The 70,977-nt window shown below is 48.4% G+C and overlaps 1 protein-coding gene across 2 annotated transcripts; it reads left to right on the top strand.

The window, feature by feature from the left end:
* The first annotated feature begins 41,144 nt into the window (after positions 1-41,144).
* On the top strand, positions 41,145-46,278 carry IRF2BP2 (interferon regulatory factor 2 binding protein 2). Of its 2 annotated transcripts, XR_009207683.1 has the most exons (3): positions 41,145-42,342; positions 42,604-43,516; positions 45,652-46,278. XR_009207683.1 is itself a non-coding variant. In XM_058419982.1 (2 exons), the coding sequence occupies exons 1-2, from the start codon at positions 41,313-41,315 to the stop codon at positions 43,326-43,328; spliced, it is 1,755 nt and encodes a 584-aa protein (XP_058275965.1). In that variant the 5' UTR covers positions 41,145-41,312; the 3' UTR covers positions 43,329-43,794. The 2 variants fall into 2 exon arrangements, 1 of the variants encoding a protein (XP_058275965.1); XM_058419982.1 differs by lacking the exon at positions 45,652-46,278 and having other exon boundaries at positions 42,604-43,794.
* The last annotated feature ends 24,699 nt before the right edge of the window (positions 46,279-70,977 follow it).

Genomic DNA, 70,977 nt, shown 5'->3' with positions numbered 1-70,977 from the left:
GTGGTAAAAAAAAAAAAAAAAAAAAAAAAAACCACACACCAAAACTTTTTTTTTTAATGGTTTCTAACTTTTTTTAAGGCGGGTTTGTTTTGTTTAGTTGTTTTGTCTGTCTTTGTTGACCTTGTCAACAAAGATATCAGCAAAGAGATGACACGGGAATACTTGGAAAAAATCAAACCTATCTGCACAAGCAGGCTGCAGTAGGGTGGACCCTGTGAGAGTTAGCTGGCCTGCTGAGCCTCTGTCAATTATTTTTGAAAAATCACGGGAAACGTGAAGCTTGAGGGCACAGGAGGTTCCTCAGCAGCTTGTGCTGAGATGTTGAAGTGCCTCGGGAAACCCACTGCCATCACAACTAAGAACTTTTGTTTGCTTTCCTGACACAGGACCTCCCCGCTTTGAAGGAATTTGGAGTGACTTAAAATCCCTTGGCAAATCTCTGTCTTTCTCAGAGGTGGGATTCATCTCAGCTGACAGCAGAAGTGTGAAAGTCACACAATGATCCAATCTAATCATCCTTTCTCTTCTCTCACAGCATAAGGATCAACAGGGATCTCACACACACATATATACATGCATATATGTTCTGTGGGGCAAATCCCTTGCTGGAAGAGCTCACTTCCTCTATGGAGCATAATGGGATCCTGGATGTTTTGGTTAGTGGTAGCTGCCCACTTTAGAGAAGATGAGCACTAAATGGTATGTCCTGCCCCAGAGAACAGGCTTATTTTTGGTCCTTTGGAGCTGCAGAGGAGGTGCTCGGTGACTAACAGGGGCTATGCAATGAGACACAATCCTTTCTCTGGCTCCCAGGTTCCAGCGCAGCTTCTTGGCTGTTGGCATTCTCATCAAAAACCCTGATGAATGCAAAGATGCAGCCCCTGAATTATTCTCTGTTCCACCAGTTTCGTTTGAGAACGTGCTGACATTCTTCCCATACTTTACAGTTTAATGTAATGCTGATAAATGATATGACAATGATAAATTTTCATTTTATTTAAAGCTGTTTATCATCCATATCTGTTATGGAAAGTAATCAATTATGCAAAAAGCATGAATGTTTAAAAAGCCTCTAAAGTGTCTCTATTTATGGATTGTATGTTGTGTATTCTTTACTCCTTGCTTGTGCACACACTGGAGAGGCTCCTCCATTAAGTATCACTTTTGCACAAAGAGCCTGAAAAATGGAACTTGACAGGGGGATCTTAGATAAGCTGGAGGCTTGTCGCAAAATGTGACAGAGCCATAAAAATTCCACATTCTTGGGAAAATCCCTCAGTGCTTGAAGCTGGGTCTGAATCAGAGGAGCAGCGAACTAGATGGATGTAGTGTATCCGGGGTCAAAAAGCCATGCTCTCTGGCTTGCCTGAAGTCACCTTCCATAGCTTTGCCAGGGCCTCTCAGTGAAGGGGAAATAAATGGGTCCTTCATAAGCTCTCATTAGCAGAGGGGTCCACACTGTTCACAGCCCAGTGATTTTTCCAGTCTGTGGTCCTTCCTAAAAGCCGCAGGAATTGAGTCGCAACAACTGGCGAGTGTGTGCAACTTGCTGCAGAGACCTGTGGCTCGCAAAGGTGTGCTTCTGCTCCAGAGTGGGGGAGCAAGATGGATGAAACGGCTGAAATGTCATAAGTCAAGCGACACTGCTCATCTCTGAGTTCGCACAGCAACCTCTTTGCCATGGAGGGCCAGATTCTGCTTGCAGGCAGTGTCTTTGGAGCCACCTTGCATTAAGGCCTGTGTAACTGGCAGCTTGTTTTGGCATGTGCATTAAATCACGGGAATGGGGAGCTTTTACAGCAAGGAACGCAGGTCAGGGAGCGAATATCAAACAGTGATCCTGTAAGGGAGTTGAAGATGTTGGCACCTCAAATCTCTGTCTTTCCTTTCAAGATGCTGGAGGGACGAAAAGAGTTAAAGTTAGGAAATTAGACCACAAACCCCAAATTAACTAAATAGCACCGTCCTGGCCCGATGCTGGTCTCGCACATGGTGTGCCAGTAAATCCCAAGAAACCCAGCACACATCTGGGTGTTTCTGGGGCAGCTCTGTCTATTCAGGCCTGCCAGGGTGTTGGAGGGGGCCCGCAGCTGCCAGAGCCCTCAGCAGCGTGCGACAGGAAAGGGAGAGCTTTCTCACACGTCCCACACAAGAGGTTGATTGTGGGGATTGCTGACGGGTGACCTCCCCGTGCCACCGGTGCTGGGGCTGCTGGTTCCTCTGGCACAGGCACCCACCAGGAGACCTTCTGCTCTTGCATTACAATGCCTGCAGCGTTGTGAGTGTCCTGCATCTGCCGAAGACTCAGGTACTTAAACATCTCCCTGAAGTAATTAGTTGTGTTTGTAAATTACTTACAACCTATGCAATGCTGTAGGGGATGTGACAAAGGAAGGAGCATGAAGCCTGCGGAGTGGGAAGTACGGTGGCATCTGCTATTTTTAAACATGCCACACAAGGTCACCTCCACAGTATCCCCACACCCAGCACCAGTGTCTGCCTCTCACCTACCCTTCATGGCACTCGGTGGTCTTTGCCATGAAATCTTTAATATTCTTTTGTTCTTCCTTCCCCCTTGTTACCATCAAGAGATACCCTTTATGCTGCCATGCACCTTTAAGCCAAGTAAGCAATAACGCAAGAGAGGACTTGCAGCCATTGTGCCTTTTAGCGAGTTTGTGAAAGGCCTGAGATCAAAGGCTGGCTACATCCAGCACTAGAAGCATTGCAGTGACACATTAATAGGACTTTTTTTTTTTTTTTTTTCCTTCCAGTTCAAATAGCCACACAAATTTTCCATTTTCAGCTGCTATTTTTTCCCTAGGTTCATGGGATGAAGATGAATGCCCTCTGAATCCTGGCTTCTTCTGTGGCAGACACTGCCTCTCACTGCTTTTGTCCTGATCCAACGTGGCTGTCACAAAACTCACTGTGGCTCTTCTACCCAGCGCTCTGTCTGTCGGGCTGGTTCAGAATAGCTCTGCCAGAGAGGGACCTTTTGCTTTACAGTCACCAGCAAATCAGTTTCTCTTGTGCCATACAGAGAAATGTTACTGTGTTTCTGTAGCTTTCTCCTGTACATGGTGAGGAGGGGTTCCCTTGGGTGATTGATTCCCCATGGCACTCAGCATCTCAGTGCCTATCTGTGCATGGCAGCATCTCTGCTTTTCACCCCATCTGCTGAACACTCCCTCCAGCGCTGGGATCACGCTTGTCTTTCCATAACTATTGGTGCCCAAAATAATTAACTACCAGCATGTCCTTTTCCCCTTCAGCCAGTTCCAGATGAGTTCCCAGTTCACAGCGTCAGTTCTCGCTGTTAATCCATAAACTATAACCTTTACATTGGGTACTGTTCATCGTAATTAGAGTTCTATTACAAGATGTTATTTCCTGCAGTCAAACAAGACTTGCCTTACTTAAACAGCCAGCCCCATGTGAGGTGTAGTTGTAACCTTAGCGTTAAAGCTCTTTGCTTGCACACTGCTCTCTCAAAGCCTCCAGTCCACCGTGCCAGAGCTTGTACTTATCTTGACATGACACGTTAGCAATCATCCATAGCTCTCTGGCAGCGAGACCCAGATTTGTCCTGCGGGATGTCAGCCCTCTTCCAAGGACCCACTCTTTTCATGAAGAGAAGAATAAAACCAGGATGGCTCTAAGTCAGGTCACCCCGACTGCAGTGTTAAGCACACTACCTGTTCTGGTGCAAGCTGGGGTGGAAAACAAAGGCACAGTAGACCAAACAAGGTCACCAACAGCAATCTAATCCAATTACATGTCTAAACCCAGGACTCTGTTTGATGATTTTTATTTTTCTGCTGAGAGGGAAGGAAAATAACCTTACATGTAACAGAGTGGTGCTAGGTTCTGAAAGGTATCTCCTCCCACATAAAGCAGCAGTAATGCTTCCTAAATCCACCTGTATCTTGGTCGAGTGTTCATTTACCCTTGCTCTCACCATTGCCATTCCCTGTGGTTAAAAAATGTTGGTATGCAGGAAAAGTTTCCTCCGACAGTGAGAAGTCTGCAGCCACCCCCCTGCCTGAGCCCAGTGGCTGCTTTGATGCCACAAGAGCATGACAGTAAGAGAAATGCCTGGGGAAGTGAATCAATAGTGGCAGGCTGGCCAGCTGCAGGGTGAGGATGGGGTAAATTGCTGGAAGAAACTTTCCCAGCCACCGGAGGAGTTGGGAGAACAATGCGGAGAAGAGGATGTGAGGCACTTCCCGCCGCTGGCCAGCCCTGTGCCAAGGAGTGCCGCAGCCTCCAGTGCTATCTTTGTCCCCCTGTCATCCTCTGGAGGCGGCTGTTGCTGTTGGCTGTGGGTTTCTACGCTCGTTGTTTTTTCTTTCAGCTCTCTCTTAGAGATCTAACTGTCACTGCAAAACAAGGGGACTGTTTTCCTCAACCTTTCTGGCTGACATTCCCTCGCCCTGTCCAAGGCAGCTCTCTGGGCCAGACTGGGAGTGTGCTGCTTCCTCTCTAAGACCTGGCTGGTAGAGCAGTGTCAATTCTTTTTTCTTTTTCCCATCTCTTTTTCCAGCCTCCTGTTCCTGAGAGATGGAGATAGTGGATTTCTTGTTTGTTCTGCTTTCCCATCACATTTGTCTGTTACAAACCACTTGAATCTCCCCGTCTATTTCCTGCAGAGCTGCTTCATTCCATGATATTCAAGTGCCCTTCACAAGAGAAAGAAAAAAATCAACCAACCCAACCAAATAACCCAGCCCTGTGCTTTTCCTCCCTGCTATCAGGAAACAGGTTTGTTTGTTTTTTTAATGAATGCAAAAGAATGCAAAAAGCAGTGAGGAAAAGCTTGGGCAAGGAGTTCAGCACTTCTTTATTTAGGTTCCTCCATGTATATCAGCTGAGCCAAGCAGGAGACAAAGCAAGAGCTGGATGTTATTTCAGGAAAAGCCTGGTCTTTCATCCTTGAGACAGAGTAGTGTCCCGGGAGGGAAACTCTGGGATCCTGTTGTGCCTGGGTGCTTTGAGCAGAAAAAGGTCAAGGAATTTCAGCAATGCTGCTTTTCTTCTCTATCTTCCTGGCTCTTTGTAGCAGGTACCCCTAGGGCTGCCCACTGCCACTGTGACAAGTTGGAGGGGCTTCACATCTGCAGCTCTGCCTATGCTGGTATTTCTCAGGACTCTGGTGCCAGACGTTTTTGGCTGTACATGCCTGGAGACAGAACAGGCAGATCCATGGCACGATGTGAGAGATGGATGGTGCACGGGACTCTGCCACTTATGCCACGTGGGCAAGGCAGCCAGTCTGAGTGGCACAGGCTGAACACGAATAACAGGTTCATTCCAGCTGTGTGCTTGCTGGAAAGAGTGGACTGAAACCACAGCCACACTGATGTCCACACCAAAAACCAAAAAAATCCCATGGTGATGTGGCAGATAAAGCTCAACATTTCTCTTGACTTACTGCTTGGCACTTCATGCTGTTTAGTTTTAGGTGTTTCTACCTTACTACACGTCAAATTTCAGTCTTGAACCATCACTTCAGCATGAAAAGTAGAAATGCATTACATAGAGCAAGATGCTTAAGACTTTTTAATTCAAACAGCATATATATAGCATATTTTGGCCATGGCTCTTTGCTAAATTCAGCACAGATTCAGGTTTGGTCAGACTGAAACGACATATTTCAGTGCATAAAATACTAATTGCACTTTCCTTACCTGGCTCTTGTCATGATATAGTGTGAATCACATCTTTGGGATACCTCAGTAGTTAAAGGCACATTTGTTCTTTGGTATCTTTGGTATCAATCAGCTCTAAGACATGTTATGTCTAGTTCCAATCCTGATATTCATTTTCCTGTGATGAGCATATTTCTTCCTTAGTCATGCAGGATTTTTGCTTCTTTCAAAGTATGTCTTTTGTGGCAGATTTTTATGCAGATTTTTATGCAAGAATGTATTACTAGGTTGTTTTCTATTGATGCTGAGAAATCTTTCATGCAATTTGCATCCCATTAACAGCTTCATAAGAGACGATCCTGATTCTAATGGCTCTGCACAATAAGCCAATAAAGCCAAATATGGGAGGGATTATGGAGTGTATTGCTGTTATACCCACAAAACAGTTCATATGTTCACAAGAGGCATTGACTCATCTGACATCTAAGGTTAGTCCTAAGAATTACTACAACTGGTATTTTTCAGCAGCCTTTTGTCTGTGTTTTATCTCCTGTTGGTTTCCATCTCAATTTTTTTGTGCTGGTAGCAGAAACTGAAGAGGAACACCAGCCTGCAGCCTAGCATGTGGGCATCCTATGCAGCCTGATGGGTGGGGGCTGCTGGATTCCTAAAAATTACTGCTGTTACCTCATTTGTCTGGTGCTGGAATAACAGCAGCGGCTGCCTTGAGGCACATATAGGTGCTAGCCAGTGTCCCTGCCACTGACACCTTCCCGGAGGCATATTTACAGCCCAGGCTTTTCCTGCAGGAAAGGCCAGGTGTCTGTGCCGAGCCTTTCAGATCTGCTGCCCATCTTTGATGCTGCTGGCATGATGTAGGTCAGTGGGCACGCTTACCAGCTGCGGAGGATGAATAACTCTCTCCCCCAGCGTCATAGTTGCAGTCCTTAGGCTTGAGGGGTTTTTATTGACTTTTGTAAACAGGGCACTGGAAGTGAAGGGCAAAGGGGAGGAGCTGGCCTCATGCTGCCTGAGACCCTGCAGCTCTGCAGAGGGATGCAAGGGGGTACCTGCACGGGGAAAGAGCCCTGAGCTGTGGAGCAGTTTCTGCTCTCATCTCTCAGAGGGCATTATTTGTACACTGTTTTTTAGAAAAGGAATGTCTGTGAGGGATGAGGTGGCGAAGGAATGAAACTGGTGGGAAGCTAGCTTGGGGGAGAGAGGTAGCATGGAGTGAGAGGGAAAACTGACAGCCTTAGTAGCTTCTGCAGCACTGGGCCAGCATCTATGGATTTTGCCTTAATCAACACAAGTCTATGAGGGTTGCCCTTGGTAAAGAATACTTCAGCAAAATTATTATTTTAATAACAAGTTTTCATTATTTTAATTTCAAGTTTTTTGAAACCTGAAACTCAGGATTTTTTTGGCTTATGGTTCAGGCCACAACACTTACAAGTCAAATGTTATGCTCCTCAGTATGTCTTCCTTTAGCTACACTTCTATTTCTTTGGGACCTTCTGTTAATTTTCTCTAACGTTTTCTGCCATGGCACTGCAATGCCTGCACTGGCATTGAAGGCTTTTATATTCACTGGATGCAATTAGGATCCACATGCACATAAGGTCAGAGCTTCTGGGGTGACTCTCTTGGGGGATTTTAGGCAGGTTATGCAGATTTCATTTAGGACATTGGCTGTGTGCAGATCCTTCAGGGTTTGGGGAGCAGAGAGCTTCAGGACTGCTTTTGGTTAAAAGACAAACTGATGTGCCCGGGGCTGAGGCCTTGACAGGTTACAAAGAACCACAGAATCATAGGCTGCTTTGGGATGGAAGTGATCTTTAAGATCATCCAGTTCCCACCCCCTCTGCCAGGAGCAGGGACACCTTCCACCAGACCAGCTTGCTCAAACACATCTGTTTGCAGTGTCACTTCCTATCACGCCTGCAAGGGAGGTAAATGTTTGCACTGTCACAACATTTCTCCTGCCAGAGCTTCCTGGCTGGGGACGCTGCAGCATTTTCTGCAGGGCACGTCGCCTTGTGTGGGGGCGTGCGAAATCTCATCTAACAGGAGTACAGCTGGGCAATGTTTTATATATTTGACATATATGACAATGCATACTGCAGCAAGGAACCCAGCGTCAAATCAGTACACAGTTAACAAGAGCCCAACTAATGGTAAAACAAATGAACATACCCAAGTCAGACTGCTCTACACAGTATATGATCATATCCAAGGCATAAGTTCAAGGGATCCAGCCTGCAGCATTTATTTAAAAATGTGGTGTGTGGTTTTTACCTGTTCTACAACCCCCCTCCTTAGATTATCTTCAGGTGTTTCAGGTCAGGAGGCACCTTTTTAGCCACCTATTCTGCTGTACCAGTAGGAGACTGGGTCATGAGAAGACAGAAATTAATTAATCTGGTGAAGGGAGAAAAGAATTCCAAGGATTCAAATGGGATTGCTGGGCACTACCAGAGCTTCTGCTTTGCATTTTACTTGAGAGGTAGTTTCCTTTTCCTGTATCGAGTGCTCAGCTTTGTGGGCAGACAGGCAAATGTACGGCACTGATTTCAAGTGATGAACTGTGGAAGTCTAGGGTGGCAAATTGAGAGTCCTGGGAAGAGACCAAGGCCAGAGGGGAAGACATTAGCAAGCAGAGGGGGCTACAAAACCCCATGATATAAAACCCTGGGAAGAGCTCTAAGGAGAGGGCTCACATGCATTGGAGGACAGTAAAGCTGCATTTCTAGACATCTAAGGGAAGGCAGGGAACTGTAGGGGTTGGGGGTATTACAGCTAAAGAGGCATTTGAGGCAAGGATTTCTTCTAAGAGCAAAAAGCAGGAAGCATTTGCAACACTAGGACAGTCCCTAAAGGATACCAGAGAGGAGGATACCATCAAGTTAACAGAGGACAAGGAGTGAGTGTGAGTATTCAGTGCCATGGTGTCACTCACGAAGCTGCAAGAAGAGACCTGTAGCAGCAGATTCCCAAAAGCTTGCAACGAGATATGACTTTTGTCCATGGCACAACACCAGGTAGGCTGCAAGCCTACAATTACTCTGACTGGTTCAGTTGTCCTCACTGAGAAATGGCCTCCAGTATTGGAGATGTTCAGATGCAAGCAGTGAGTTGAATCCCAAAGACTATCCACTCCTGGAAATTGTTAGAGGTGGGGCTGGCAGAATCACTGGCTGGCCTGACTGCTCCTCCCCAAGCCCCCTGTGGGATTTTGCATTAGTCCTCAAAACCCTCTAACACTGGGTATTCTTCAACTCTGAGCAGCCTACTCTGGTGCTCCGATTTAAGACTCTAGTAGCCCAGGTGGATTTAAAAATGAGATTACTCCCTTCCTGGTTTACATACTACATAATCACTATCATGTCTTCCTAGCCCCTACTCTCTTATTAACAGAGGTTTTTGGGTTTAGACTGTTCAGCCTTTTCCACTCACCACCATTTCTGGACCATTGCCATTGTTCTCCTTTGCACTTTCTGCAATCAGCTCAATATCCCTGACTACAGTGGCTAAAACTGTAGTGATTACTTCAAATGAAGCCGTGACAACATAGACAACAGGGGGAGAATGGTTTCCTGTTTGTCACAAGCTGCACTTCTGTTTGTTCACCTCATTACAGCACTTTCATTTTTTACTGCAGCATGACCACACTCATTCACGTTGAGCTGACACTCCTAGATCTTCTTCTCATCTTGCTGCTGTGCTGGTTGTTCCCCAGTTGGTCTTGCAGTCCATGATGAGGCCTACAAAAACCCAGAGCTCCATTTGTCCATTCTGAATGGCGCTTCGCTTCCTATCCCTCTACCTCATTTGTCAAGATTGTTTTGCATTCTCCTCCTGCTCTCCAAAGTGCTTGCTCTTCATAGTGTCCTGTGCTAATTTAATAAGTGTTCCCTGCTCTTGTTTTTTTTTTTTTTTTTTTAAGATATTAATGAAAATACTGTGCGCTGCCAGACACAAAACAGATGGCTTCAGACTTCATTTGATACGTACTGCCAGTTTGACAGAGAAACATTTATAACTGCTCTTAGTCTGGTTTTCCAACCAGATGCACTCTCCTCTAATAGCAGGCTCTTCAAAGCCGCGCTTCTTTGCTTGGTTTATGAAAGTGTCAGGTGAGACAAAGGCAGAAAGCTGCACTAAAATCAAGATCTAAGACCTACTGTAGAAGGAAATTAGATCGATTTGATGTGATTTGTTCTTGTCAAATCAGTACTCACTGTTCTTCATCCGCTTGTTGTCTTCTAGGTGCTGGAAAAGAGTTCATACAATTACCACTTCCAGTAATTTTCCAGGAATTGAAATTAATCTGTCTGGTTTCTGATTCCTGGTTCCTCCTCTCCATCCTTCCCTTTATGTGGCAGGTGCTAGATTTGCCTTTCTCAGTGTGTAGAAACACATGCCCCCATCCCTGACTTCTGTGCTGATGGTGCCCAGTGGGCTTCAGCTGCTTTACCCATCATGGCAGAAGACTTTTAGGGCTTGTCAGTTGGAATATATCTGACTTATTTAGACACTGTCTGACCTCCTTGTTCTTTCTTGCAGCCAGTATTCTTACCCTTGGACTGCTTATGTTGGTTGTGTTAAACAGGGCACTTTTGAGCAAAAACTGAAGGAAAAAATATCAAACACTTTTGATATTTGACATCATCAGCTCAGTGTCTGCTCCTCTTTGTGAGACCCAGCTCTTTCTTAGCCTCTCCTGTTGCTGTTAGTGCATATACTTCACACCCACTGTTCGTTGCATCACTTACATCTTCATGTTGTTCCTCCACATTTATGCTGCTCTTTCATACTTACTAACCTGACCTAGTTCCACTTTCTGTGTGCTTCCTCTGCACTTTTGAAACTAATGAAGAGCTCATGACTTAGCCAGCTGATACCTTACTATCTTACCTCTGCACTTGTGCTAAATTGCCCCAATACAGAGGCTCGCAGTAGTTATGTGCCTTTCATATGACTTCCCTAGGGCATGGCCAACTTCCCAAATGTTCTTTCTGCCTTGGATTTGTCCCTCTGGGCTTGTGTGTACTAACAATGTGAGTTAGCTAAAGTCTGTCTCAAAGTCCACTGTTTTGTCTTTGTGGGGTTTTGTTCTCCTTTTCTAGAAATCATGACTTCTAATACTTCAAGATCACTCTCACACCAGTTGCTTGACACCGTCACCTGAAAAATCAGTTCCCCTGTTTTAATTAGAATAAAAATTTTCAGGGAAGATGGCCGGGAAGATGGCCAGGAAGAAGCTAGACAGATGGCAGCTGCAGTCAGTTCAGGGAAGGGCATAGACAGAGTACCAGAAAAGAGCCAGACAGAGAGGACCCTGCATATTTAGCACTTAGAATTACTTGCCTATGAACTTGTTTTCAGGAGATTTGGCTAATAGTGGTGGAAATATTTGTGTTATTTGTGTAAAACATGAACAGTAAAAGTGTGTTATTAAAATACTTTCTCAGTTCTGTTTGTCTGTGTCAGGATGGTTTTATGGTCTTTGCACAGTAAGAAGGCTTAGGCCTGACTAGCATATAGTTAATCTTCTTTATTCAGTTATGCATTGACACTAAAATGTGGTTTTAACAGAGAGATTCAGGCCAAGCAGAGCTGTTTTGTCTTCATTGCATCCATCAGTGAGCCAGACCCTGCAGATTCTCAATGGCCAACCAGGACACATTTGGCCTTCAAGACCAGATTGATCTTTTCCAGACAGCTTTTTCCAGTGCACAGTGTGCACTGCTGCTGGTAATGTCTCACTCTAGCTGCATTAGTGCTAGAAAAACTTTCTTATGCAAAACTCCAAGCCAAAACCTACCTTTTTGGAGTTGCTTACCTTCCCTTCTCTGCTGCCATCCCACCCAAGCTGACCCTCATCCATCCTGGGACTGTACCTGGGTGCCTGCCCCTGTGCTCTTCTGGAACAGCTCCCCTGAGCTGGGTGAAGGCAAGTTGGCTTTTGGCTGTTATTTGTGGCCCTGGCATGTTCCTGCTGACATCCCTTTAGGTACTGAGAGATTCGCCAGCAGGGTGTCTGGTAACTGCTGAGAGCTATTTTAATAACATTATTGATTTCATTACTTCACTGTAGTTTTGCTTCACTACATCAAGTCTAAGTATTAGAGGTGAAGTAGCAGCTAGTTAAACCAGTATAAACAGCATTTCTTTTTGGGCCATCCTGAACTAAAGCAAGCTCCCAAAGCTCCCATGGATATCTGCCCAGAAGCTGGGATGGTCGCTAAAGGAGCTGTTGACTTTAACTCTCCAAACAACCATATGAGCACAACTGATTCCTCTTGATATAATCGTATAAAAAGGAAACAACTCTTCCTCTGTTGTAGAAGAGCTATGATGATACATCAACAGCTGGTATCCTTGAAAGCAGTCTGATTTCTGTTCTTTGTCTAGCAATTGTTGATCTGACTTGTCCTCCAGTGGCTGCTCTTTGAGTCACAGGAAGCTCCTTGGGAAAGTGCAGGGACCTTCAGACCTCAGGGAGAATAAACTGATCACAAGTGTTGGACGGAGTGAACCCACGGTGCTAACACTGCACATTCTCCGATCTGGATGGGTCTCAAAAAACCAGTTTCTCATGAAAAAGAAAAAGAAAAAAACCCCCAAATTTACAAAATGCTGTCACAGGGCATCCTTCCTTTATGGTCTAATTAAGAATCAATTCTCATCAGCTAGAGAACCCTCTTGGTCATGCTCTTGGTCTTTGGATCAGAAGGTAGAATGCTTAAAACCACTTGTGGAAAAATAAGGTGGGAAGATTTGAAAGGCTTCCTGTAAAGACATGGATGGGTAATATATTTATTTTCTAAATACATATCTAGAGGCTTAGACGACCGGTGTATTTGCATCACCCTGCTCTGATTAAAAGAAATCACACTACTGGAAGCAGAGAACCCCCTGAACCTATAGCTCATCTTCCCTTAAGTAAAATCAAAAGTTGCAGTGCCAACTCACAATTTCCTAAAACAGAGCATCTATTAAAAGTAACTCACCTGAGGGAAGAGCATGTTGTGACAGATAATCTTTCCACTGCTACTCTGAGAACACTCAGCGGCCCAAACCCCTGCACCTATCCCCCACTGCTCAGATCTCCTGCTTTGCCAGGAGAGGACTGAAAGCCAAATGTCAGTCCCAGGACTCATCCTGCTTGCATGTTTGCAGAAGTAGCTGGAAGGACAATTTACCCCTTCTCTTCCCTACTGGTATTTTTTTCCAATAATATGTTCCAATAATGTTCCAATAATTCAGTTCATGTCCATCCTGAAGAATTAGCCCACCAAGGAGCTTACCTTGTAGGAAACGGAAGAATGCTGGAGAGAAAGTAAGTCCTAGTTAGCAAATATAAAAACAAACAGCTCAGTAATGTGCAATACGAGTTCCAAATTTACATTTAGAGCCTTTCAAAACTAAACCATGAAGGTAAGGCCTGATTTCGGTAACATTGCTTAGAGTGAAAAGCCAGCATGGAAAAAACCTAACTGAAATTGCATTTGAAAATGCTTTCATAAAAATGAGAATCATAAGAAGTGAGCTGGAATATAAACCAAATTTTGCAATAGTACTTTACAAATTGTCTTGATGTTGAAAGGATGCAGAGTGCATGCTAAGATCAGCGGCCTGCCCAGACAATTTTATAATAAATGGCATTACATTTTTTCTCCCCAGCACAATCTCCAGCCATACAGTACTTTTATTTATTATGTGAGTGTTCAGCTGCAATGACAGCTGAAGTGAGGAAGGAAATGGCTTCAAGAACATGGGAAGAATCCCATAAGGTTAAGGGAGTGAAATGTGGAAAGGTACTTTAAAGTACAGGTGGTGGTGTGAATTATTGAACATTTGAAATGTTTACCCTTGGTAATTTTAATCACATTGTGAAAGCAGTCACTCATGCTTTTGTGAGCCGCTTGATTTACTGGAAGCTTTATGCCATCAGTTGCAGCTCAGGAGCCAGCCCTGCACTCAGGGTGCAGCAGCACACTGAGCTGGCTCAGAGCCACCACTGCCAGACATCCACCACCATAAAAACAGCAGCAATCATCCAAAATGGGGCACCAATGTCCAGAAGCATTGAAGATGATCCATGAATTCTATGTGGACACCAGAGAGTATCCTCAAAGCCATTCCTGCCTCCAAGGGAGATGTGCTCACCTGCAGAGTTGTGCTGGGCTGAAGATTAGGGGTTGGCATTTGGACCTTCTTCGCTTTGTGTGGGGAATGAGCTGAGCAGATCTCAGTGAGCAGCATCTCTGACTCTTTCCAGAGATGCCTGCTGGAGTCTAGCCACCTCCCAGGTGTGCTGCTCCAGAGCCAGGGCCATGGAGGTGCTCCCTCAGCCTCCAAGGACACACAGACCGTGGTGAGATGGCCTGGGAATTAAGCTGGTTTTGACATATCCCATGGAAATTGTGCCTACAGAGAGCTGGAAGGGTGCTTTATACAAGATGAGTATTGTCAGACACACAACTGCTTTACAGATTTGGTCACATTTCCCTTCACATTGATTCCACCTCTTGCTGTTCTTCAAACACTGACTTATCTTGCCACTGCATTTGGAGATCTCACTTGTCTTTGTTATCTAAAAGTAACGAAATTATTTTCCTTGATGCTATTTCTTACCAAAAAAAAGAGTTGTTGATTCAACTCTTATATTGTTAACAAATGCTATCAAAACTCACCAGTAGTATATCACAATGAACACAGAGGTGATCTAGGCAAAAAAGGATTGAGATAAGCAGGTGATATTTCAGTGTGATTAAAGCATGAACAAATCTAATACCTGTCAAATAACTGGACCTTATTTATGATAGGCAAGATTTGGATGACCTGCCAGAGCCGATGACAAAATTTTCCTCACCCATGAGTCAAGTGATTATAGATCAGCACCGCCAAGTTTTGCCCAGTTTAGAACTGCCACAGACTGGAGTTCAAGTAGCTGCACCACCGGTTACAGCTGGACATGTTCCAGCTCTGTTGATGTTATACAACAACAACATGAGAATGGCAATGGGTCCATTAACAACTGGAATAAGCATTATTACAGCTGTCTTCCCAGCGTTTAGGACCTTTTTCCCTGTTGATGAAAAGGTGACCAAACCAGATGGAACAGCAGCAAAATGGATACGTGACAACTATGGTACTGCTTCTTGCAAAATACCAGCTGTACCAGATGACCACGATCACCGTCTTGGACTCTACCATGCAGCTTGCACATTGCTGACAGCAGTATTTAGAGATTCAAGAGATGGGTCTCACATCAGAACTGCGGAGTCAAGGTTCAATGCTTTTACAGCTGCTGCAAATATTTCCACAACCCACAGTCCTTACCAAGCTTTGGATACACCTGCTTTTGTTTCATGGATAGCAGGCCAACCATGGGCACATCAAACTCTCATCCAAGTGCTAGGTGAACAAGTACCTGGCGTGGGTGCTAACTTGATGGCTCAAATGGACATGGTTGCACGAGAAGGCCAAATAACTGCATTGAACGCAATCAATACCTTCTTAAAAGAAGTTGACTCTGGCTTAATTCTACTGCCTGGAGTGATTGATGATAGACCAAAGTTTCAAGAAGCTTGGAAGAAGCTTGAACAAGCTGTATCACCTCAATGGTTTCCATATATAAGGGCAACATATCATCCTGAGGCTAAGAAAATCTCGCCCAATTCATTTCCGAAGCTTGCATCTGCTGCCCTATATCATACTGCAGAGACAAATGCAACAATGAGGCAACGCAGACAAGGAAAACCAATTGCAGGTGGAATACCGGAGTCCAAACTAAGAGAAGCTTTCAGGAAAAAACTCAGAAGGACTGGTGCAGATCTCCTTACAACTGAGCAAAAGAAAATCTTATCTCAATTTGGAATTACCAATGAGATCATCATGAAAACTCTTTCAAGTAAGAAATGAGAAAGATCTGCACAAATCTCGTCAACTGAAGATTAATAAAGCACTATAATTGGTTTTATTGGTAGTTTACTCACAATATAGCTTTTACTTATAAAAATCGAACCAATGGAGGACCAAAATGTCCGAGCTGTTGCAGAGCTCATACGAAGGGTCATTGTTGCTTCAGCTTCCATCCCTAGATATGGATCAACCACTCAATCCACTTTACCACAAACCCCCAGCAGTTCTGTCAGGAATCCCTCAAGATGTACTGAGGAAAGCAACACTTCTAGCCACATCAGGCGAAGCCACAGGTCTCGAAACCGCACCACTTCAAGATTTGTATATGGCAGCTGAGAAGACCAAGAAGAGGAGAAAGATGACATCAGTCAGTGATTCTAGTGATGAAGATGATCCACCTCCAAAGGCCCGCAAGAAGCTAAGTGAGAAATTAGATTCTTTAATACTAGCACATGCTTCATTAACAAAATTGGTCACTGACAAGTTTCTTGAAGTAGACAAAAAGCTTGATAAATTGCAAACTGATATTGCTTTCATAGGGTCTCGAGCGGCAGAAGGAAAACCCTTAACATCAACCATACAACCCTTTGGTGAGGCAGAAGTTCCCCAGTCAACTGTAACTCTCCCTAGCTGCACTAGCTCAGTTTCTATTAATTGCTGGGAAGATCTTGGATTATAAACCTGTCATGTAGTCTTAAAGGTATGCATTTGCTGATCCTCCTTTGGTGTGCACACAGAAAACCAAAAAACAAAACAAAACAAAACAAAAACAAAAACAAAAACAAAAACAAAACAAAACAAAACAAAAAAAAAAACAAAAAACAAAAAAACAACAAAAAACCCCCAAAAAACCAAAAACCAAACCAAACCAACCAAACAACAACAACAAAAAAAACAAAACAAAAACCCAAAAAATGAAAAAACAAAACAAAACAAAACCCCAACAAACCCCACCACCACCTACATCTGGTGCCTAAACATGGGACTTGAAGCCACAAAGGGTTCCCAAAAAGCTGGAAAACCACTCGGGGAGCACGTGGCCGAGGAATCTCACACAGGTACGTGAGTCACGAAACGTAGCCCACCCACGCAGAGACAGACCCGTCAGGCTTGGCGTTCGCTGTGGAATCTCCGAAACACAGGATTCTACAGGCCAGGGCTGCAGTTTTCTCCTTGGACTCAAAAATCCCATCAGAGTGCTGCAAAGAAGCCCATGACTGGCAAGCTGCCTAGGGACAGCCACATGCTCGTGGAAAGATGACCCCGGGATCAGAGACTGGAAGGTCTTTTTGCACCAAAGAGGGTCAGTCTCCAGGTAAAAGGAGTGATTGGGAAAGAAAGGAAAGGAACGCTGGAATTTTGGTGAGTATTACTTTCGGCTTTCTAAGGGAAAATCCCTTTCAGAGGTGGGATTCCTCAGGGAAAAGGGTTTCTTTCCTCTGTCAGGGAAGGTTTTGCTTTCAGAGTAAACACCTTCAGAGTGCCTTTATCAGCCTCGGGGGGTGGCCCCTTTTTTGGCTTTTTTTCTCTCCAGCAAGGGTTTTTTTCTCTTTTTCTTCCTTTCAATTTCTCCGTCACAATAGAGAGGACACAGAAACTCAAAATCTGAGCCAAAAATGGGTGCAAGACTGTCTGTTCCTCACAAAAGAGTCTATTATTACATTTTATACATCTTGAATAATGACAAGACCCATTATACAAAGAAACAGCTGAAAAAATTAACTCTGTGGTTATTTTCTCAGGTCCCACACTTATCATTAGAGCAAATAAGCTCCCCAGAATTCTGGGAGGCTATAACAAAAAAAAAGAGTTGAATCTGGCTCCTCTAACAATAAAGAAGATGCAAATTTTGCTTTTTATAGCTTAAAAATCAAGTTTGCATTGTAAAAGCAAAATAAAAAGGAAAAAAGGCCAGTTCTTTGTTAATTTTCCCCAGCTTGTACCTTTGCAGGCAGTCCGAGTGCTCAAACCTCCCATCTTAGTGGTCCCCAGGTTGGGGGGGGTGGGTCACAAGATGGAGGGGATTCCTTTGTCCAAAATGGCCGAAGCCATGTGCTCCCAAGCCAGGAGGACTCCCTTCCTTTGTCTGACCCCCTCCTTCACTTTGGTGCCACCCCCAGCACTGCCCTCTCCTCTGACTCTGCCCCCTACCCTCAAACCTCTGCCCTCCAACTCCTCCCCATGTGACTCAAGCCTCCAGCCCCTCCCTGCCCCTGGTTCCCACGGTTTCCCTGCCCACAGTCCCAGTTCCCACCCCCCAGAGCGGGGATGGAGGGGAGGGGGGGAGCCGGGAAGCCGGAAGCAGGAAGCGATCCTGACTTTTCTGCCGCCCCTTTCACATATCAACAATCAAAAAGAGGGGGTGCTGCCCACAGTAACTGGGACTCCTTCCCCCAACAAGCGATTCAGGGTTTATGCAAAGCTCAGGCCAAATTCAAATATGAAAGAGAATACTTTTGCAACTGTTTAAAAGCAAATTTAGCAAGAAATACTACAGTTCCCTTGGACCTCCAAAAAGATTTACTTCCGGAGCTTTGGCAAAATCCTGAAACGGCTGTTGGTAATAAGAATCTGCCAATTCAATTAGCAACCCAGCCTGATAAGTCTTTCCAAACTTACAGTAAAATAAAGCAGCTTCCATCAGAACCTTTAGTAACATTTCTGGAGCATTTAACACAAGATATTGAGTTACAGGTTAAGAATGAAGGAGCCCAGGAACAGGTCCTGGAGGAGATGGCTCTGGCTGATGCAAACGAACGGTGCAAGGCAGCTACCCTCAGCCTGTCCACAGAACCAGCTCCAGCTTTACATGACATGCTCCAGGTGTGTGCCAGGAAGATTCCCTTCATAAAAGCTCATCAAAACCACAGTTCCAGAGTCAAGCCACCACAAAAAGCTGCTGCAAACACCGTGCTTTGTGTACCACAGCCACCGCCCAAGAGAGGAACAACGTGTCTCCTGTGCGATCAGGCTGGACATTGGGCATCTCAATGCCCTTTGAAGAAGCCATTTCTGGACTTTCGGGACAATGGGGGCGGGAGGTCTCAAAGGTCTAAAGGGAATTTTTCAAAGAAACTAGAAAATGTAAATGTTAAACTAAATATTCCTGCTTTAACCAGTTCTGCCTTTCAGCAAAAGTCACCAGATGTGATAGTAAAGGGTCCAGTGACCAGAGAAACAAAAAGTCCTCATGATCAGGTCACCTGGGGTCGTGGGTACACCTATGTGTCCACTCCCCCAGATCTCAAGTGGGTGCCAGCCGAGTGGGTGAAACCCTTCATCCCCAAAACTGCAAAACCCCCTGCAGAGGCCCCACAAGTGGCCAGTGCTGCCTGGAGGAGGAGAAAGCGCCAAACCTTCTCCTTCTAATTATCATTATTCCTTGACAGTGTCTTTCTAAACAGTTTTGACTAAAGGTCATTTTTCTTTTGCAACTTTAAAGGTACTCAAGGTCCGAACTCTGAGCATCTCCCACGAACCGAACCTTCCTCCTTCTTAATTAAATAACAAAAGGGGAAATGTTGTAATGCATTAATTGGTTTTATATTTCATCGGATTTGTAATGCTCTTTTCTATCTGTCCTTGCCCAGCAGTGCCCATCCCCCTCAAACCTAATCCTGTTTCCTCCCACTTATCATTGATTGGGTGGTGCCTCTGGGTATTGCCTATGGGCCCTGCACCCTGGGGGAAAAAGCCACGGCAGGGGAGGGGCCAGCACTCTCTGGCATCGGCAGTCCCTGGCTAAGGACCCCAGCAACCAGAGCAGGACTTAAGAACAAAAGCAGAAATATCCAACCCAAAGCCAGAGAGTCTTCTTTTGCCATCGGCGGCCGTCTAATCTCGTGGGGGAAACTACACCCATGTGTATTATTTTTTCCTTCTTTTTCCCCGCAATTTCCCCTTAATTCCCCTTAGTTGGATTTTCAGAAACTATGTGCTGGATCTTTTACCAGAAATTTTGTCTTTGTCATTATTGAGGTGGGTTCTGATCTTAAGTGTTCAGTATTTGAACCACTTGGTCTGCCTGAATCAAATTCCAGCTATTAACAGAGGCATAAATGCAGTATGCTTGTTGGGGTAGCTTTTTGCCCTTTTCCTGAAACAGATGAAGCAGATCCATAGGCTGAAGGATTTCCCCTTTCCTCTGTCATCAGAAGGAAACTCTACAAGGAAATCCTTCCCTTCCATTGGACTTCCCAGTGAGGTCCATGCTGCCATTTCTGTTCCCTGAGGGGTGAACGAAAGGCGATGAAAAAGGCAGCATGACTGGGCACCGTTCTCTCTCAAACAACCTCCTGCCCACACACCAAATTCCCCTTGTTGTCAGTCAGTGTAATTACCATGACATAAACATTGTCCTGAACGCTATTAAAAATGCAAATAATGTCCATCCAGCCTGAGGAATGGAGAATAAGCAGCTCCTTTGCAGCCCACTTCCTCCTGGGCCCAGCATGTGTTGTGCAGACGATGCTCTGCTGTGACACGTCCGTGAGCTCTCAAAGTTGCATCTATTTTTTCTTAACATAAGCAATGAAGCTGCAGACTTAGAACATAACAGCCATTTAGAAACTCTATGACTTTCCCTAACTGTCTGTAACTGTTTCAAGATAAGTAATTTTTAAAAAGAATCACTTTAAACTGAGACTGCTTTAAACCAGACCTTTGTACTTGGTTTTGCTTTTATCTTGGCACAGATGCTTACCCTCTCTCCGGCTTCTTTGTAGAGTTCATTATGCAAAGGCAAAGAAGCTACACTAACATTGTAATTTTATTTGGCAAGGTGAGCCACAAAACATATGCTGTGTCATGCCTTTTTATTACTGTGCAAGAATTGCCAAAGCAGCCTAAAGGAGGAATCAAGGACACGATCGTTGTGAGGAAAAGAGGAAACGGTCCAGTTTTACAACACTCAGGCTTGTAACCACTTGCGGTAGATAGTTTCAGAACTGGTTTAATTTTAAATTATTTTCTTACCAACTGACAACAGCTTTGAAGTGACTGGTGTTTAACACCACCACTTTCTGATCCACATTGACTCATTTTTCAGCGCCTGGAGATGCAAGCCCTACCTGTGAAGCAGGAGCTGTGTAGGCTGGGACTGCCCCATCCTCTCCCAGCACCAGGAGATGGCAGATCTAAAGCCAGCCCAAGCCAAAAGAGAAAGAAAGCCTCCTTGAGCAGGCACTGGCATCCCCTTTCCACTCCAGGGAGGACAGCATGTGGCACCTTATTCTGATCATGCTCCAAGAGCAAAACCCGCACTTCCCAGTCTAGACAACCTGTAATCAGGCAAGGGAAGAGCAGGCAAAGGGAACAATTAATAGGTGTGATCTCAGCCTCTTGCAGCCTGCCTTAAAAGCCTCCAAGGACTGGTTATATGAGTGGGCATCTGTGGGAGCATAGAGGAGTGGCCCCCATACCCCCATCTCCTCTGGGGGCCATGAGTGCCCCACTCCTGCACCCTTCCCATGCGGTGCTTTCACTTGAAGGGATCAAGGAAATTATGTGGCTGGAAAATAACCAAAAAGGTAAAATATTTTTAACTTGGTCCCACATGTGAGCCTCTGTGCAGCCCCTGAACAGGACTGGGCATGAGCAAGAAGTTTGAGAGTGGAAGAAGGAAGGCAGTTTTCACTATAACAAAATGTCCCATTGCAACACCTCCCAAGTACTTTGGTTGCAATTCCTCCAAGCCCATCTGAAACTTCAGAAACAGCTCGAAAGAAATGGCTGTGTGGAAGGAGGCCTGGTGCCCCCAATGGGAGCAAACTCCAGGCACAACCACTGGCTGCCTACCTATCCCATGGCTGCTGCCTGTACTCCACCAGGGGTAGGTAGGGGTGGCAGGAAAGAACAGGGCAGCAGCAAAGGGCACAGCTCCCTTCACCGCTCGTTCCCAGATTTGGTGAACCTTTGGAGGGCAGAGGGAGGAGAAGAGGAAGGGATATTCATATTACAGCGTGCAAAAGAGGTAACGAAAGTGTGGCGATGCCAGTCACTCGCTGCATGCCACGGAAAGAGTGGGGCAGGCTATTCATTGTGTTGAGAGAAGCAGAAACCACCCCAACCAGACCCTGCCTGCCTCCAGGGACTGCAGGCTGGCACAGGGCAGGGGGATTGGTGGAGGGAAATGTGATGGGGGATGTCTCTGCGGGTCGTTGCTGATCTGTCGACACAGGCTGAGTCAGGCTCAACGAGATACTTCTACGAGCTGGGAAAACACCCAAAAAGGAGAAGTGGAGACATTTGCCTGTCCAGTCAGTTTGCTTGCCATTAGTGTTTTCCTACTTCCCTGTTCTAAATAAACACGCTTGCTGTCAGACTTCAAACGAGCGATAACCAGCTTGGGGCAAACGCCTATGGGAAAGGGACACGGCAAGAATGCCTTGAGAAATGCCCCAGCACCAGGCTTGCTCCCACCCTGCCGATGGCCAGTCCTCCATGGAGGCGCAGGCTGGAAAGGCAGAGGCTGGTTAAAAGCAATGATGCCTGTGAAGTGCAGATATGCAGGGAGCGATGGACGGGTTTGCAAGCAGGAGCTCAGAGGAGAGCACAGCAACACCAGTGTGCTGGGAATAAAAGACAGGTTTCCTCAGAGACATAAACGAAACCTCGCTGTCCCACTTAGACCTGCTCTCAACACCACATATGGCAGGTGTCTGAAGCAAGACAGTGACACTAAACATGTCCCTTCAAAGCACAAAATGCAAAAGAAATTTTCCAGCTATCAGTTTTTCATAACTCAGACAAAATGCCAGAGAGGCTTCTTTGACTGGCCTGCCCTTCTCCTCCCAGGGGAGGACATGGAATGGACACTGGCCCCTGGGACAGGAGATGTGCTGCATGGAGCACCTGTTCTCAGCACATTTGCTCTGACAGCCGCCCTGGTCTCTGTGGATTTTGGGAAAAAAGTGACCACTGCGGAAATCTGTCACTTAAATTTAATATCCTGTTGTCTGTGAGGATGCAGTCCTTTTGGGAAATTCAGTCCTGGCAGTTAAAAATAAAGCAGCCGTGTGGAAACAGTGAGACAAACAGCTCTGCCCCTGCGCACCCAAGCCTGGAGTCCTCAAAGTCCAGTCGTACTCAGCTCAGATCAAGTCCATTACCCACAGGAGAGCTGTTCTGGAAGCAACTTGGAAATGCATCCCAGCAGAACAGTATCACCCACAGCATGTACCTGCAGTTGATGTGGAGTTACAGTGACATGAGACTTCCCTATGGCTGCACTAGGCTATTTTAAATTCGAGGCAGGCATAAGGCATGTGACAGTACATGTTGTTCATGTGGGGAAACTCTTTCATTAATATTCATGCCTTGGGACTGGCCTAGGGTAGACAGTTTTTTGAGCATGCAATACATTTAAAATCCGGGGTTGCCTTTAATGCCTGGAACACTGATGGAGCCAAAATCATTGCTTCACCCTAAAATCAGACTTCACAGAAACCCCATTTCCTCTGAGCACCGACAGACTTACTTGTACGGGTAGAAACATTCTTGATCTTCAGTCACCAAAGGCTAATCTCTCTCAGAGTGAAAGAAAAAGTAAAACCTCAAGAAGCCGCAGGATGTGTGGGAGTTAATTTTTATATCCAAACAGTTATTTGAACCAACAACACAGCGCGTATAACGACAAGTCTCCACTCTCCTTTAGCTCTGGAAATGCAGTTTAGAGGATTTAGAGGACACGTGGGTCTCCAGGCCACACTGTCAGTAATTTATACAGGCTTGGCTGCAGAAGTGACACACGTCCCCACGGCCTGCTCTGCTGTCGGAAGCCCCGGCTGCGGCGGCGGTGCCCGGCCTGCAGCAGCCGGCTCCTGCAGCAGCACAGCCGCCCGCTGGCTCCCCTGGCAGGGCTGGATGTGTGCAGCCTGCATCCAGGCAGTGCAGGCACTCGGGGCAGGAGCTGCGTGCCCCTCATGCCAAGTTGTCTCTGCCTGTGAGTCACAGCCCTGACTCATGAGCTGCTGCGGATTAAGCTGTAATTTGGAGATGTTGCCGCCTACATCTGTCTGCACGGCTCCTCTCCCGGAGGTGGCAGAAACAAACACCCATACAGTCATCTGAAAAATTCGGCCAGACGTGCTAGTTCAAACCCCAGGTGAGGGCAGGTTAGGGTGAGCGAGCAGGCGAGCGCACACCTTGCAGCAGTAAACGCGGGGAAGGAGGTTTCCATCCCACTCAGGGGCTGGAAGATGTCTGCCGCTCCCACCTGCCAGCTCCCTGCCGTGCCTCCCTCATCTGCCCCTGCCCAAACCCCTCGCCTGGCCCCAGCAGCTCACAGAAAGGTCTCTCTGCTCACCCCACACACCACGGGGGCCCTCTAGCACCGAAAACAGGCCCAGGTCTTTGTCAAATGCATGCGTTCGTGCTCTAAGACTCATGAGCACCATTTCTCTTGCGGTTTGCATTGCCTTGGAAAATTAGATATATTGGGACCTAAGAGCTAGAAACATTTGTACTGACATATATTTAACTGAAATAACCAATTAAACTAAAATTGCTTTGATTTAAGTGAAAATTAAGACAAGTGGCAGTAGCAAGGGTAAGATTGATCAGGATTATTTGTGAACTCCCAGGCACATTTCTGCTGGAAGAGCCAAAATTCTGTACCATGTGCTTATTCTGGCTCTCAATTTTATTTTTTTTTTTTCCTGGCATTAAACCACCTGTTGGAAGACAAACGGTGCCTTATCCAGCATAAAGGCAGCCAGCACACTTGTCAACAATTTCTGAACAAATGGAAGCATGCATTTGTACAGGATCAGCACTTTGCACCAGGAAGCCACCGTGTTTGCCATATTTCGTTGGAAGCCATAAAGCCAGACTTTTTTTTTCCTTCTATCAGCAGCTCACGTGTGCAGTGCTTCAACTAAAATGGTTTAACTTCGGTCCTTTGATTCCAGAAGCACAACCCCTTCCCACAGGCCAGTCCTTGGCTTTGGGTTAGTCATCGCTTTTGGTTTACACACAGGAATTGTATTTGATGCAGGAGCAGATAAGCAATGCATCTGCTCAGTCATATTTCCCCAGCGTCTCTCCCTTTGTTCTTTTGCCTTTTATCTGCCGAGTTCTCTCCGCAGAGATCCCTGCCCTCGCCCTGCCGCTTTTCCCTTCTCTTCTAAGCTTGCCCTTGCCCACCTCTGCTTCCGCAGGAAAACAACCAGCCACTCGCATTCAGCAATGCCCTCACTATTTACTGATGTCAGTTCCCCCACTCAGAATGAATTTCCCTTTTGTTTGCCTTAGCTAGAAAGGTCTGTGAAATTTGCAGCGGTTTCTCCCTAAACGAGAGCAGAGAAGAGGGAAGCTCTGCATCCCCGCACGTGGCAGCGCCGGCCATCCATCCCAGGGCGCTCCCTCGCGTGCCCGCAGCTCTCCCACCCTTGAGGTAGGGGTGTGCGATGGGGTGCGCGTGCTGAGTCACCGCCTGGGGTTAACACACGGGCCTCGCCACAGCACAGCCCCAGCAGTGGAACAAAAGCCACGCTGACAGCTCCCAGCGCACGGCTAATGCTGATTAAAGGCCAGCTTGTGTCTCCGGAGAGCAGGGCGAGAAGGGGCTGGTGCCCAGGGCAGCCGCAGCGCTCCTCTGGCTGACTCAGCCAGAATCGCCCCCGCAGGGCCCCGCACCGGGAGGGTCCCCAGACCTTCTCTGGGTACTCGGGAGCTTCCTTGGCACATACACCAGTCCTACGGCATTTAGGTCCCGTGCCTTCAGGAGCAGCCCCAGGACGGGCCGGAGCTGGACAAGCTGAGGCAGGCAGGGGAAGAGATGCTCCTGCCCGTGCTGTGCACAGCAGGTATCCCAGCTGGGACACATTGCTTGCTGGAGTAGTCTGCAAAAGAAATTGTTATAGGCATGAATATTTAAATTTCCTTCCAATGGGTATCAAGCCAAATTCCACATCTCAGTTCCAGGGTGAATTGGGATGATCAGACACGCTGCTTCACAGAACAGAAATGTAGAGGTAAGACCAAATCCCAGTGCCTTCCTCCAGAGGGGACGGAGTGCCTGGCCAATTAATTCAGCAGAAAGGGAGGGAGGAATCGTAGCCCTGCAGGCTACTGGGTTTTTTTCATCTTTGCTTGGAGGGCTTACCTGGCAAAGCTTCTCCCTGAGGTCAGCAAGTTACAGAACAGTGTCTGTTGAACAGACAACCTGTGACTCTTTTGCAAAGTTCCTCTGCTGGGTGAACATGACTTGCCTCTGTGAAATACTGCTATTCCCCTGGGAATATGTGCTCCGAGCATGGGGCAGGAAAGAAAGAGGCAGCTAGACCTTCCCACCTTCTGGGATCTGCTTAAAAAAAGACAGGGAAGTGTGCTTAAATTCCCTTTTCTTTTTTTCTGGGTCATCTGGACTTGTCCTGGGCCCTAGCTGGATGACACCAGCCAGATTGTATGCCTGGATAGTGCATCCTGGGATAAGGGGCACTGGACCCCAGCGTGGTCCTCCAGCATTACCCAGCACCTCCATCCCACCTGGCAGGACTGCACTGCTGCAGCTGTCCTGTTCAGGTGCATTAGCACCAGTGCTGGCTTTCCAGAGCAGCTTCCCCATGCTGCAGTTTGCTTTGGTTGTGCCCCAGATGGGCAGCCCTGCCACAGGCAGCAGAAGCGTGACGTGCAGACAGGCTGCAGCAAGCCATCCCTGACACTAGAGCCAATGCCTGGAGAAAAGTGTCCAAATCCTGCCAGGTTTGCTCCTCACTGGCACCCACGTGAGCTAATCCTTCCCAGCGTTTACCCAACCCTCCCATTTCCTTCCCTGGGAAAGCTGTCAGCCTTCTTACCTGGCAGCATTGCACCGGGCTGCTGAGCTGCCACCCATGGGGAGAGTGGGAGCCACCCCAGCCATGACCTGGGCTCTCAGGCTGCAGAGACAGCCCAGCACCGGGGGCTGCCCTGGCTCACACCTCAGCAGCTTCCTCTGCAAACCCAGCAGACGCTCACAGCAAAGAAACAGAAACCAAACCAGAAAAATGAGGCATCTGCAGAAAGGCTTTGTTGGTGGACTGCTGCTGGGTACTGCTGGTTCTGCAAGGGCTCCCCGTTCCTGTTGGGATTTGCCTTTGCTGCTGTTTGCAGCCTCCGCAAGCTGCCTCTCCAGCTAGAAAGCACGGAGCGATGATCACGGCGGTGATCCCTGGGGATATTATTGCACGATGGGAAAAGCAGCTACAACAGCGGCTGGGCGTGATGCTGAAGAAGTCATCTTCCTACTGTGTCCTTAATACCAATACTCTTATGGAAAATGAATCAGCCCTCTTTGGGCATTCTTCCAGAGGCCTCTCTGACTAATTTGGTCCAAAACAGCCAGGCTGACCCTGCACAGCAGTATGACGGTGGCAGACAGGACCTGCTCACGTTTGGGTGGAGGCAGGGAAAAACTGTTTTGCAGGCCTGCCCAAAAAAAATCCTCAGGCTGACTCTGCCAAAATCCACACCAAACATATGGTAAATGAAATCGCTGGCAGGGAGCTGGCTTGGACAGCAGGAGTGTTTCAGCACTGTGGACTGCTTGTTAGCTGGCCTGAATTTTATTTATGCTGCTTTAAGCAGCTCCATATTTGAGGAAAAGAAGGCAAAGGAGAGGGCAATGCCAATTTTGGGGGTGTGCTTTTGATGCCTCCCCATGCACTTTTTTTATCCTGACGATGTTAGCATGGTCACAGTGCTTGTCCCGTCCTGTGGTTAAGAGCACAACAGCACCACAGAAGGGTTTCACCTCCTCATATGGCAACAGTCTTCTGTAGAAAAGCAGACAGAAGGGTTTTTCTCTCTTGGAACAGGGACTCTGCCTATTTCACCATATGAATGTCCTGTACGTTTCGTGGAGCTGATGAAATCATGTACAGATGGGATCCATCTTAACAAAGGCTCTTATTCACAGGGCAGGTTTCTCTGCGGCATATCTTGGGCTGTATCCCAGCTTGCATAGCCATATCAACCAAAAGCATCCACAGAGCCAGGCAAATTTCTGAGAGGATACCAGACACGGAGATGCTGTGCCCCTGCTCAGCAGTTTGGCCCCTCTGGAAATCTGAGCCTTGGAGTCACGGCAATAAACACGCCTTTCCTCACACGACAGCCTTTAAAAGGATTCAGGTACCAGATGCCATTTCCAGGATGCTGCCATGTGCTGTGGAGAAAGCATGACAGAGTAGCAAGGTGCCTGATGTCTTCAGAAATTTGATAGGCTGCCATAAGAATAGCTGTGGTGGCTACAGCTGCTGAAGGAGGATGAAAATCGAGCAGAGAAACAGCCGCTCCTTGAGTCTGGGGTACCATTTTTCTTCCTGGAGCTGGAGTGGTGGAGTGCCAGGGGCAGAGCTCACCTCCACATTCATGGGCAGCTTTCTACCACCCTTTGCATGCTACAACACGGAGCTCAACCAGTCCCCAGACCTACCCCATCCCTTAGTTGCCTCCACCTCTCTGCAGGCTGTGGAATCCTGACTATTGCATGGGGAAGGGGCTTTTTCAAGAGAAGGCAGGGGGACAGATACTTTGGATCTGCTGTCCTGCTCCTGACTCCATGCACACACCTTTCTCGGGCTGAGTGGTCATCTAAAACAACGAGATGACCAAATCCCACAGAAACTGTTTATTCAACAACCTGATCTGGACAAGGAAAATCAAAGTTTCAGAGCAAACATTTGGGCACAATCCAGCCCAAATACGGATCAATAAACCCTCCTCCCTGCTTTTCCTTTCTTGATGTGCATTCAGCACTCAGTCAGTAGTACCTTAGAAACATCTCACTATCTGCCTGTGCTCAAAAGAACAAAAAACAACAAGAGGAAATTTATAGAGGGATGACCTAAGAGAGTTTGGAAATCGCTTCCCATATGAAACACTCCTTTAGTCAGGCACAAAAAGGCATCAAAATTCCCTGCCTCTGATGTAAACAACAGAAAGAAAAAGTCATCTGGAAGGACAGGATGATTCATACTGTGACCTGACTCGTAATATTCATCAGTGTTGAAATTGCCTCTGCAAGATGACTGCATGTGAAAACGGCACCAGCGAAATCCCAGCTTCTGCCACGAGAAGTATCATTAGCAGCAAAGTGGTGTGGTGAGACTCCAGTGGCACAACCCTTGCTCCGGTGAGTAATCGTAAGTCATCCGACCAGTCCCAGCTAAAACAGCACCGTCATTCAGGTAAAACTGCTTTACATAAGAGGGCAGCTGCAGCAGACTGGAGCTCAGGCTTTGCAGCCCTCTTCAACAGCAAAACAGAAGGGTTTTCTCTTGGTCCCGCAAAAGTTCCTGCTGAGGGCTTTCTTATGAAGATGCTGCTCAAGTTGGATGCTTGAAGAAGACTGGAAAATTGGCCTGTCTTTTCCTTTATGTTAATTGCCCTGAGCCAAGCGGGGAAAGGGCAAAAAAGGCCATGCTGACTTTATGCATTGTTAGGAGATACTTTCCCCTGCACATTTGAATCTGTTTACTTAATCTTCCAGGCCTTTACCCATGAATATTAAATTCCTTGATCACTATGCATTAGGAGTCATCTTCACACCATCTGTTTGTATTTGTCATCTAACCCTTGTAAATAATAAAATGTACTTTGTTCTCAAGTTCATGGATCGTAGCAAGAGAGCAATTACTGTTGAGGAAAAGTACTGTGTGAAACTATTGGCAGTGACAGGACTCTTCTCTACCCTCCCATCTTGCCACTATACAGTAATTAAATGAAAGCTAGGATCTGGCCCAAAGAGTGATGGTTTCTTTGAAGGGCCAGAAGAGAGGAGGGAGGACTCTACGTCTCTGAAAGCGATGCAGGCACTCTTGCCCCTGCTCCTAAAAGAAGGCAATGTCAGAAGAGAAGGCTGTACTTCAGGGAAGCAGCGTTCCTGAGAGTTAGGCATGCCAACAGGATCTAGCTGCTCTGTTCAAGCAAAAATATAACCTGGATTGGCAGGAATGGCTGTGACTGTTTAACAGGGTGGCCTGGGCAGCTGGCCTGGGCAAACTTCCTGAGAGGTACTGGCACAAAGAAACATCTGAGGAAGAAATAGGTAAATGAGCAGATAGACACTGTTTCTCTCACACCTGGGATTGCCACTAAAGAAGTGAAATTGTCACCCATCAGCTGACAGGTAAAATTCAGAGAAGGCTAGGCAAATATCAAGGGAAACAGTGATAAAGTGCAGTTGTTACAATATGAAATTAATCCTTAGAGGGAGCTCTGCCTGAAAATTTTATTAGATCATGCATTGAGAACAGCCTTTACATATATTACCAAGGTTCAATATCGACATTATCAATACAGATAAATGTGTAAATCCCTAGCACAGTGGAGCCATGAGTAGGAAAAAACATGTGTCATGGTGGAAGACCTCTGTGGACAACAAAAGCTGGCTGGCAAGCACACCACAAGAACACAGTGCCTTGGGGAGCCAGTCAGAGACATACTTCGCAGAAGACTCACAATGATTTACATCCCTTAAGGATTTGTCTCTCTGTGCTCCTATAAATTATCTTATATGCCAGGCAACTATCAATAAGCACTCAAATTGTTACCGTCTAGTTAAAACCTAATGTAGTCGGTCAAAGAAGGGATCATTTAGGAGATTAAATGGAATCATATTATTTTTATCTGACACGTTGGTAGCGACAAATTTAGGCAAGAGAATGGTTGTCAAATATTTGTTCAACTGGAAGAGTTATCTGGGCTTGGACAAGATACCACTTGCCAGTCTGCTCAGCCTTGCAAACATCCCACACCAGGAGGTTACCTATTAAGTGATAGACAATATAACTTGTTAACTGTTAGAGCATTATGACCTTAGACTTTGCCCAGGTATTTAATAATACCATCTGCTGTCTAGGTCTGCAATACTGCAATACTATTATTTTTTTCACATGAGGATTACTCTTTCTCCACAAAAAAGGTTGCAAATACAGTGCTGAAGGAGAGCAGAGCAGCGTGGTACTTAAAGCTGACTGCCCAAGCAAAATATACCGGAGGTACAGTTCACCTAAAAATATTGCAGATGCACTGTCTTGAATCTGGAAATCTTGATGTGCTGAAGGCTGAGGGCCTGTGATCCAGCCTTGTGGATTGCACCCAGGAAAAACCTGGTCTTGCCTGAGATCAAGCTGGGAGTGGAATGCACTCTGGTGCAGGCTGCCAGTCACTTTGCTCTTTCTGGCACCGTTGCTGTTTCCTTCACCAAAACAACAGCAACGGTCCAAAGGCCACCATTTAGGAATCACTGTGCCTTCAGATCTTTTCATCTTTGATAAAATGCTTTTAAAGCATGTATATTTCATGCCAAGCAATCACATTTATCAGGTTTTCCAACCCTCTTCTTGCTGACAGTGATGTGATTTTTGGCTTTGGCTTCTTAAGGAATTTAGGGGAGGGAAGAAAACAGTGTATTTCTCTCAGCTGGTGTCTTCTGGTTAGTGTTTCCATGGGGTTTCATGTAAAGCCATTCTCAGTGTACCGGAAACCTGAAGCTACTGGATTCAGTGACAAAAGTCCTAACAACTGAGATGAGCCAGTTTCTCACTCTGGAATGTTGACATTTTTGTGCAAATAGTCTTTTCCTCCAAATAAAGAGAAGCTGAAACCTGGTAGCTGATGAGCTGCCAGATGAAGGAGGAAGCATTAGAGGTGTGAACACCAAAGTGCTCCAAAAAACAAGGCCAAGAGAAAGAGCCCAGAGTGTACTTTAAATTTAAAATGCACATTTGTAGTGGATTAAAAAAAAAAATGTTTTTATTACTGCTTATTGGTGTATGTTTGAGGAATAAAACAATCGTGAATCCTCCACAGTCTCCAGCTTAATTCCTATATGAGGTCTAGGGGGTGGAGTGCTTTACTTGGCGCTCTGTTGCACGAGAGAGGTCAAATATGAAACTGAACATATGAATGTAATTAGGAGGGTATGTAAAATATGGGGGCTGGATGTCTTAACAGTGTCCGAAGCAGGCATGTCTTGACATACCATTGGTTGAAAATGATTTTAAGTATTCCAGTCTGTCGGACAGTATATCTGATTACATCTGAAAAGAGTTTCTTAGGCTTTTGCTCATATGATTTTTCTCATATTTCAAGAGTAGAAGTTTGATTCTGAAAGCCTAGCGTGCAGAAACATTCACATCTTTTTGAAGTGTACGAAACAATCTTTTTATTACCACTGCTAGTTCTGGAAGAAGATGTGAGAAAGTCCAGATTCTTCTCACTTGCCCTATATTCATTCTGAGGCAAAGGAAGTTCTAATGACATTTATGCATGCTACCTGGAAGTGCATGTAGCAGGTTGTGATGGGATATTTTTTTTCCATTTGTAAACAGAGAAACTGGTATTTTCATATCATATACAGCTGAGTAGTTTTTCTTACTGTTGTTTCACAAATGACAAAGGAATGGCTAAAATCTGTGCCAAAAGTATGCACAAAAATCTATCTCTACTCTTTGCCTATGATTTGCATTTTCTTTTAAACCTTTCCAAGTGAAGCAGTAGGCAAAACCCCCGGCAACTAGAAGCATGTGCAAGGATGCAGAAAGCTTTAGAATACGTTTCCACGCCCTGCTGACCTATTCATCAAAAAGTCTGCCAAAACACGTAACTCTTAGTCTAAAGCAAAATTCACGAGAAAGGGCCCCTCTTGCATTAACCTACTTCTTTCCAGGTTGCGTGCCACTGCAGGATCTCCCAGAGGAAGAGGAGCTGAGCCCATTATGTGACTTTCCTGTCCTCCCTAGGAACTTTCCCAGCTCCTTGGCAGAGGGGGACACTGGGAGGAGCAACCCTCCTGCAGCTCTGCTGGTGGGCCAGGCTGGGACTCTGAGTTAAGCCAAGCAGATGCAATGGCCCTCTGGATGAGGCAGGAGCGAGCTGTCAGCTGCAGGGCTGCTTGAGTGCATCATCACCCCAGGCCAAATGCTGCTCTAGTGAAAATTCGGTGACTTAGCAGAGCTGTCCCCAGCAGGAACTATGATGCCCCTGCGATCACTGGCTTACTGAGGCTGGGAGTGGTGAGTGATACTAGGTTTAGATGTGCCTGACTCCTTCTTTTCCCAGGTCTCTCTCCATTTGAATCACCCTCCTGGTTCATGAGCATGGTGCTGTCCTAGGGTAAGGTTCTCACAGTCCCAGAGAGCCTTTGTGGAGCCATAAACTTGACAGCAATGGCTTCAAATGGAAAGCAGGCCCCCATACTGAAGTAGACATGAGAGTATCTTCCTCACCGCATACCTGCATTGCATGTACCAATTTTTGAGACTGTAATACAAACTCATATTTTATTTACACACACACACGGATGCATCTGTTTTATTCTAGTTTTGTACCTGTTAGATATAGGCCTGATAAGAACAACAAAGGAAAAGTCATGCTGGTAGTTTTTTTAGTGCTACTGAGTGATAAGGACACCCCTCTGCAGTGAAGAGAAGTACCATGCAGGGGTTTCTCCACATTATCATTATTGGTGATAGAGACAGGGCTGTCATTTTGCTCTGAAGGATATGGAGCCCAGCCTTTAAGCTCCTCAGGTCGTGGCAGGAAATCAGACCCATCTTCAGCGTGGTCCTGTGCCCCTGGGAAGCCCAGCTGGTCCATGTGTCCTCCCCTCCTCTTTAGTGTGCACTCTGGCAGCTCGAGGTGGGCTGTCATAGCAGTTGGTGGGTGATGGGAGGACGCCTGTGGGTGCAGCAGGAGGGGCGGCTGCAGCAGCTCCAAACTGATGCTGCTGCTGAGATCCCTTCCTAGCACCCATCCTGACCTGCTCCCTTCTCTGCAGAAGAACCCTGGCACAGCAGGATGGTGGCACTGGGGCAGGTTTAGTTGCACTGCAGCTGTTGGGGCTGCCAGATTTGCTCCAGCAGCCACACAAGCAAAATGCCAAGGGCAGCGCTGGCAAAACTGAGAGCTGAGGTGGGGGAGAATGGGACCACTTCTTCTGCTGACAGCACCAGCTCGTTGTGCCCTCCTAAGCAGAGCTGCAGGTGTGCTGCATGTTCTCTCCTCTGGTAGCTCACCCAGCTCACACCCAAGGCCATCTGGATCAAAGACAGGATGAGACGGTGCTCCGGAAACCAGGGCCAAGCTCCTCTCTTCAGTATGGCGCTCTGGGGTGGTGATTTGGTCTGCTATTATGTAAGATTCAACAAAAGCTGTATAACAAAACTATTTTAAGTAAGAATGTTAATTGAAGGCTGAGTCAGGCTGCAGCTAAAGCAGAGATGTTTTTGAGAGGCTTGTACTCTTTTTCATTTGGTCTGTATTTTTTTCCACTTAATTACAATGTGTGTGGAACAGCAGTTAGCAATAATAGTAACTGGCAGAGGGAAAATGGACGATCAAGATGATCATTCTCTTTCCTCTAGATCAGCCGCTGAAACCCATCCCAGATCTGCACTATTCAAGAGTCATTCACCTCTGAGGCTGCACGAGGCACATGGGAAGTGCAAGCAAAGAGGCAGCTGCTTGGTGCTCCTTATTGTGATGGACTGCAGCTGGAAACTGGTGAGATGTGTTAGGGGGAGGCATGTTGAAGGATGCCTGTGTGACACCTTCCAAGAGCACATGCAAGACCCCTGAAGCAGCAGCAAGTGGCAGCCGTGCAAGCAGCCTCTGCAGCTGCCCCAGCAAGCTCACTGGCACGGTCACTCCTCAAGCAAGACACAAGGTCCTGTGCAGGACCCATTATTGAAGATGACTGGTCCTCATCCAGCCCTGTTTGGGAGACTAAGCGATATGCAAGTCCCAGCCCTTGGCAAGTTCCTTTAATGACTGGAATTTGCAGGAGGAGGCTGAGTTTAATTGCCAGTTTCAGCACAGGTCTACCAGTTATTAATGCTGCTAGTGTTCTTTTAATCGGATATGAACTCAGCTTCCTAGCAGGCACCTCCTTCTGAATCTCAGCATGAGCAGAAGGGATGCGGGTGCCTGGAAAAGGGATGTGTATGATTTTCTTTGCCCAAAAGTACACATGGGCAGAATGAAGTAATGCAATACAACTCTGCTGTTAAAGTTTACAAATACATCATTAATGCCTAAACTTGTAAGTATTGCTTCTCAGCATTGCTACACATCCACATCCACATCCACATCCATATCCACATCCACATCCATATCCTACTCATATGACAGAATGTACAAGAAGATAAAAATATCCTTTTTTACTTGTTTTTACTCAGCATATTGGACTGCAGTCAGCAAAAAGATAAGGCTATGGGCTGAAGCACAGAGAGGAGCATTTCCTCCTCACTCTGCCTGCCCAGAATGCTCCCTAAGGGGTTCCCCACAGAGGAGAAGCACTGCCTGAGCATTAGGAAGAGACAAAGGGAGAGAATGAGAGGAAGTGCTGGGAGGCCAAAACCAAATTTTGTTTGCATTCTATGCTTTCTCAGATTTGGGCACCCTGCTGTTGACTCCCGTCTCATTGCAACATTGAAATAGTAGAGCTGCAATGACTAGCAGAAACACAGGCACACCAACAGTATCTCAATGTGCCTGGAATAAACCAAGACTGCAGCCTAATGAACCATTTTGCAGCCTTTGCATGGCAATGATCAAAATTCCTCCTGAAGGAAGACTGGTCTGTTCAAGGGACTCTCCTGCAGCAGCTGCCCACTTCTCCCGTGATTATAGTCTTTTCCCTAAAGAGCAACCCTGCAGGAGTGGGGGTGTAAGGGAGCACACAGTGTAGTGTACCTTGCTACCCAGCTAGGTGGGCATGTCTCGTTTGCCACCCAGTGTTCCATAGCTATACAATCCTAGCAATTGCTAGGGAATCAGAGACGGGAACCATCTTCCCCCCTTTACTCCCCCCCGAGTCTCTGGAACTAGCCCATCTGTGCTGGAGGCCAAACCCATCGGCACCTGCCCCCTGGAGCCCCCAGCCCCTCCAGGTGTCCACACCCTGCAGGAAGGGCGAGACAACTGCTGCTGTGTGAGCAGAAAAACGGGATTGTGAAATGGCCGGCGCAGCCAGGAAGCCTGGATATCAGCAGCAGCAGAGTCTCCCTTCAGCTGGGCTGCCTGCCCCACTGGTGGTGGTCCTGTCCTGCCCCAAACTGTGGGGCCACCAGCCATCGAAGCAGGGAGGCTTTTGGGACGGCGAGTTCTTCTGGCAGGCCCGGGAGGTGATTTGCCAGCTGGAGCTGTCAGCAAGCGCCAGTTTGCTGCTTCAGGGGGATGTTTGGGTAATGCAGGAACTCCCATGTTGGAAACAGCATTAATAGCCCTGGCCCACACTTTGAGAAGGTCTGGTCCTCGGTTTTGACTTTTATTTTGTGTGAAGACCCTACTGCCAACTCCCACAAACAGGGAAAAAGCGTTTCCCAGCCTGAACTCCCCAGCCCATCTGAGAAAAGCCTCTGGCGCAGCTTCCTTGGGGCTCCTCTTTGTGCTCTGCTCTGGCACAGCAGCACTTCCACACATGCAGAGAGGGCAGCTCTGCCCCTCCGCAGCCACTCGGGGCCCTGCGAGCTGCATCGACGTGGGCTCGGGGCAGTGAAGCGCAGACAAGGAACACAACCTTCCAGAAGCCCAAAGAGAAGGAGCTTTAAAGCCCTCTGTAATTTTTTCAGCAGACGATCTGTTTCTGCTCTTATTTTGTAACGTTTCCTGCGGAGTCCTCGCCCCTGTCCAATTTTCTGAGGGTATTTGGAAGCCTGTCGGCTCCCGCACAGAAGGCAGGGAGCAGAGCCAGCGCGGTGTCACGGAGGGGTCACTGCTTCCTGGGCTTCCTGTTTATTTTGGGAAGGGGTCACCCGGCCAGCCGGCCGCTCTGCCTGCGCCCCGGGAAGCCCCCGGCCACCGCATTCCTGCCCCCCTCGCCCGTGGCTGCAGACAATTGCTGACTGTGGCTCGAAATGCAGAGCACCGAGGCGGGGTGTAAATGGGATAACCCGACATGCCTATTTACTCAGCCTGGGGATAAGGGGCGGAAGCTTTTCCACATCAATTGCCCTTTCTTCTGGTATTCTGGAAGTGTCTCTCTGAAGTTTTTCGTTCTCTTCGGAGGGTAGTAACCTCTAAATTTCTCAAGTATTTCCATGATCTTTTCCTTGCTGCCTTTTTTTTTTTTTTTTTCCCCTACTTCTGCTTGAAAAGAGGGCATAAAGTCAACTGCACTATTAAAAACAGAATTGTCTCATTTTTTAAAGAAAGCATGCAAATTTTTCTCCAAACTGCCTCGAGCAGAGCCCACCAATGGAGCAGAAGCTGTAGCACACGGGCTCTTGCTCACTGTGCGAGTCCCTGGTAACTTGCCCTGTCCAAGCTGTCCAGAGGAAAGCATTGGAGCAGGATGCAGCATACATTGCATCTAGACATTTCGGGACATATCCGTGAACTAATGGTAAACCATTGTCCTGTTGCTGTTTCCTCTTCTAGGCAGGCTCTGCTTAGGTGCATCGCAGCTCTTCAGAAGTTAACACCAAACAGCAGCATTCAATGCAGCTCTCTTCAAGGAGTTAATAAAAGGCCCCATGTATGGGATACAGCAGACACTGAGTAGCTGCTGAGTCCCTCTCAATCCTCTGGCACGTCCCGCCTCACGGTGAGCTAGTGCAGTGACCTCTCTCCGGCCTCAGTGGAGTATTTTTGTGCCAGTGGCTCTGTCAGCTCCTGCCATCAGCAGTCAGCTCCAGGCTGCAGGGCAGCCGTCAGCACGCTGCTGACGAGCGGCTCTTGGGGAAGCACGCTCCCATCCCGCAAGCCCGTAAGTGCACACGGCTTTACATTCATAGTGATGCTCCTGTGAATAAAGTTATAACTGGTTGTAAACATCTGCAGGATCAGTGGCTTACCATGAGCCTGTCCAAAGCCTATTTATGTCAACAAGCTGTGCCTGATGACACCCTCATTTGCATCAGTATTTTTTCCCCCTATAGCACTAATTAAACATTGTTGGCCCAGAGTCACCTGCATCTGACTAAATCCAAAACTTCAAGGACTATTCCCAGCCTCTCCTCTCTCAGTTCTAGAACAGCAACCTCCAAAACTCATTATGGATCAATGAAGGAGAGGTGGTAGCATAATTGCCCTTCCTATCTTGGCTCTGGCCATTTTGATATTACCCTGCCGGACCTCTGCCACAACAGATGGATGCAAATAAGAGCCATGGAGGAAGCAGTGCGTATCTGCTGGAGAAGGATATGAGACAGCCCTCGATCAGAAGGGAAAGAAGAATGCCAAGGGCAGAGGTGATCAAGTGAGGAACACTGGTTTGGACACAGATTGAAGGACAGGCCCCATGGGGGGTAGGTATGTGGGTGAAGTGCAGGCTGGGGGCACGGTTCTTGGACAAGTGTCTGCATGCAATCACAGCTGCCAGCGCAGATGATAGGTGGGAAAGGATATAAGACCCTGCAGGGAGGAAGAGAAACACAGCAAGATCTCAGTGTGGTTCACTGACAAAAGCAAAAAAGCCCCACATTGTGAAAAGGGATTGTGAAAAGGCATTGATGTGGGGGTGGCAAACAGAGTTCATCTCAAAGAGCTACCCCACTCCAACCTTTCCACTCCCCTCCTTCCCTCACCCGTGACACTGGGCACACCAGAAGAAGACAAAAGCCTTCCAAGCTGTGCTAGACCTTCATCCATGGTGCTCCTCGGTCAGGGACTGCCCCAGACCTTCACAGCCCTGCACCCTGTAAGACATTGCCCAGCAGTCGCCGCTCCTATCTATAGCCTTGGTGTGTTGCAGCAAGGGGCGTTTCATAGAGATCGTGCACAAAGGGATGGTTTCTGTTTCAAAAAAAGAGCAAAGAGACAAATGCATTATTTGTTCGATTCCTGTGCAGTTACTGCTCTAACAGTCAGCAGCTTTGAGGTATTTTTTCTTTTGTGATTTGATACATAAACCACATTTCCTATGTAGCACTGCCACTATTTTTTTAATCAGTTTTTTGACATTGAGCTTGGTAACATGTTTTTTTTTTTTTCCCCCACCAGAATGAATTCAAAGGCAGCAACTGCGGCAAAACCAGAATACTGTTCATCTTGACTTTTCTATGCAGCTAGTTTTCATTAAAAATAAAGGAAAATAAATACAGATCACATTTTCTGTCCTGCAGTTAAAAGCCTGCCACAGCTCAAAGCTTTGCTTTCTTCTTACCCTGCAGCCTCGCTCAGCTAGCACTCTAGCTCTGCTCATGATCTGAAATGCGCAAACACACTGTTTCTTGGCTTTCCACCAGTATATATAAATATATGTAATTTTTTCCTTCGGAGAACCTGGAGGCTAAAGCAAGAGGGCAAAGGAGTACGTGACTAAAACATCCAAACTTCCTCTTTCATAAGCCATCACATGATGAAGTGCAATTACAATTCCTGCCTTGTCCCTGCCAATTGCAGGCGCATTGCCTCACCCGAGAAACCCGGCTTCTTCCCCCGCCCCGTGTGTGTGAGTGTGTGTGTGTGGAGGCAGCGATCGCTGCAGCCGGCTTGGCGAGGCTCCAGCTTCGGGCTGGAGAAAGAGGGCAGTGGGTGGAAGACGAAAACAAAGATCTGTTTACTTAGCTTGCATGGATAAATCGTCTTTCCAGCCGGGGAGGGGAGGAGGGAAGAGAAACAGCTTTAAAGGACTTTGATGCAATGTGAAAGGAGGGCTGCTCGGGAAAAGCGAGCCGAGCTTAACCCTTGGCTCTCCGGGAGCACGTCGGAGCCACGGCAGGGCTGCCCCCTTATCCCTGCTCCTGCCCACCGTCCCCGTCCTGCCGCCGCAGGGCTGCTACGAGCTGTGAGGGCTCCGGGGGCAGCTCCCGAGGTAGCAGCCCCGGGGTCCGGGGCGGACTTTCATTTCGCTTACGTACAGCCCGGCGCCTCCAGGGCGCCCAGCCGGCCGTGCAGTTGCAAAGTCACCCAACCTGGCACGGGGGCCGGCGCTGCAGCCAGCGCCAGGACGAGAAGGCGGCCGGGGCAGGGCGAAGCAAGGGCCCCTCCGCAGCCCCGAGGCGCACGGGACACCCAGTCCCCGGCCCCGGCCCCGGCCCCGGCGGCGGGGGAGCGAGCGCGGGGCGAGAGAGCCGCGGCTCTGCCCCCGGGTCCGCCCGACGCCCCTCGGCAGCCCGGCCCAGCAAGAGCGGGGGAGCGGCGGCGTTGCCGGCGGAGCTGGCCCCGCAGCGCCGTCGGGCGGCCCCCAGCCGCGGGGAGGCACCTCCCGGCGGCGGCGACGGACGTCAGAGCTTCCCCAGCCCCGGCCGGCCCCCGCCTCCCGCCCTCTTTCCCTCCCTCCCCCGTAACCTACATAACGCCGTGGGAAGGGCGGCTGGAGCGCGGCTGTCGGGGGGAGCAGCCTGTGCGGCGTTCACCCTGCGCGGGCGAAGGCGCGCAGCCGACTGTACGTGCCGGGATGCGCCCGGTGACAGGTTGCTTCACCTCCCGTGGCAAACGAGGAGAGCGAACACCCTCTCTCGCTCCCTCCCTTGCCCCCACCCTGTGTTTCAGTGAGGATGCGGGTGGCGGATGAGCGATTCACAGCGTGCAGAGGGGTCAGGGAAACAGGTTTTTCTTTTTCGGGAACGAGACGGCGTGTGCTTAGTCTGTGTGAATTTCACTAATCTGCATTAGAGAACTGCTGGTTTGTGGTTTAAAATGACAGGAAATCTAGAATGTCCTATTTCCTGTGCACAATGACAACAGTTTAAAAAAAAAAAAAAAAAACAAAAAAAAAAAAAAAAAAAAAACAAACCTGGGTAATCGTTATATTTATTTCTAATGGTGCCTCCTGCTCCGGCGCGGAGAACAAAGCCGAGCACTGCTCGGCGGGGCGCCGGCCCCTGCCCGGAGGTGGCGATGACCGTCCCGGCGGGGGGGACCCCGCAGCTGCGGGGCGCGCCCGGGGCGCCGTGCCCAAGGTCACAGGGCGAGCGGGGCGGGGGCCGGGAGGGGGTACACTGAGCCCCGCACTGCGGGAGGCGCCCCGCGGCGCCCACGGGTGGGAGGTTTCGGCAAAGCCCCTCGGCGGTGAGGGAAACAGTAACGCACCCAACAATAATAAAATCAGAAAAGAAGGAGGGAGCTGCAGGGCACCCCCGCCCCTCGCCTTGTCCCTCTCCGCTCCCACAGTCCTCCCCGGGGGCGAGACGGGGCGGGGGCGCGGCGGCCCCCCGGCGGCAGGAGGAACCCCCGGTGCTGGTGCCGGTGGCGGGGGCGCGGGCAGGGGCCGGGGCCGGGGCTGGGATCGCGGCGGCGGCGGCGGCGGCGGCGGCGGCGGCGGGGCGGGGGCGCCCATCGCGCAGGCGCGGCCGGCACTGTCGAAGAATCGAAGCGGCGGCGCGCAGAGGCGGCGGTGGCGGCTGGAGCCCGGCACGGCACGGCGCCGCCGCCAGCCCCGGCCCCGGCCCCCGTGGCAGTCCCCGCCCCGCCCGCCCCGCCGCGCCGCGCCGGCCCCCGCCGCCCCGCGCCGCCCCGTAGTAGCCAGAGAGCGGGGGAGCCGTGCGGGCGGCAGCGGCCGCAGCCCTGCGCCAGCCGCGCGGCGGAGATGCGCGTCCCCGCCGCCCTGTGAGCGCCGCCGGCGGAGACGGCGAGGGGAGCGGCGTTCCCCGCAGCGGCTCTGCCTGCCGGGGCGCCCGCCGCGCCCCGCTCCAGCGCACGGAAGAAGAAGGCGAGGGGGAGGGGGCCCGGCGGACGGTCCCGCTGCGGCCGCGGCTCCCGAGCCTGCCCGTCGGGACTCCGGTGACGAGGGGCGGAGGAGGCGGCGGCCGGAGCCGGAGCGGGGGGCGCTCGCCGCTGCCCCGGGGCCGGGACATGTCGTCGGCGGCGGTGGCGGCTGCTTCCCGCAGGCAGTCGTGCTACCTGTGCGATCTGCCCCGCATGCCCTGGGCCATGATCTGGGACTTCACCGAGCCCGTCTGCCGGGGCTGCGTCAACTACGAGGGCGCCGACCGCGTGGAGTTCGTCATCGACACGGCGCGGCAGCTGAAGCGGGCGCACGGCTGCTTCCCCGAGGGCCGGGCCCCGCCACCGCCCCACGCCAAGCAGCCTCCGCTCTCCGCCAAGGAGCTCCTGGCGCAGCAGCAGCAGCTCGGCCACCCTTCGGCGGCGGAGGCGGCGGCGCGGCCCCCGCCGCAGACCCTGGAGCGCTACTCGCTGGCGGCCGAGCGGCCGCCGCCCCGCCTGGGCGCCGAGTACGGCGGCGGCCGGCAGGTCAACGGGATCCTGGTGCCCAACGGCTTCCCCAAGCCCGAGGAGCCGCCGGAGCTCAATCGGCAGAGCCCGAACCCGCGGCGGACGCACGCCGTGCCGCCCACCCTAGTGCCGCTGGTGAACGGCGCCGGGCTCCCCGCCGCCATCGGCGGTCTGGGCAGCCGCGCCGCCGCCGCGGCCGCCGCCTCGCTGGCCGCCATCTCCGCCGCGCCCGCGCCGATGGCCGTGCCCGTGCCCCAGCAGCCGGCGGCGGCGGCGCAGGCGGCGGGGCAGGCGGCGGGGCAGCCCGGCGAGCTGGGGCACAAGCGCCCCGGCTCCGTCTCCTCCTCCTCCTCGGGTGGCGGCGGCGGCGCGGCGGGGGAGCACGACAGTGGCGCCAAGGAGAAGCGCGGCTCTGCCGAGAGCCTGCCGGCGGCGGCGGCGGCGGAGCTGGCCGCGGAGGGCAAGGGCCGGCCGGGCGCCGAGCAGGAGTGGCTGGCCAAGCCCAAGACGGTGCGGGACACGCTGCTGGCCCTGCACCAGCACGGGGGCCACGGCGTGGCCCCCTTCGACAGCAAATTCAAGAAGGAGCCGGGCATGGCGGGCGGCAGGCTGCTGGGCTACGAGACCAACGGCTCCGTGGCCAAGCCAGGTGAGGAGCCGGGGATCGGGGGGCTGTGGCGGGGAGGACGGGGGACGGCGGGGCGGGATGGGGGGCGGGGGGCTCTCCAGGGATGCGGGGCGGGGGATGCCGGGCGGTTTTGGGCGTGCGGGGCGGCAGCCCGGCCGCTTGGGTGGCCGGGGGGCGGCCGGGGGGTGGCCGAGGCCGCCCGTTTCCGCGGTTGCTCGGCGATGCATGGCGACTGCGCTGTTTTCTTACCCTCCTCATTCCCCCCCACCTCTGCCTCTGCAGGAGCCCGGGCCGCCCGGAAGAGGAAGCCTTCCCCCGAGCCGGAGGGCGAGGCTGGACCCCCGAAGATCAACGGGGAGGTGCAGCCCTGGCTGCCCACCTCGTCGGAAGGGATGAAGCTGCCGCTGACGGCCACCCCCTTCATGTCGCCCCCGCCGCCCACCGCCTCGCCCCACTCCAACCGGACCACGCCGCCCGAGGCGGCACAGAACGGCCAGTCCCCCATGGCCGCCCTCATTCTGGTGGCGGACAATGCCGGGGGCAACCACGCCTCCAAAGACGCCAACCAGGTCCACTCCACCACGCGGAGGAACAGCAGCAGCCCCCCTTCGCCGTCCGCCATGAACCAAAGAAGGCTGGGCCCCGGCAGGGAGGTGCCGGGCCAGGGGGCCAACGCGGCGGCGGCGGCGGGCGGGCTGGAGCCCGTGCACCCCGCCAGCCTGCCGGACTCGTCCCTCGCCGCCAGCGTCCCGTTGTGTTGTACCCTCTGCCACGAGCGCCTGGAAGACACCCACTTCGTGCAGTGCCCCTCCGTCCCCTCCCACAAGTTCTGCTTCCCCTGCTCCCGGCAGAGCATCAAGCAGCAGGGAGCCAGCGGGGAGGTGTATTGCCCCAGCGGGGAGAAGTGTCCCCTGGTCGGCTCCAACGTCCCGTGGGCCTTCATGCAAGGGGAGATCGCCACCATCCTGGCCGGAGATGTGAAAGTGAAAAAGGAGAGGGACTCGTGACTCGCCCGCGCCCGCCGCCCGATGTCACCTTGAACTCGTACTGCTCGAATTCTGTATATATCTATAAATATATATATATAAATATATATATATCTCCAAGACAAGGGAAATGTAGACTTCATAAACATGGCTGTATAATTTTGATTTTTTTGAATACATTGTGTTTCTATATTTTTTGAAGACGAAAGGTATGTACTTATTATAAAGGCATTTCTTCTAATTCTTCTCTTTTTTTTCTGTTTCGTTTTTTCTTTTTTTCCCTTTTGTTATAGCAACTATTTGTTGTGCTTCCCTGGTGACAGTTACTGTTCAATGTAGGCTGTGACTTGCGCTGCTTTTTTTAGAGAGCACTTGGCAAACCAGAAATGCTTCTAGCTGTATTTGTACGCACTTGTTTCTTCTGTTTTTTTCCTTTTCTTTTTTTTTTTTTTTTTTAAATGCCAAATACACTTTCTGACATTGTAAAGATTGCCTTACTGTCTGTGATTCCTTATTCCTGGCCCCTGTCCTGTAGAGCTGGTTGCATGCAGGCTTGGTCCGAGGCAGCTGGGGACAAGAGTGGCTAGCCGAGGCAGGCATGCCCTTCGCCATCCCGCTGGCCAGGCGAGCTTAGGGAGCAGGAGGGCGTTCTCCCAGAAACGCGTGGCTCGGGTTGCGATGGAGGATCCTCCAGATCCAGTCTCAGATTGCTCACTGTTTCTCAAGGGAAGTTTCCACCAGAGTAGGATGTGGAGAGGTGTCCAAGAGGCGCTGTTGAGTTAGGGATTTCTGGGTTTGTTTTTGGTTTGGTGTTGTTTTGGTTTTGTTTTTTTTTTTTTTTTTAAGGCAAAGTTGACCGCAGTTCTTGTGATCAGTTGTAAGATTACGAAACTGCATTTATTCACCAATTGCGTACCATAACGTGGAATTTTGATAATGAACTTAGTTACGCGATTGGCGAAGGTGCCATTGTAGCACTGCCGTTTCTGAAGGTCTTCAGTGTCACTTGTGGGGCTTGTGTGTCTTTGGACAAAGCTGGGGATGTGGGGAAGAGACTTTATTTTATTTTACTTTAATTTTCAGATAGTGCATATGGATTTTGATTTCTCTCGCCAGTCACCTCTAGTGCTGTTGCTGTTGTTACTATTGCTGACCCGGTATTTCCAAGTAGTGGCAGGTACGGTGTGGTACAGTGACAGCGGTGACTGAGGCTCTGCCAAATTGCCCGCGGGCATATCAGTGACAGCCCAAATGTGGGTGGAGGAAACCTGTAATTTCCTTATTACGTATGCTTGAAACAAACCTACTGCTATTCTTTGAAAATGAAAATATAAACTGGTTGAAAGGAAAGCAAGTGGGGCTGCACATAATGGCCCTGGCCCTGCCTTTTAAGCTACTTTGGAGAACTCTTTTGTAAAGCCACTTCTTTTGATCATGCTTCTGCATCACCAAGCAGACTTCTAAAATCAATAAATCATTGGTTACTAGAAATAGTTCAAGTCTTATAGTGATGTTTTGTGCTGTTTATAGTTCATTGGCAACACTGCAGCTGTCCGAGCCCTTCTGTCGAGGTGTTTATAACTCAGTTATATGCGGTTGTTTCTGAGCAAAAGGGTGGCGAGGTCATCCTGTCCCAGGGACCAGCTAATAAACACTTCCAGTATCAGAAGAGGAGGAGGAAAAATCTGTTCAGCCAACTATAAAATTGAAGATTTTTGGGTGCTTTTTAGTCAACTGTTCTTATTGTGATAATGTTCAAACTGCAATTTCATGCAGAATAGTTTTTTTTTCTTTTTTTTGGAAGACTACTTTTTTTTTTTTTTAAAAAAGAAATGGTCATTATTAGTATTTGAAGATCAGAACTGCACATGCACAGTAATTTTCTATGAAGTGTTTAATGAGCACACCCACTACATTGTGTTCCATATTACAGGTCAATGTAATATTAGATAAGACTTGCATGATAAACAAATTCATTGAGTCAATATTAACGCTTTAAAACTTATAGTCAAGATTGGTGTCTTATGTAAACACATTTAGCCAATTTGAAGAAAACGCACATTATATATATACCTATATATATACCTATATATAAAAAAAATGCCAACTGTAAAGGATTCTTTGGAACCACTATGATCTGTGTAAATGTGTATTTAGGCACTTTATTAAAAAAATGGAATTTGAGCTAATAGATGGTAACAAGTTCTTCAAAGTTGCTTGGCATAATACCTTACATGGGATGAAGTTCATGTTTTTGATTAAGGTGGTATCCCTATGCTTAAAAAATATGCAAAACTGAATTCCAAAGCCTGCCTAAAAGAGCCCCCCCCTTTTGTGCCATCAGGTGTCCCAGCTGTGAGTGTGCCGAGGGTGAGACCTGCTCCTGACAAAGTACACCCTTGTTTTGGGGCTGAGGGACATTGGTGTGACTCGGTGGAGACACCTGTAGTGAAGCACACCTTCCTCCTCCTCCTCCTGCCAGCCACCCGCTCCTGCAGCTCTGGGACTCCTGGAGAGGATGGAAACTCCCCAGCTGGTGATGCCAGGCAGTGGCCCAGAAACAACATAGATGGAAAAGAAATGGCACACGGTGGCTATGCTCACTCAGCTGACTTTGAGCCCCCAGACAAGTCCAATTTCCACCATAAAACTTCAGAACTGCAAAAGAAAAACAAGCAAAAAACCAAAAAACAAAACAAAATTTTAAAAAAATTGAGGGTGTTCATACATAGCTCATTTTTCTCACATTGAGTGTGGCTTTTTCCTTTTGGTTGCTTTGCTCAATTACAGTAATGCTCCAGTGGATTCTCCCTTTATTGCTACTTCCTGGGCTACAAGCTTTTTTCTTTTTTTTCTTTTTTTCCTGTTATTTTGAAGTGCTTTAGCTGCAACAGTGCTACTGTTAATATTCCTTTTTGAACTTTTTAAAAGGTGATACTGTAACTTGTGTAGTATTAAAAGTGTTTTAATGAAGAATGTGTGATTATTATATTTTTTTTCCAACCCACTTCCATTACTTCTTTTTTTGAAGATAATTTTTACTGGCAGTTCAACTGCACGGTGCTTTTGTTGATAGCTGCTGAACTAACCTGCTGCCAGTTTGGCGCCTTTTTTTTTTTTTTTCCTTTTTTTTTTTTTTTTTTTTTCCTGACACTAAAGATAAGGAAACTAGGATCTTTAAATACTTACTGCATTTTTTTGTATATAAACGAAGAAAGAAAACTTGTAAAAGCTATAGTTGTACAACATCAATTTTTAATTTCTTTTTTAATACTGTCCTGACATTTACTTGTAAACAGCAGTGTGGCACAAGAAGGGATGCACGGAGCTGGTGGGTACTGCCCTGTGCCTGGGTCCCAGGGGGGTGGGAAAGGTGTCACACAAGGGAGGCTTTGACCGCCTTTGCAGTGGCCTTAGGAAACCTGGTATGTTTGGGAGCTCTCTTTTTAGACGTGCTGTAAACCAGGCCATGGCAACCGCGTGTTTTTATGAACCAGCTCTTCGGCAAAGGGTATAAATACATTTGAGAGTGCTCTCTAGTGGCTTGTTATGTCAACAGAGTCCCTGGATCCTTTCCTTCTGCACCCGGGCCAAGCCCTGCTTGCCTGTCTGTCCAGCTGGCAGGGCGGTGGCTCTCGGTGGGACGGGATGGGACACTGCTCTGGGGACACCCAGCCACCTGCCCGCCTGCAGTGGGGCACCTGCCCTGCTGGTTGCACCCACCCCATGTGTCCAACTTGCTCCCAAAGCGGTGTAGGACACCCCATGTGCAGTGCAGGGTGTTACGGCGCGGCTGCAGCGCCCACACCAACACAGCATCTCAGGAGGGAGAGGAAAACACTGGACCATGTGGAAATGAATGGCACCAGGGGTGGCTGAGCTACTTGGAGCCCTGGCTCTCCTGCTTCACTCCAACAGGGCTATGTCCAGTCATTAGAACTGAAAAGGCTCTGACCTCAGCATTTCATCTTTCTCCTCCTTGAGCATTTGCACTTAGGTAGCTGCAGCTGCGTCTTTTGAAAAGTAATTGAAAAAAACCCAAACTCAACCACCACCTTTTCCAAGTGGACTCTTGTCTCTACAGACACCATAGGTCCAGCCCAGGATAAACTACCTTCAGTATATGCTCCTATAAAGAGACAAATAAAAAAAGGGAAGGAAGGAAGGAAGGAAGGAAGGAAGGAAGGAAGGAAGGAAGGAAGGAAGGAAGGAAGGAAGGAAGGAAGGAAGGAAGGAAGGAAGGAAGGAAGGAAGGAAGGAAGGAAGGAAGGAAAGAAGGAAAGAAGGAAAGAAGGAAAGGAAGGAAGGAAGGAAGGAAGGAAGGAAGGAAGGGAGGGAGGGAGGGAGGGAGGGAAAGGAAGGAAGGGAGGGAAAGGAAGGAAGGAAGGGGAAGGAAGGAAGAGAAAGGAAGGAAGAGAAAGGAAGGAAGGAAGAAAAAGAAAGAAAAAAACCCCCAACAAAACAACAAAACCTTGAATTTTATTTTTCCCCTGTTAAAAGAGATGATGGGCTTGGGCAGTGTATGGATGCACTTGCTGCTGTAGGTGCATTGCAGCCAGTGACCCTTGCCATTTGCCAGGCATGGCCATGGAACAGCCCAGCTGCCCTGCCCTGATCCCATGCTGGCCACCAGTACTCCTGAGCCATCCTCCTTTCCCTGCCCTTTGTTCCCAGGAGCAGATGCCTTTCCTCTGCCAGGGCCCAAGGTCAGGCAGTGCTAGAAGCAGATGAATGGAGTGCCTGCTTATCCACATCATCACCCAGAGCTGCTGTTCTGCTCCAGAGGTAACTCTTTCACTGCCTCCAGACAGCCTCTGGAGCATGCCACGGGCTTTGTGCACTAAGTGTGGGGTTCAAATTCTAATCATGGAACACCCTGAGAAGCTGAACTCTCCCTGCTGGGAAAGAAGGCACACTGACATCTCCCATAGGAAGCTCCCAAGTGCATGTTAGTGTCCATATGGCTGTCTTGCTGGCCGGCATAGGTACAATGAAGATGGGGTGACAGCTCTGCAGGTATTTTTAGACATCACCTAACTTTGCTTTTCTTTCTGCCCCTCCAGAGCCGGTTTTGTAGAGACTGGAATAGAAGAGTACATGCTAAACCCCAAAACGTTGCATCAAGTTGAAACCCCTTACAAAACAAACTTACAGAGAAACCAGAAGTGCTCATAGAAGCTTCTTTAGGTGTCTCTTCATCTCATCACCCCTGACTCAGCAAACACCACAAGAAACATCCCTGCCCATTAGGTTTCGTCTCCAACAGCACTGGGCCAGGTGTGAGAACCTGCCCTGCCTGGCACAGCACCAGGCCATAGCCCCATCTCAGGGTCCCTTTGTCTACCCTCCAACGTGCTGCCTCCTGCCCTGGTGGTCCCCGGCTGTGAGGTGCCCCCATCCCATCCCGGGGTGCCCTGTCCGGGGCTGGGCGTGTCCTTCTGGGTGGGGGGCTGTGGCTTCCCTGAGAAATAAATCCTGGGGAGCCTCCAATCTGGAGACACCTTGGAGGTGTTCAAGGCCAGGTTAGATGGGGTTCTGAGCAACCTCATCTAGTGGAAAGTGTTCCTGCCCATGGCACGGGGCGGTAAAACTGGATGGTCTTCAAGGTCTGCTTTCAACCCAAACCATTCTCTGAGTCTATGATTTTCAGTTGCTGCCTCTGGGAAGGAGGGCATTCACTCTTCACTGCAAAAACGCCAAGTCTGCATTGTCTTTTACCCTCTTTCACTACAAAGCACTTATTTCCCCCACCCACTGCCAGCCCAGAGAAGCCTCATGCTGTTTCGTGCTTTTCTTTATAGCAACCCTTTTAAAACAACCAGGAGATAAGTACCCAGTGATGGACTGGGTTGTTGGTTCACCAGGTTCCTTCCTTGCTGTGGCAGCAAGTCCACCCATTCCCACATTGCTGGGGGGAAGGGTGGAGGTGGGGGGCTTTGGGGGACCCCCACTTGCAATGGAGGCTTTGTCCTGCCACCCACTTAGCCAGGGGCATGAGAAAACAACTGGACCTTCCCCTTCTTCCTCATGTAGTTTTGGGGGTTTTTTTAACTTCTTTTTGCATTTTGGTGAGCTGAAGGAGGTCTGATTTTTTTTTTTTTTTTTGAGGAGAGGGGGCATGGATTGAGTAGACAGCCTTAATTTTTTTTTTTTCAACCAAAAATCCATGTTTTCTGCAATCATTTTCTAACCGTTTTTTATAGGTGTGTCATAGTCTCCAACTGTATGTAGAAAGGGACTTACAGATACTAGATAAAAACTGCATAACAGAACAAGGCATTTAATTTTGTCCAGACTACTTACAAGTTTTGCTTTTTTTTCCATCTACCTTATTCAGGTGTTGTTAGATGCTAAGAACAAATAATTTTCTCTTTTTAAATATATCACCCCTCAGCTGATAGAAAACTCTAAAATCGGGGTACTGATGAAAGACTTCAATGCAAGCACACGAGGGTGATGCTGAACATCACGTTTCTTTCACTTCACAAAAAGCAGGAAATAAATCAGCTTCTGCACACTGATTCATGCCTTTGCAGATCCTACTTCAGGCATTGCAGTGAAGTCAAACCAGCATAAGGATCGCTTTTTCCATCACACTTTCATAACTATTCATGCTGTAATAACGTAAAAACTCCAAACACTAAGTTCCCAGTGATTTTGTGGTGGTAATTAAATAGGATTCTATCCATCTTCCCCATGAGAATACAATTAGGGCAATCTATCTTACAGAAATTACAGAGGGAAGGTGTTATTTTTGTTGCAGAAAGTACTGTGCTGTCGTTACTAACTCTGGGCAGCACGACACGTCATGCAGTGATGGCACTGGGTATGGGCTTCCCTGCACCTGGAAAGAAGGGGGATGCATGGGCCCAGCTGGGGCTTTAACTTGCTCTAATTAGTTCAGAAATGCTGCTTTGACATCCATTCTGCTTTTCTTGGAGGATACAAACCATGATAAACATTTTCAGATGTGCTTTTTAATTACTATTTTGATGTTTACTTTCATCCTGTGAGCTCTTCCATTCGTGTAAGCCCTCTGCTTTGCTTTGGAGAGACAAATAACCTGTGCCCTTAACTGAACCAGCTCCTTTATGCTCCAAATTAATATTTTGATAATCCAAACGGTTATTTTATCTTACCAGCTCTGCTTCCTTGGGTTACTGTGGCTCTTTGTCTAGACCTCTTTGTCGGACTGTGTTAAAATTTACTTGTGAAGGTGGATGACTGATTTCAGCTCCTTTCCTGCACAATTTGGGTATTTCCTGAAATCTGCTTGTTAATGGGAAGGCTCTCCAGCTAGTAAGACTTTCTGGGAATGGTGGTGCACTCTGGTTAGTCATTCGGCCTCTGGCCACCCCTCTGGGAGGGCTCGCAGCAAGGGCTCTGGGGGTTTTCTGTGGCCCTGGCTCTGGTGGAAGGTGTGAACAAGCCATGCTGCTTCCCGGTTATCTTCTGAGCAGGAACATTTTGAACTGCAGTGCCAGCGTGTGTTCCTTCATTCTGTGTCACAAAAGTTTCCTGACATTTAGTGTTTTGAGGTGGATCCCTTCCTTTTCTGTGAAGAGTGCCAATTTCAGTGCTGCTTTTGATGGATAACAATCCAAGAAGCACTGGAGCAATGCCAACAAATGTGGCTTGTGTAAGAAAGCTTCCGGTTTCCCTTTTTAGCTGCTCCCTGGCTGCAGAGGGACAGGAGTACCAGCCCTGCCAGCCTGCTCTTTTCCCTTCTCCTACTGCCAAGGGCACCCTCCTGGTGGGAGAGCCTTGAGAGGTGCCTGGAGGGGAAGGGCTGTCTGAGAGGGCTGGGTCTCAGCTGTATTGACCCTTCTCACTGCGTGCACCCTCAGAGATTGTTTAAGCTCTCTCCAATCAGCTCCAAAGAGGTGCTGTGGCATGGCCCATTTCATCCTGACTGTCACGGTGCATTTACCCCCACTCCTCTGGACCACTTGGTGATCTAAAGGATTCCTATCAGGCCTTGGGCTCTGTATAAAGAGTTGGCCAATGAAGCATCCCTTGATTGTACCAGGAACTCTTGCGTGGCCGAGCTGGTGAAGAGAGCAGGAATAATCAGTCATTCCCTGACAGCCTTGGAACTTTCCTTACCTGAATTGTAGCCAGTGTGGAACACTATCGTTATTACTGGACTTTGGAAAATTCCAGTAATTACTGACCCAGATTGTGTCCAGGATGGAAATTTGTTGATTACTAAAGCCAGTCATCTCACAACCCTATGAACAGTGGTCCAATGTAAGGTCCTTTGAGCTCTTCTGGACTCCAGCGGGCTGCCACCAGTATCTCCCTGAGTGGGACACCTTTTGGAGCTCACAAATTCTCAAGTGTGCAAAGTTCTGAGGTCCATGAAAGAAAACTGACAACAGGGCCTGGACTGAAACCCTTCACTCCTTGAGGCTCAACCTTTGCCTGTTGAGAGATGCCAAGATACTTAAAGTGAATGCTTCACTGAACTCACAGTAGATAGAAAAGATTGTTCTTTACTATCACCTTCTTGAAAAGGGACAAAATGAAAGGGGAACATCTTGCAATCCCCAAGTTCACTGAAATACTCACCAGGGAGAGCCTGGCAAAGGCAGTCTGAATTTGATTCCTCTTGCTTAGCTGATACATGGCATACTCCTTCAGGTGCTCTTTCTCCCATCACTGCTCAGTAACCAAATTTTGGGCTTTGCCATGGTACCCACAAGTGTATCAGTGAGGGTCCAAATTGCCAGGAGCTGTCGGGCAAGAGCGGTTTAAGGAAATGGCACGCAATACTTGTGAAATTTGGTGTCATCTGGGCTTCATTTGCTTTTAAAATGGGATTAAGAAAGGCAAATAAGGATGAATTTCCTCACCAAGGAAAAAAGCAAAGCTCCTCTCTTAGGGACTGAATTACTGACCCTTAGTTTAAGCAACAGAATAGAAAAAGCAACATTTTTCTTTTGGAATCTGTTCTTCTAATTCTAAACTGGATTCCATCCTACCAACAGCTCTGTCATTGACTTCATCAGCTCCATGGGAGCATTCCTATGAGTAAAGTTTCACCAGAAATGTGAGAAGAATCAGGACTTAAATGTAAATTACGAGTTACGACACAGACAGTTTTGCTTCAATTATTTATAAGAAATCATTTTATTATAAATAGGTTTTTCAGTTAAATATATTGCTAGCATTACCTTGTTACTTATCCATAATTAATTAAATCATTGCAGATTTCTATGTTATTATAATTTCCATAAACTATAAATAATTCAGAAGAAATGTTGGTTCTTTCAGGGTACTTTCTATGTTCAGATAAAGCAGAAGAGCAATCTGGATCTGAGCAGAGCAAAGTTGCTCCATCCTCAAGTTTTTCACAACCACGTCTTGAGAAAAACTGGGGAGTAAAGGGGCAGGGGGTGGCCAAATAAAATGCTGGGTCCAGCGTAGGAGGACTTTTGTCTCCACGCTAGGTATGTCCTGTCTACTTTTCAGAATAATCAGAAGGAAGTGCAGAATTGAAGGAGTGAAGGCCTTGACCCATAGGTCTGCCTTTGCATTTCATAGCATTTCTTTCCCTTCAAATAAAGGCAAAAGCGTTTTTGCTGTCACTGCAAGTTTAATTTGCCTTTTGAAAAACAAGCAAGAAATGTTATTGAAACATTCACACTTAAACTAACTTTAGAAATGTTTTTCAAGTTAATTTACCTGGGAAATACAATCCTTTTTCATGAATAACAAGAGAAAACCATCATGTTTCCAAGCAGAATCTCACACTTTGCTCATTGGTACTGGCATCTCACTGTTCTGCAATAAATAGGAAAGGCTGAGAGAATTTCTTGAAGCCATTTCTTACTGTTGCTGTCTCCTTAGCAGTGTCCTAATGGGAAAGAGTTTTGTGAGTTCTGGGATGCAAACAATGTCAGGATCAGGGGTGGGGGTGGCTGGACTCCAGTACCGGGGTGTGCTCTGTTATCCTCAAGCCCACTGGAGAGCTGAAGGCAGGAACTGGGGCAAGCATAACTGGGTCCGGCACATGGAAGTTACGACAGAGTCAGGAATTGCCTCGAAGTTAAGGAAAAGGATAAACCAGAGAACTGAGCTGGAGTAGTGAGCTTCATTTGAATCATTGGACATGCTCTCCAAGAGGTTTTCTGTCTGCTGGCATGTCTGTGCCGCGTGTGTGCACCGGCATCTCAGGAAACCCTGGGGAAATCACCTCGGAGTAATGCTGACCATCGTGTCATAGCTGGCTGGAGTGGAGCTGTGCCGGATCAGGGAGCCCTGTGGCTGATCCTAATATCATTTTCCTACTGAGGGGAGCTGGGGAAGCACCGAAGGGCTGCGCAGAGCAAAGGCAGCACATTTTGGCACGCACTGGGAGGGGGAGAATTGCAAGGGGGTAGCTCCACCTCCATCAGGAGGCACCACGAGGTGCCTGGAGAAGGCCTTTTCAGAGAAAGGAGGGCTGAGAAGTGTCCTGCATGCAGAGAGGTGAGCGGCATCCCTGCATTTGACCTGCTGCATTTGAGAGGTTAAATGCAGCCACCCATGGGACAGCTGGTCCCTCTCAACACCTGTGGGATAAGCAGCAGCTCACCAGGCCCCACAATGGCCTCCTTTCCCCCAAGATGAAGCTGCTGTACGTGTACAGCAGCACAGCAGAGACGGGGACCTGGGCTCGGTGAGATAGGAGGAGCTCTGTTCAGTAGTGCAGAAGGAAGCAGGGGGGGCTCCCGATGAAAGAGCGCGGTTCGGTTTCTCCGTCTGGCAGACAGCAACAAAACGATGTTGTTCTTGTCCTGGAGAGCTCCCCAACCACGTAGAGAGTGGCACAGGGGAAGGAGCTGCAATATGATGCCTCTCCATCTGAGTGCAGCCCGGAGAGTAAAGCTTATAGTAGCAGCTGGGGCCATTAACTCTCTAATCTCCCCCTTTTCATTACAGCGGAGTCTCTGAGCTTTGTGCTACACCACTTGCCTGTGGCAGTATCCTGAAGAGATGAGACTCCACTGAGATTAATAAAAAGGAAATGATTTGTTTGAAAATTAGTGGCTCAGACATATGGATTTTTGTACAGAGGCACATCACTGCCCACTGAAATGGACACAGGAGACCTCCTGCGAAACCCAGCGCTCCTGTGGGCACAGCATGCTGGGGCTGCCTGCCTTCTCCCTGCTCCAGCTTCCCCAGGGAAGGCAATCTCTACCTGACTTTCTGGTATAGCCTGGATCAGGGTTTTTTGGCTGCTGGGTGCTATCAAGTTGTCCAGATAGCTGCTTGTTGTGAGGGGCCTGCCCTGTAGTGGGGCAGGGACTGCAGACCCAGGGGCAGGGGGTTCCCCCTGCTGCAGCACCCCAGTTTACGGGGCAGCTGGTGGGTGGCCAGAGCTGCTGTCAGCTCTGAGCCTTCATTCTTGTCTTTGCTACAAAAAAGGACGCTTGCAGGCAAGGTGCCTGCTAGTGTGCAGGGCCCCATTTCCCACACATCCCCTTTTCAGCTCAAAGGGGTTTAGTTACTGCCTTGGGATGTGCCAGCCTTGCCAGCACCCCATGCATGGCCCATGAGCCAGGCACAATTGTCCCAGGCTGAGCAAACCCCCAAAGGTGGGACTTGCCCTCATTGTGCTTGTGCTACTGCTTGTGCAGTTGGCAGGTCAGAGGCAGCTTGGCCCGGTGGAGGACTGTGTGTGTGTTCATGGGCAGTGGCATGACAGAAGTGGTGCCAAAGCAAGGCTGGGCAGGGAGAGACTGCTGTCTAAGCAGCAGTGTGAAGTAGGGCTGGTTTCAGACCCTGGAAAATCTCCTTGCGTTTCTTCTTCCATCACCGCCCCATCATCACAGAGAATCTGTTGCAGAGGGGTGGACTCAGCATGTCCCTTGCCTGCTGGAGTTCAGAGGGGGTCCCCAGCAGAGCCAGCTTGCTTTCCCTTCACCCTCCTTTTGTGTGATCTTCCTTTTTTCTTTTTTTTTTCCCCCTCTTAAAGCAGATGGGGAAAACCGGGTTTAGAGGTCAATGACCCAGCGATGTCCATACCGAGGCTGGTCAGTGAGACGAGGTGGAACCAGTCTCCCCCCACCCCTAGGGAGCCCCAGTTCCCCTCCAGGAATGGCATCGCAGGCAGGAATAAGCGAACGAAAAGAAATTGCCCTGACTTAGCAGGAGGTCATGCAGAAAGATCCATGCTGGCAGACGAGACAGTGTGCTAAAGATAACTGTTTGACAAACTATATTTACTCTCCCTTTCTGGGAGGACTTACAGGGGATTTGGAGCATTGTGCTAATATAAGCCATCCAGTGCCTGCGGTGGAGGAAGCGCCTACTCCGGGCTTCTTTGCGCTCGTGTCTTTACAAGCCTTGCGAGGGGACACCGCTGAAAATAGCCCTGTTTCCTAATTGTATTCTTGGGAATGCTAATCAGCAGGCTTGTTCTTCCCACCAGCAGCAACTGGGCTGCGATACTGTGTGATCAAATGCAGCTGCTTCCCTCCCCACCACCACCATTTCTCCTGCCAGCAGCACTAGTCCCTGCCCATGTTCCTTGCTAACCGGCACGGAAGGTGACCCATCCTGGAGGCTCTCAGAGCCAGGGAAAAGCCCATTGTCCATGTTTTCTGGATGTTCTGGGAAACCTCCGGACTGTAGCTGGCCCTCCGCCTCCCAGAACTCCCCCCCTAAACAAAGGCAGTGGGGGGTACTGCCGGACAAAGGGACAAAAGAGAGAATCCTTCTGAGCAGTCGTGACTTTTCAGCCGATACTCGGTAAGCTTTCCATCACACAGGAAAAGAGGCACTTGAGATTTTGAGTATGCAGTAACCATGACAAATACAGAAGTACAAAAACAGCTTTAGGCAGCTAGGAAGAACAATACCGAACAAACAAATTAGCCATCTGTACCATCTCTAGCTCCTGAAAGTAAACATAAACACAGACCCAGACCGAGAAGGACTGTACTAATAATGAATCAATTAGCTCCACCAGCCCTTGGAGGCAGCAGGGGGTGAGGGGCAGGGACCGGAGGAGCAGATTTCTCCCTGCCTGCATTCAGGTTGGGTCTCTAGGCACAAGAAAAACTCTCCTGAGGGTTTTGGGGTGAGTATCAGATCGCCAGGGTGCTCCCACTGTGAGTGACAGCAGGAGTGACACTGTGGAAAATCTTCACCCTGGGGGGAGGGGAAGAGAATGTCCAGCATTCGTATTTCAGAGACTTCCTTTCCCAAGCCCCAGCCACTGAGGGTCTTGTGATCCTTCCTCTCTCCTCTTCTTCAGGCACAGCAGGGTGTTGTGAAGTTTATAAATACAACCAACTGTTTGCTCTAATCCAGCTCTGACCACAGGGACAAGTAGTGCACCAGGCTCCTCTTTCTTTACTCCAAATTTATCCCTGATTGACTTGCCCATCCTGTGGCCACCATTCATAATACTCAGCTTTCTTCATTTCTTACTGATGTCTCCTTACATGCCAAATGCCTACAGAGAGCTGCCTTAAAAAAATCATCTTCTTGAGATGCAGAGGCACCAGAGTCGTGTGGGCTGGGTGGGGGCAACAGTGCAGCCCTGTGCAAGCTTGGTGCCTCTCTGTTCTGCATGATGGGTGAGTTATTCCAGAGAAGAGTGAGGAGGAATGGGATTTGGTTATAAGCTACCTCTCTATTGTGGGCGCCTGGACTCCTCCGCAGTGTGAAGAACAATCCTTGCCCCGTGAAGGATATTTGTCATGTTCTCAAGAAAGGGAGCCAGACTCTTAGCGCTGCGAACCAGAGCTGTGCTCCTCACAGCCACCCCAGAGGTCAGTGTGCCGTGCTGCATCCCGCCAGCTGGGAAAGGACAGCGATAGGACATGTCTCCATGGTCACTTCTCATGGGTCTGCTGACTGGCTTCCACTTCTGAGTCCCCTAGGCTGTCCCCAGCTCCTGTGACAGGTGCAAGGGCTGTGTCTGAACTGCATTGCTCACCTCGGGGGATATGAAGACGAGAAGCTATGCAAGGCATGCTTGCAAAGTCACATTGCCATCTCATTGCTGGTGAACTCTGCAGGCACGAAGGAATTTGCTGTTACTGTAAAGTTCTGCACTAGCTGTGCTTAATCACATCCCTTTGGGGAGGGCACAAGCGAGTGAAACTTGAGTTGGGGGCACAGATTAGGAGAGCAGTGCAGACTGGAGGAGAAAACAAACACACCCATGAAAGGGTGGCCTAAAATCTGTCACTGTCAGAGAAAGAGCAACAGCCGCATCTGTCTAATAGCACATACCGTTGGGGTAGGAACTCTTTACTGGTGCATGACCTTCAAGTCATTGCCGGGAATAGATTTTGGCTCAAATTTCAACCCTAAGTAAAGCATCATCTCCTGTCATGATTTGGAAGCTGAGGCATTTCAGTTTCCAGAAACAAACAAAGCTCACAGGAGGCAGCCCAATGGCCCTGGCTGCTGCAGAGCCCAGCATGGCAGCACCTCCGGAAACAGCTGGGCTCTGCACTTTGGGAATGATATAGGGCAAAGGGACTCAATGGGCTTCACTCCCTCTGTCCTTGTCTTTGTTCCTGTGGGGCAAAGTCTAGCCCTCACTGAAACTGATAATGCAGCTGCATCTTTTCTCCTAGTATGTAAGAAAAAATCTTTTCAGTTTGTTCAAAGGACTGAGTATTTTTAACAGTGTAATTAGGTTGTTGTCCCAGGCTCTTGCTGATGGTTTCCATACTGGAACTGTGTTTCTTTCCAAAGATTCTGAAACACAACAGCTGAAGGGAAGCACAGTTTTTGAAGGGAGGAAGGCTTCCCTTCAATTTAGCAGAGATGCACAATGGGACCAGGGGCCAAACAGCCTTCTATTTTCCACGGCAGCTGTTACCTACAAACCAAATTAATCAAGTCTCCCACTTTGACACCCTCTAACCTGTTTTATGATGGTAGCTGAGAAACATGGACTGCTTTGCCCTAAATGGAAACAGTAGCCCAGTGAGTGGAAAGCAGTGTCAGGGGTGAAAGGACACAAACCTCCTTCCAGGTGCCCTGCCAGCCAGCTTGCAGCCACCAGCCCCTGGCCACTGCTGGGCACCGCTTCCCTCCTGCTTTCTGAGATGGCAGCTTTGGAAGAAAACAAAGCACATCTTGTTCTGGCAGTGAGAGAAGGTCCCTGCTCCCAGCAGGGCTTTCAACGGCACTTAGAAATGGGGTCCTGGCTCCCCTACCTAGGCAAACTAAGGTCTGGATTCACTTTCTCAGATCTAGCAACCCACAGTGGGCTGCAATGACAGGGTCATGGCCACACACAGCTTGTGTTTCCTCCAGTGATCTTCTCATGTGGAGGCAGACAGCATGGGCATGTGGCTGAGAGTGGGAAGGGGTGGAAACAACACATGAAAGCCTGTGCATAGGCTGTCTCTTACAGCCCAAAAGTTCCCAAACCAGACTCAGGAAGAAAATGTTTTGCTAAACATCACCAGAGATGAGAGGTTTCAGTTCAGTGAAAAGCCACGCCTGATACACACCCAGGAACTGGAGAACAAAAATGAGAATCAGGATGAGCTCTGCAGAGCGTGTGCTGGTGGTACAGGGAGAGACTACTGCTTTTACTTCTGGTACCTAAACCACTGTACCTTCAGGAGCATTTTCTGTGCTTATTTGAACTGTCCCTTCAGCAGCCTCTGAGGAGAATCCACTTCTTTTGTTGGTAGCTGTGTCTGCTCACTCTGCCTAGCAAAATCCAAATCTCAGGGGGCACTACCCACCACAGAGGCAGGATGGCTGGCTGGCAGCCTTTCAGAAACAGAGGAGTGGAGAATATTTAGAAGGACTGTTTAACTTTCTAAAGCCTGGCACCATTTGTTGGCTTCATCCAGGTGAGGCACATACTGCTTCTGTATAGACCCACCATTGCAGCTACTTCACAGAACCACAGAATTGTTTGGGTTGGAAGGGACCTCTGGTCCATCATCTAGTCTAACCCTCCTGCCACGGCAGGGTCATCTTGTGCAAGTGACACAGGAATGCATCCAGGTGGGTTTTGAAGGTGTCCAGACAAGGAGACTCCATGAGCTCCCTGGGCAGCCTCTTCCAGTGCTCTGCCACCCTCTACGTAAAGAAGTTCTCCCGCATGTTGAGGCAGAACTTACGTTTCAGTTTATGGCCATTGCTCCCAGCCCTGCCGCTGGGCATCACTGAAAAGAGTTTGACACCTTCCTTTTGATACCCACCTGTGAAATATTTATATGCATTAATGAGGTCCCCTCTCAGCCTTCTCTTCTCCAGATTAAACAGGTCCCACAGTCTTACATCAAAAGAGAGATGTCCCACCCAGACCCTTTCTCTTTGGGCCTCTGCTGGACCTTCTCCAGGTCCTCCTTGTCTTTCTTGTACTTGCCTCAGGTAGTCAGGTGTAGCAAGAAAATGCATTTAGGAAGCCATCAGGACAGACAAGAGAGGTTTTGCTTTCACTGTGCACCACTATAAATGAGCACAAGGTGAGTGGCAGGAGTCCACCACGCCTCATAAAAGCCCAAGGCAGCTGGATATAAGCATGTGACTTCCAGGTTGCTAAGAGAAAGCTGGGCTAGGAAAGCCTATCTGCCTGGTCATCCTGTCATTTTCCAGTGGAAGTGGTGGTGGGCATGGATGCTGTTAGCTGCAGCTCCATGTTTCCTGCTGACATTAGGATGCTTAGCAAATCCTGGGATTTAATTTTCTTCCAGCAGGTAACAGGTGACCATGTAGGTGAAATCCAGCATAAACGCAGCTGGGAAGAAGGAAGTTCTGTAGGAGGAGCCTGTGGGGCAGGAGATATAGTGACACTTTAAGTCTCCAAAGATGTTGTCAAAGCTGACAGAGCACCAACCTGGTGCAGCTAAAGGAAGGTAAGGCCTTCAGAGGTTTAGGTCCAACATCCTACACAGACACACTAATGACTGCACTGCTTTTTATCCTTCTGAGAATATGCACTTGAAAGTGCCTGAGCTGCTGGAGTAGAAAACCTAATGCTGCTCCTGGATGCTGCAGGGGAGCCTGCTCCTGGGCATTTTTGGAGACTGAAACCCACAGCAGCCGCCTGCTGTAAAGTGGCCAGAAGGAGCTTTTTTGTGTGCGTGGTAACTGTCAGACAGACTGGGTTCAGTTTATTACCACATCCAAACCCAGGAGATAACTCCTGATGGTTAACGCTCTCCCCCAATTCCTGCCCAGTCATAGTCCATATCTGTACATTTGGATGAAGAGGAGCTGTGTATTTGAGGATTTTCTAACCTTATACCACCTGCATTCATGCCTTTTAAGAGATCCTTTCTTAAGCCATACATATAAATAGGGTAGATTTCTACCTTCCTTGGGTCTGCCTTCTTCAGGATAAAAGAGGTGCAATCAGGAGTACTGAAAGGGTTTCTGTGGCATGGCAAGGAAAATTCTTCAGTTTACGGATCATTACAAAGCTCCTGAAAATTAAACTATTTTTCATATGTAATGAACTGTGCAAGTCCTGTATAGCAATAAAAATATCAAAAGTAGTACTAAGAGTTAATGCAGGCCATAAATACCAACTTGTATTTGTAATATTTTCATAGGGCCATTATAACTGAAATATAAATGGAGTTTTTATTTTAAACATTTAATATTAATCAAATGGTTATGAAAGTACATAACAAACATCTGTGACATACTCATGGCCTAAATAATAAAAATTAAATGGGTGATGAATTCTTGTGAAAATTTAATTTGCAAAAGAAAGAACATTGCATTAATAAGACATAATTATATCATCAAATATTTACCATTATTTGCTGGAATCCATTTTATTTTTATTTTACACAATAAAACAGTGGCTATGTAAAACAATAGGCTGGGGCCCAGCCGAACACTTTTTGTCCCCCCAGGCTGAGCAGAATATATGCTTTTAACTCAGGTTTTTCTGCTTTGTTTCGCTGCTTTCCTCTAACATCTCCAAATGCTGCACTTAGAATCCTGACATCTCTTTTTTCTCATTCAGTCCACAGCAGTAAATTATTTCAACCCGCATCTCTATAGAGAATAAATACAGTAGTTCCAAATTCCTTTGCAGACCTGGGTCAGTGGGTGAACAACATTGGCTGTCTGCTGGGTGCTGTCAGTTCTTCAAGGAACACTGGTGTTTCCCACCACAGAAGCAATGAGGAGACAAAATCAAGCTGAGACTGCCAAGCTGGTGTCCCCTTCCGACCAACAGCCAGACTTTGGCTGCTGTCAGGGGTGCATTCAGCAGAGGGTGACACCAACTGATGGCCATACCCCTGCACTCTGTATTTTATTCCTAGTCATGTGCTATAGTGTATTTCCTGTCTACAGGTCTGCTGGCTGAAAGGATTAGGACCTTTCCTAAGATGCTTCTGTAGAGATGTAGGATCCTGATGGGATTTCCATGCGAACAAGGCATGCCCCGAGCCTCTGGGCAGGATCAGTGAGGAAAGGACAGCCTGGGCTGGAGCATCATCCTTTTGAACCAAAGCTCTAGGTTCCAGGATGGTTGTTTTTCTACCAGGTTTTGCAAGGCAGAGTTGCTGCCACCCAGTTTTGTGTTGCACTTGTTTTAGGCAGCCTTTGCTCAGCGCAGCCAATGCTGAGAGACTCAGGCGGTTCTTTGGGTTTTTTTAGGTTAATTTGGAAACTTCACTGATTATACACCTGCCAGCATAATTTACACCTCTGAGGATTGGGTTGATTAGAGAATCAGTGTGAATGATTTATTTTATTCAATGAAGGCAGGGCCGTGAGTGTGCTGCAACCTGCGACTGAACTGATCTTTCCTTTAATTGTTCAGCTGGGGCCCTGGCAAGCGTGAGCTGAAGCTGCACAAACTGGCTCAGTAAACATTTCTAGTAGTCTGACCTTCAGCAGTCCTGCCGAGCCAAACCAATCCCCTCTTGTCTTCTAGCAGCGAGCTTGTGGTTCAACACCCCCATGCATGCACGCTGCACAAGCGAGCAGGTTTTTGACTGTGGATGGAGGCAAGAGGTCCTAATGCCTGATCCTGCTAGCAACAAGAGGCTGAGCATGGGACAGTGTGCATTAGCCCCTGTTTTCAGGGCACTGCTGTTACCCAGGTGGTAAGCCCATGTCTTTTCTGTCTCTTGGGCAAGAGTGCTCACTGCCCTGGTACCTAGAGAGGTGGAAGGGAAGGGAGAGCAGCAAGCAAGCAGACAGTGCTGGATAGTGCTGCCATTGTTTATATTGTTAATGAGGAGCATAATGGAATAGAAAGTACACCTTCCTCCAGGTGGGGAAGCGCACTCTGCAAGCACTTTGTAGGGCTGGAAGTCAAAGTGGTCTTGGCAAATGGGAGAAACGGTCTGAGATCAATAAACTGAAATTCAATACAGGGGAGTGCTCAGCACTCACTTAGAAGGTGGACTCAAACATGGAATGATGCTGTGGAGAAGCGCCAGGCTGGCAGCTGCAGAGCAGGGTGGGTATGGGTGAGTGGCAAGGCAGAAGGCAGAGGTCTGGAATGGGGAAGGGCCCAGAGGTCATGCCAGATGTGGGTTTGGGGAAATCATCAGTTGTCCCTCATCAAGACTGAGCTGGGCAGAGAATAGCATCCTGCTGGTTCAGGGATGATGCAGGTGAGCATGGAACAGAGAGGGGCATGGTGGTAGCCTCGAAGACCCGGCTTACAGGGAGAGATTGAAACAACTGGTTTGTTCAGGGTGGATGACTGGAGGACGAGGGCAGACGTGGTAGCATGTCAAACATCTAAGGATTGCCATTAGACCAACTAGTCTTCAGGTAGGCAGAGAAGCTGAGCTCTTTCTCAGTCAGAATGAGCTGGGTTACAGCTAGAGAAAAACATGCTGTAACTAGCAAGTGAGGTGAGCCCTGGCTGAGGGCTGTTCCTGTCACCAAAAATATTTTCAAAAGGTTAAACACATATCAGTCGGGCTATCAGCTAGAAAGAGAGGGAAGGGGAGGGGAAGAGGAGCTGGATGGTCTCTTGAGCCATACATGTCCACGACTGCAGTGATTCAGATTGGGGCAGTGCCCAAAATGTGTCTAGTGAATTCCACACGTGCCCAGAGTGACTCCTAATGTTGTCCTAAAATGGTACTTGATTTTAGCAGAGAGGTCATACCTCCTAGAAAATGTGACATTTAGGGTATCATTTGTATCCCCAAAAGCACAGGCTAGATTTTTCATATTTGAAATTATTTTCTGCAACCCTACATCAAGCCCGGCTGAGTTTTACACTCAGATCAAAGTTTCTCTACTGGCATAACTACAATGCTGGCAGTGCCAAAGCTAACATATAAGACAAATTATATGATAAGTCACATGAAATATTGTTTCATCTATATCCAGCGCTAATACTGTAAGATGTAGAACAGTAACCTCCTTCCTCAAAAATAAAATGAGACGTGCCAAAAAAAGAGGTGCCAGGAAGAAAGCAGAAGCAATTCAGCATTATGCTGGGCATTAGCTTAACTAGGAAATGGGGGCAAGGTTAAGATGAGTGAAGCTGATGTGCAGAATAGTTCAAGTTAGCCGGTGATATAATTTTAAAAAAGCTGCTGTTTCAGGCATGGTCTGGTTAATCATCATGAGGATTAGGTACAATAGGCTCAGGGACGTTGGAGAAAGAGGGTTGCGTTTAGACTAGGAAATAAAATGTTTTCAGGTGTTGTAATTTCAGGTTCAGCTAAATTCACTCACCTTTTCTACCCTTCTTTGTAGATGTGCCCTATGGGACCCTCTGCGGCCTGAGCTGTGCAGTGTCAGTAAAGAGTCAGATCTTCTGGTAAGAAAGATAGCTCAAACAGAGAAAAGAGCGCACATCGTAATCGCACGGTGGAAAAAAACCAAACCGAAAAGAAAATCAGGTTTTGCTACCAGATGTCCTTGCTCGTAAGCAAGCTTGTAAGCCCCCTCTGCCTGCCGCTAGGCGGTAACTCCCTGGCTCGCTCGCGTTTCTTGTCACCCACCACGGTGCCTGTGCTATTTCTTGCTCTGTTTCCCCAGTTGGCTGGGTTGTGCACCAGTGCCTTTTATGGCAGGGCAGGCGAGGCCAGGGCTTCAGCTGTGCCCCCGGCCTCTCGCCGCTGCCCCCGGCCCGCCCGTGCTCCCGGCACAGGCGGTGGGGCGCAGGGAGGGTATATTTAGCTCACCGAGGAGGACGGCCACAGCATGACATCAGCCCGGCCGGCTCCTTGCAGCCAGGCCGCGCTCCACCGCCTGCCCTGCGCCCTCGGCGTCGGCTCCCGGTGCCGCCCCGGTCACCCGCCCCTGCTCCGGCCCGCGGACGCAGGCTCCGGCCGGAGGGCGAAAGCGGCGCGCTGCGCGCCCTCGTGCTCCGCCGCGCACAGGGCGAAGGGCCGGGCGCGCCCCGGCGCTCACCCGCCGCTCTGTTGGCAGCGCCGGTGCCTGTCGGCGCGGGCTGGGAACTTCGGCGCCCGCCTATCTCCAGTGGCAGGCCCCGCTGCCCCCGACGCGCTCTGGCCGAGCGCGGCGTTTATCGATAGTCATTCCAGCGCTGGGAGCGGGCTCTGAGTTCTGCAGGCGCAAGGAACACACATTCCTCTGGGTTTATCCTTCCGACTTCGCTGTGAGCAGCATGAGAGGAATAGTGATTGCAGCCTCTCTGGTGCGGTGAGCTCCGGGCGCCCACCTCTTGGCGTAAGGCAGATGAACCCCAGCTTGTCTCAACTCCCCGGGGCTGGAGGTTTTCCCCTCTGTTTGGCAGCCGGGAGCGATGTCTGTCTGCCAGAATTTTTTCCCTGCCTGGAATCAGGGTTTCAGCAGATGTTATGGGTATCTACCGGTCCTTAACTGCAAAAAGGGTCTGGCCCTTCCAAAGGAGCTGAACGCAGGCAGTGAAACATGCACTTTGTATTTTTGAGATTAATGAGGCTTCATTCACATGTGACACAGATGGCTGGGTTTTTGGCAGTGCTGAGCACCTATGACTACTACCACATTCACTCAGAACATGCTGGCACGCAGAGCTCTGGAAAATTAGGCCATGTTTCTCCAGTGCAAAAGGCTTGTTGATGTGTGGGATATCAAATGTGTAAAATTATTTTCACTCTGCTTCTTAATAACAATAAAAGGATGAGTCATAATTACTTTCTGAGAATATTAAAATTCTAGACATGATGCGTCTTACACCGTACAGTGAATCTCTACAGCACAATGTATTAAAGCCTCTCCTTTATTACAGAATAGTGATGTCTAATAACTCCCAAGCTCAAGTTTCACTGCAGTATTTATAATTCACATCCATAATAACATTTTCCCATTTAGCAGTCTGGGGCAGGTGCCACAATGTGTTGTACAGCTCGGGTGCTAATAACGAGATAGGGTGATGTCATTGTATAGTGTTCCTCCTAAGGGAGCTAAAAATACTCTCTCTCTCTTTCTCACCTTTCATCATCGCCTGCTTCTTCCTGCCTGATGCGTTTGCACCTGTTTCCATGGTAACAGCTTCTATTGTAGCCCAGACCCTCATGCAGATGTTGTCATTGATCCAACACCTTGCGGCAGCTTTGATGGCGCATTGTCTTCTTGTTTCCCACTCTCCTGTTTCTGTTCTCTCCCAGAAAGGATGGGCTGGGGATGCCTCCTCCTGCTCAAGGCCTTTGATGTGAAGGAGGAAAAGGGAGCAAGTTATTGATTCAGCTTTATTACCAATAGTAATCCTTCCTGGAGGGCGTTCTGAGAGCTAAAATAATATGCCATGGAACCAGTTACAGGTTTGCTTGTGTGGTTGTTAAAATGGGTGCTTTAAAAAAAAAACCAAACCAATAGAGGAGTCGAGAATGATTAGCATTGGGAGACCATAATTACAATCTCTTTCTGACAGGGCATAAAAAACTGCTTTGCTGGGGGATGCTGCTGCTTTACTGCTTGTACAGTCTGATCTTAGCCTTTTTTTTTTTTTTTTTTCTTTTTTTTTTTTTTTTTTCCCCCAGTTTTCTTTCTTCTGTTTTTTCCCCTTGCTAAGTGCCTAGGGAAGTTTCCACATTTTGGCTGTGTTCATTGTTCAGGCTCTCCCCACCCAGGCTTGTCACTCCAGCTTGGCTCGAAGGGAAGGGGAGGGAGGCAGCAGAGCTGTGCTAGAAAAGCTGCACCATGGATTACTGCTGAAATGAAATGTAGCCATAAGGGGGAAAAAGCCGAGAACAAGGAAATTCTGCTTAATCACCTATTTTCTGCAGTTGTTTTGCATTCTTCACCTGTCAATCCTTGCTGGAGTCGGACGTTTTTCTCCTGATGATGAGGACTTGACAGATGGATGGTAATGAATGTGTAACTGAAAACCTGGGGTTTTGCATCTGCATTATTTATTCACCTAAAGCAAGAACTGCTCTATATTTAGTGTATGATGTCAGCGCCTTGTTTGCATCCTTAGAAATTGGCAGGGAGCCACATCTCACATGACATATGAAATCACTGATAAATGCTTCTTTTCACTGAAAGAAAAACAGCTTAATAAATGCAGCTCTTTTCTGCTTTCATCTCTTCCCTCCCCACCACGCTCCCTTCCCCTTCTGGGATTTGTCTCTTCGTGGCAGAGCTCAGCAGCATCTGTGAAGTGGAAATGAGCAGGCAGTACTGCAGATCAAAATGAGGCCATGGGTAAGCTTGGGAAGTTGCTGCCCTCCCAAGCCCCCCTCTGCTCCCCCCTTCCAAGTCCTGGGGCTCTGCCAAAGAACTAGCTAAGCTGGGCGGAAAGGAAAAAAGGGAGAGAAGGAGAGCCTCCTCCTCCGCCCAGCACAGGCTTTGTGGGGATGCTGGTATTCCTGGTATGTAATGAGTTTCAGTTGGGTTTTAGCAGGCAGGGAGCAGGGGACAGCCTGGGGTCCCACGTGTGTTGCTCGGTGCAGAAATGGCACTGTGACCAATGCCAACAGTTTTCTGCCTTGACCACATCTTTGGTGCAAGTGTCCACCAACAAGATCTCACATTTATGCTTTCACAGGGGAAGCACAGCTAGGGCACTTTTCTGGCATTGCCAAAGGCTGGGAAAAAATAGCAAGTTTTATGCATAAAAATATAGGTTCGAGTGGCAGAACTTCATCTGCCATTACCTGGCAGGGCTCCACTGAGCTTCCATGTTCAGGCCATTTCAGGGTCTGATTCTTAATTCAAACATGGTGCAAATCAGGAGAGTAAAGAAGATCAGTCCAGCTCCTAGCTCACAGGGTCATGCCCATCCTAACACCCTAGGGCTAGTTTTCCAAAGCTGGCAGGTGCCACGGTTCCACAGCCTATCTTGGCTTTTCCATAGCAGCAGTGATAAGACCTGTAGGGAGCTGCAAATGCAGCATCAACAGATCCCAAGGTTACCATTTGGGGCCTGTGTGGGAGGCTGCCTCAGATAAAGAGCACAGCTTGCAATGGGGCCAGTGTCCTCAGCAGTACCAAGTAATACATGAGAAATAAATTTAAAATAGGCAGCTGACCCATAGAAACAATCAGACTGTTTACTTTGGAAAGATTTCTTGCAGCGAACAAAAGCAGTTAGTGTGAAGGTAAACATCTACTCTCCCCAGCATTTCCCTACCAGGGTTTAATATCACTGCTGATGCAGACTCAGTAAGAAGCAGGAGGGAAGATAGCCTTGCTGCAGAGTTGCTATGCTGCAGATGAATGACTTTCCCTATTAAACAAGCCCATTCAGGCTTCCGCTCCACAGCCATTTACTTGATGGGTTTGAACAATAATGAACCGGGATTAAAAAAAACCTGCCCCTGAGAAATTCAGGCTGCTTCAGCAAATGGGATCAAATAAAGTTGGTAGTATCATGTGGCCTGCTAATATTCAGAAATGACATCAATGCATCCTGAGCTTATTCAAACCAGCATTTTGCTTTGGTTTGTTGAATAGGGAGACTTGCAGGTTAAGCGTCAGAGAGACATTTGGGAGGAATTTAACAGAGAAAGGTGAAAAGGAAATCCTTTCAAGAACATTAGCATAAAATGAGACAGTTGTCCTCCCAGGAAAAACATCATGAAGTTGTTACAGAGAAACCCGTTAAAAAAAAAAAAAAAAAAAAAAAAAAAAAGGCAGCCAATGCCACAAGATGATATCTCAGTAGTCCCAGATGTTCTGTGTTCTGGGAAATAGGAGGGAAGATTACTCTCAGAAATTTACCCTGTGTTGGCAGAATACTGAAGGAAACTTGGAGTGAGTTTGTAAAATATAGAAAGATGCTGCTCCTTGGAGTAATGTAGGCAGCATCTATAAATAGCAAGCTGTTATTTCAAAAGGCTGTATGAAGCCTGATGGCCCATACTGGGCAGGAACCAGTACAATGGCTGCCACGGGTCTGGGAATTAGTAAATCAGATTTTATTCCTGATCATGTAATGCATTTTTTGTGTGATATTGGGAGATCCCAATAGCCGTCTGCCTCCATTCCTCTCAGTAGCATTGAAGAATCGCTTCCTCTTTCCTCCAAGGTCATGATCGTCGCATGTTAAAGACTGAGGGCTTGGGTGGTCACTTGCTGTACCTCCACCTGCTTGCTCGGTGTCAGATACTTAGCTCCCTCTTTGGGCTTCAGCCACAGCCATGTGGCTAGCTGAGGACAGCTGCCTAAACTTGGACCAAATCTGGCAGAATTTCCACTCACCATTGATACTCTGGAAAGCTGCAAGGAGCTCATCTCAATGGTGCCTGGACAAAATTTTTTGTAGCGAGTGTTATAGCTGAGATACCGTGGCAGAAATGTGGGCAAGAGGAGCCCCACTGATGAGATGGAGTTCCTGAGCCTCCCAACAGGATGCTGAAGGGGCATGGGTAGCTGTGGACTCGTGTCTGCCGTCACCTCTGGCACTAGCAGCCATCTCCCAGGGAGTCACAGTCAGCGCAGTCCCAACCGCAGGTAAGGCAGGTGGCAAGGAGAAACCCCAGTCGAGAACGGTGAAGCAGCTTTTTTAACATATTACCCCCTAAATACTCACCGTGATCAGAGCTCGCTTCCTTTGATGGAGAGTGGCAAGCATGGCTGTGACAGAGAGCTGGGGGGACAAGAGCAATGGCTGTGGCATCTCCCTGCTTGCTCCTGGCCGTCTTGAAAGTCATTTGTGCCAGGGAAGAGACAAGAACTGCTGTGACAGAGCAGGGATGAAGAGTTTTAACCTGCACCTGGCGGTAGGGGAGGGGTCCTGGGGCTGTCTGGACCTGATCTAGTGTAGCTTGCACTGTCACGTTTCCTACCACCGGCTGCAGGCCAACAACACAATTGTGTGGCATGCAGACCCAGCACTCAAACACCTAAGCCAGTTTTACAGCACACCTGTCATTATTTTGGGAGGTGTTTTCACAGAGGTTCTCATTTCAGCGTATTAGTCCTCTGTTTCACTGCAATTCATGTTCTGAATATGACTTCAGCATCAATTAGAAGCCAAGAAAATGAAGTGAGAGAAGGCTGAATTGACAGCAGGCTGGGATAGCAGGGACACTGTCACGTGGCCCTATGCAGATGAAAGTCCACTGAGGGGGGGACTGAATCAGGAAAGCTGTGATTACTTTTTTCCCCCTCCGGTGAAAGCTGGGAGATAACTCGCAAAGCTTTGCTCATGAGCGGAGGTGACAGGGAGGGTGTCCAGCAGATACAGCCTTTGTATCTTCAGCAGTTCCCTGGAGCATGAAACTGCTCTTTTCAGGCTGAAGCCGTCAGGAAGGTCATCTTATGCTTGCCATTTTTGATGAGAGGATTTAAGGGCTATCCAGCAGAGGACCTAACTCTAAACCCACAAGCAATCAATTTGTTTTGATGTTCTGAAATTGCTGTGCTAAACCAAGAAAGATGGATAAAATGATAGGACATGAGCAACTGAGTTGGGTGGTTAAGCTAGATATACTGAGTCTCTCTCTGTGACATAACCTCTCTGGTATATACCTTTCTCTTTGGCTGACAGCATTTGCATTTCAAGGCCTGCTAATATGGATCAGTGGTAGAGCAATTCTCTTACAGAGGGTAGTAAGCACTTTTCTGTCACCGAGACACACAAAGCAATCACACGCAGACAAGAGATTTTCGCAGAGGTTCTTCTGATCCAGCTCCCAGCTGAAAGAGCGGAGAGAAGAGAGCCCTTTGTTTATTTTTTTACTTTTTATACGTTTGTGGGTCTAGCAGAAGATTGGCTTTTTGGGGTTTCCACCCCTCAGCCTCAGTGGCCAGACGAATTGTCAGTTACAATTGTTTTCAGGTTAGAAATATGCAAACAAAGGACAGAGAATGAAAAACAAAGGATTTTATATTACTTCTGTGAGAAAGGTAGAAAACTGCTCTAATATTCTACAGTAACTAAAAGATCTGACTCCCTCTATGAAAATCAAAAGGCTAATAAAGAAACTCAGAAAAACCAGGGTAACACTTTTCAAATATTTTCACACATTTTTTTAATGTAGCAATAACCCGTGTCTTTACTTCTCAAGCAAAAGGCAAGTTGCTTTGGTTATTTATCTTCATCTAGTATTTTGCTTCAAGTGCATCTGTAAATGAGAAAAGTATCTGCATATCCTTTAAGTTCTTAAAGCTAAAGCATCTAATAAGAAATTAGCCATTAGTAACTTGCCATTCCTTTGCATCCAGAACAATTTCCAGCTGAAACCCTGACAACAATGGAATGATTCAAAGCTCACAGATGTTTAATGAAGATTTTCTCAGAATATCTGGTCAGATGATTTCACAAGTGCACTCTTAAGCAAGTTTGCCATCAGACAAA

The sequence above is a fragment of the Hirundo rustica genome, chromosome 3 (assembly GCF_015227805.2).
Source record: "Hirundo rustica isolate bHirRus1 chromosome 3, bHirRus1.pri.v3, whole genome shotgun sequence".
In the NCBI taxonomy this organism is placed as follows: Eukaryota; Metazoa; Chordata; class Aves; order Passeriformes; family Hirundinidae; genus Hirundo; species Hirundo rustica.
Note: the sequence above shows the minus strand (reverse complement) of the source record. Positions and strands in the feature narration are given on the sequence as shown.

Coding starts and splice junctions, on each gene's coding strand:
- IRF2BP2 (XM_058419982.1), top strand. CDS start 41,313: ATGTCGTCGGCGGCGGTGGCGGCTGCTTCCCGCAGGCAGTCGTGCTAC. Junction 42,343..42,603: donor CGGCTCCGTGGCCAAGCCAG/GTGAGGAGCCGG, acceptor CTGCCTCTGCAG/GAGCCCGGGCCGCCCGGAAG.